At 28.4% G+C, this 60,948-nt stretch overlaps 3 protein-coding genes and 2 pseudogenes across 3 annotated transcripts; 3 read left to right on the forward strand and 2 right to left on the reverse strand.

Annotated features, from left to right (window-relative positions):
- Nucleotides 1-14,951: 14,951 nt before the first annotated feature.
- Nucleotides 14,952-15,805, forward strand: LOC149062143 (uncharacterized; annotated as a pseudogene).
- Nucleotides 15,806-33,169: 17,364 nt separating this feature from the next.
- Nucleotides 33,170-33,961, reverse strand: LOC149062144 (uncharacterized). The gene is made up of 2 exons (XM_089219416.1): nucleotides 33,594-33,961; nucleotides 33,170-33,521 (listed from the first exon to the last, which is right to left on the reverse strand). Exons 1-2 carry the CDS (start codon nucleotides 33,776-33,778, stop codon nucleotides 33,260-33,262), a joined length of 447 nt encoding a protein of 148 aa, XP_089075542.1. The 5' UTR covers nucleotides 33,779-33,961; the 3' UTR covers nucleotides 33,170-33,259.
- Nucleotides 33,962-41,005: 7,044 nt separating this feature from the next.
- LOC107167484 (zinc finger MYM-type protein 1-like) lies at nucleotides 41,006-42,078 on the forward strand. The gene is made up of 4 exons (XM_089215233.1): nucleotides 41,006-41,198; nucleotides 41,258-41,453; nucleotides 41,520-41,841; nucleotides 42,055-42,078. The coding sequence occupies exons 1-4, from the start codon at nucleotides 41,006-41,008 to the stop codon at nucleotides 42,076-42,078; spliced, it is 735 nt and encodes a 244-aa protein (XP_089071359.1).
- A 175-nt stretch (nucleotides 42,079-42,253) lies between these two features.
- Nucleotides 42,254-43,820, forward strand: LOC149062145 (zinc finger MYM-type protein 1-like; annotated as a pseudogene).
- Nucleotides 43,821-50,644: 6,824 nt separating this feature from the next.
- On the reverse strand, nucleotides 50,645-60,398 carry Arl1 (ADP ribosylation factor-like 1). The gene is made up of 4 exons (XM_015516539.2): nucleotides 59,955-60,398; nucleotides 51,468-51,684; nucleotides 50,989-51,100; nucleotides 50,645-50,929 (listed from the first exon to the last, which is right to left on the reverse strand). The coding sequence occupies exons 1-4, from the start codon at nucleotides 59,956-59,958 to the stop codon at nucleotides 50,720-50,722; spliced, it is 543 nt and encodes a 180-aa protein (XP_015372025.1). The 5' UTR covers nucleotides 59,959-60,398; the 3' UTR covers nucleotides 50,645-50,719.
- Nucleotides 60,399-60,948: the final 550 nt, after the last annotated feature.

Raw genomic sequence — 60,948 nt, forward strand, 5'->3', positions numbered from 1 at the left:
TCCATACATTATCATTGTATGGGCTATCTATGTATATTTAATCAATGGTATAGGTGTAATATAATATAGTATAAATGCTGAATATGCAACATCTTTTTCCTTAAAAAAAAAAAATATATATATATAAGTAGTATTTTGTGTATTGCTTAATCGCTATGTTAGTGTGTTAGTAAGTTTAATTACATTAATTATAATCACTTGGAGAATATCGCTGAGGTGGTTTTCTAGATCTAATTGGTCTGGGTGTTTTATTTATTATTATAGTATCAGGATTTTGTTTTGCACCTACGGTTTCGATATTTTCAGTATTTTCATTTATTTGTCTAGTGGGTGTAAGTGAAATTGAATTATTCGCTGGTGTCAGCGATTTATCAATGAGTAATTGATCATTGTGTCTCTTCCAAATAGTTCCGTCATCGAGCTCTACATCGTGTGTATTACAACTAATGGATTTGATAATTTTACCCTTTTGCCATTTATTGTTATTATTCCTATAATCTCTAGCTAAAACATTATCACCTGTATTGAATGATACTATCCTATTACCACCATTGTTTATTTGTGATATTTGTCGTTCAATAACCACTTCACTTGTATTCGGCATTAACGCGTCAAATTGTAAACGTGTTGATCGACCTAACATTAGTTTAGCTGGCGTTTCTCGTGTTGTTGAATGAGGTGTATTACGATACATCAAAAGAAATTTATTTAATTGGGATTGTGCAGTCGAGCATTTTTAAAAAAAAATTTTTATTGTTTTGACTGCTGATTCCGCACAGCCGTTTGATTCTGGGTGAAATGGAGCGCCTGTCATATGCCTTATACCTAGATTTTTGCAATATGCTTGAAATTCAAAACCAGTGAAACATTTTGCACCATCTGATGTAATTGTTTTTGGAATTCCAAATCGTGCTATCGTTTCTGAAAATTTTTGAATAACAATTTCTGCTGTCATAGAATTTATTTGAAATACTTTTAACCATTTTGTGGTTGCGTCAACAATGACAAAAAAATATTTATTTTGAAATGGACCAAGAAAATCGCAATGCACTCTAGTCCACGGTTTTTCTGGCCATTTCCAAGGTGATGTTACAGATTTTGGCGGATTTTGCCTGACATTAATACAATTGTCGCAACTTTGTGTGATATTTTCGATTTCTTTGTCCATTCCTGGCCACCAAAAGTATGATCTCGCTAAACTTTTCATACTGGAAGAACCCATATGACACGAATGAAGTTCCTTGAGTATATTATTTCGAAATTTAGCTGGTATAATAACACGGTAACCCCATAATAGACATCCCTGTTCCACTGCAATTTGAGTTTTTCGTAAATTATATGAATTAAGTTCTAAATTTTTAGAAAAATCACTATTCCATTCTCCTGTTTTGACTGCGTTTAATACTTTGGCGAGAATTGTGTCTCTACTTGTTTCAATTTTTATTTTAGACCAGTCTAATGTGAAAGGTTAGGACTAATACATTCTTCATTATGATTTTCAAATTTTAATTTTGAACTTTTTATTCGTGATAAAAAATCGGCTGTATTATCTTCGGATTTTACATATTTTATGTCGAAATCGAATGATGATAAAACATAGGCCCATCGTTGTAATCTATTAGCCGCGTAAATTGGGATACCTTTCTTATCACCGAAAATATATATTAACGGTTTATGGTCGGTTTCTAATAGAAAATGCCTACCATATAAATAGTCATAAAATTTCGTAACCCCGTAAATAATTGCTAAAGCTTCTTTTTCAATTTGTGGAAATTTACATTCTGACTCAGATAGAACTCTTGATGCATATGCTATAGGTTTTTCAGTACGATCTAGGTACACATGGGAAAGAACTGCGCCTAGTGCATAAGATGATGAGTCTACAACGAGTTTAATCGGAATATTATGATCATAATGTGCCAATACGGGTTTCGAAATTAAAATTTGTTTGACTTTATTGAATGCTTGGTCACATTTTGGTGTCCAATTCCATTCACTGCCGTTACGTAAAAGAGTGTACAATGGTTTTAAAATATTTGCAGCGTTTGGAATAAATTTTATATAATACGTAACTAAACCTAAAAATGATTTTAGCAATGTTTTATTTTCTGGGACAATGGTATCGTTTATAACATCTGTGTGTTTTGTTAGTGTGTGTAAACCATTTTCATCTAACCTGTGACCCAAATATTCAATTGACTTTTGCATAAATTTGCATTTATTCAACTTTACTCTTAAACCTGCATTTGACAATACATTTAGTAATTTGTCTAAACGAGCATTATGCTCTGTGATAGTGGAACCTGCAACAATAATGTCGTCTTGGAATATACCTATGCCCTCAAGACCTGCTGTTGAAGTTTCCATAGCTTTTTGAAACTCCCCTGCTGACGACTTTATTCCAAAAGGGTTGCGTGTATAGCTAAATAAACCTTTATGTGTGTTAATAGTGGTATATTTGCGATCAGATTCTTTAATAACCATTTGTTGGTATGCGTCTTTTAAATCTATTTTCGAAAAATATTTTGAACCACTAATATTTGCATATAAATGTTCTATTTTTAGAAGAGGGTATTCAGTCCCTTCTAATACCGGATTTATTGTTATTTTAAAATCACCGCAAATTCTAACCGTGCCGTCTGGTTTTAATATTGGTACTATTGGAGTTGCACATTCGCTGTGGTCGACGGAAACTAAAATGTTGCTTTTGATTAAACGCTCAATTTCGGTTTCAAATTTTCTCTTTAATGCTAATGGAATAGACCTATGTTTGTAAAATTTAGGTACTGCCCCCGCTTTGATATTTAATGAAATTTCGTATTTGTTAAAAGTGCCTATTTCATCTTTAAAAACATTGTTATATTTTTTTATAATACTATCGACACTTACGTCATTTTCAATACTAAACAAGGTAAAACATTTTATGTTTTTTATATCATTTCGACCTATTAATGGAGGACCACCATTGTCGATAACATAAAGGCACATTGTAAATTTTTTATTTTGGTACACCGAATCGACAAATATTTTTCCTATCGGTTTAATGTCGTTGCCGACGTAATCAGATAGCGAAATGTCATTTTTTTTTAATTTGATATGACTAAACAGTTGATGATATAATCTTTTTGAAATTACGCTATGTTGTGAACCGGTATCAATTTCGAAGCTTACATTATTGTTTTGTACAATTAAATTAACTGTAAACGGTTTTACCGCTTTATTTTGAAAATCTTGATCAATTATGGAAAAAAAAGTATTCGAAAGATCATAATTAACTGTTTCGTCATCATCATTATTATCATACAAAAATTTATTTTGTGTTTTTATATTTTTCTTTTCTTTCATACCCTTTTTACATACGGTGGACAAATGACCTTTTTCACCACAATTGTTGCACTCGAAGTCCTTGTATCTGCAGTCTTTTTGAAAATGATTGGAACGGCCACAAATCCCGCATTTGATTTTTGACTCCTTGTATGTGTTGAACCCCTTCTTGGCAGTATGTCCATTATTTTTTTGTTGGTACTTCAAGTCTGCGTATTCTTCTTTTTTCCAGCCACTCTTGTCATTTATTGCAGCTTCTTTGGCTGTCGCGATTTCCATTAGATTTGAATATGTAACTCCAATTTTTGAGGCATCCTCTTCTAACAGACGATCTAGGATTGGTCCTGAACCCATTCCGACAACAAATATGTCTCTAATGACTGTTGTTAGTTTCGACGAAAACCCACATTTTGAAGCAAGATTTTTGAGACGTGCACCCCATTGGCACACCGATTCATCTTGTCTTTGTTTAGCTTTATAAAATGTATACCTAGCCGCGAAGTACGATTTTATTGGTTTGAAATATTTGTTCAAACTTTTCATTAGAGTTTCATACTCAACATCGTTTGGCGTGCTAGGAACACATAAACTAAAAAGTACTTTGTGAATTTTCTCACTGACTGATGATAATAGAATGGCTCTTTTTTGAATATTATTTTCGATGGCATTTGCCAAAAAAAAATTTGTCAATTTTGACTCAAAAATTGTGATATCCATACCTGTTTCAAAGTTTCCAGGTGACCCAATAACTTGATTGAAGTTCGTTATGGATTCTGTCTTAGGAGTTACCATTTTGTATTAGTATGAATACAATACTTGAAACTTCTAATGCACTAGTGATTACGATTAAATTATTATTTTCTTCGTCGCCAATTTGTTATGTGTTATAAATATAAATAATAACATAAACGTATTATATAGACATTTATTGTTGACAGTATAAATCGTAATGACGTACAATATATTTCTACTCGCTAATAACCGATGGACAGTCCCCACCGATCGTAATATGATACTTATGATTATTGTTAGTATAAACAGTATAGGTGTAATATCATATAATATAAATGCTGAATATGCAACACTTATCAAAATATACAGTGTATGTATTTACAAAATAAATATGTTACAAATAAAAACTTATTGCTAGACATAACCATAAATTATATTTTTAATGATAAAATTATGGATGTTAAAAAAATTGGCCATATATATCCCCCATGACAAAATCATTTGACCGCCACTGCGTACAGGCGTTAAAGTTGTCAGTAAGTTGTCACGAGGTATCGTGTAATCATGAAATATTATATAACTGAAATCTGAATGATAGCTTGCTAGTTGCCGATCTTGGATATGTACATATTATACATAAATATAAACCTTATACTAGGTAATAAGTATAAGGTCTATTGTATTGGTATTGGTATTGGTTAGGGAGAGTGGTCCACGTTGAGACAAAAATTGTATTATTGTATCTCGTTAAAAATAGGAGAGTGGTAGATAACTTCTAACTGTACTAAACGAATCAGTAAGTACAAGGGCTTATTATAGCGTATTAAATAACTATTAAAAACTATTTAAACCACTCAAAAAAATTCATTTTTAAAAAAGTAGAAAGTGCCTCATTGTAGACCACCCATGGTTCACAGTGAGACAACCTATGGTTCACAATGAGACGTATGTTATTTTTGATATAAAATAAAAAAAATAAACATGAAAAAATGAATTTAACTTTCTTAAATTTGGTTTTTACCTCCCAAGCATTATAAGATGCAAATAAAGTACAAAGGTAAAGGTATATACTATACATTATATACATGCAGTTTATACCATATGAACAATTTATATAAATAATTAAAAAGCAAAAAAATAGCTATAGATTATATTCATCTTTTAATTTATATCAACATTCAGTCTTACTTTGACCTTAACTTAATTCAAATTATAAATAAATGCACTTGAAAAAGAACTAACAAAAAGAAACATAGGGTTATTATTAATTATTCTGTCTTACTTTGACTATGATCATAAATTTAAATTATAATATATGTAACTTAAAAAAATAACAATTGCTTGAACTTATATAATATAATTAATTTTATAGAAATATAAATATAAACATTGTAGGTACCTAAACAACTTTTGAAAAAAAAAAATTATTATTATTTTAAGAAACATATCAGTCTTACTTTGACTATGACTAAATTCAAATTATAAATATATGCACTTGGAAAAAAATTAACAATAAGGAACATAGGTAATATTAATCAGTCTTACTTTGACTATGCTCATAAATTTAAATTATAAATAGGCACCTATTATATGTAACTTAAAAAAAAAAGAACAATTGTTTGTAGTTTATTGAACATCATAACCTCGGAAGGAAATTTGGAAAGTCAAACGTCCCCTTCTATCTTCTTTAGGAGTTGGTAATATATGATGATGTCAGTACGTTTAATAACAGAAATATCATCAACTAATGGCCAAATAAAACAATCTTTCATAAAAATATTTTTTGATGACCATTTTCTCATAAATTTTACTTTTAGTTTCTCATTCAAAACTAAAGCTACATAATATTTACATGATTTCTTACTTACAAATTTTACCAATACATATTTTCCTTCTAAATTTTGATCTGAATCAATTGCCTCAATTTCTTGTCTGAATGTATTTTCCTCCATAATTTCATCATTTTGTTTTTCACAGTAAGTTTCATAACTATCATCACTTGAGTCATTTAATACTAGTATAGAATCATTTAAGTTTCCTTTAGACTTTTTAAGTTGTTTTAATTTTTCTGATTTCTTTGGTGAATTATCATTTTTGTTTATTAATGTTCCGTTAAGCTTTTTTGGAGAAACGCATAACTTTCTTTTGACTTTCAATGGAATTGTTTTGTTGTTTGACTTATTTAATATTCTATTTTTTTCTGGTGTGTCAGTAGCTATTATAGATGTTTGTTTTACTCTTCCTCTTTGTTTATTTGTTCGTTCTCCTGCTTTTGGTAACCCCCTTATATCTTCTGGACTAACAAATGTAGTAATTGATTGATTTTTTTGACATATTGGTGTTAGTATTTGAAAAAAGGTAGATGGTACTGGTTGGTTAAATGATAGGTCAGTTGCCATTTCTTCAACTGGTGATGCTATGTTTTCTTGAGACAGACTATAATCAGGTGTTTTTGAATTTAAATTTTCATTAGACACTTCTATTCTATCTGTGACTGCACTCATAAGAAAATCATCATCAGAAAATATTTCACGGTTGAAAGGGTAAATTCCAGTTTTTCTAAAACCTGAATGTATATTTATCGGTGTCAAAGCTTTGGTGTGAGCTTCCTTCACGCAATAAGCAATGTTATAAATTGTTATGGTTTTCCCTGGATTATTCATCATCCAATTTGCAATAGATTTATTGTAATAGCATTTAAATGGCCCATAAACAGCAACATCTAATGGTTGTAAACGACTACTGCAATGTGGAGGAATAGTTAAAATAATAACACCATTATCCTTAACAATATCCAGAACCTCTATACATAAGTGACTTTCGTGGTTATCATATATAAGTAATGTTGGATTTTCTTTGGATGATTTTGTACATTTAATAAAATGTTTTATTACCTATACAAAGAGTTCAGAATTCATCCAGCCAGTTGGATTAGCCAAACCAAGTGTTCCTGAAATACCATCTTGCAACATATGGGTTTTGAAATGTCTTCTGGGAAACACCATTGCAGGGGGTATTGTATTACCCGAAGCACTTATAAAGCAACATGTGGTAACTAAAACTCCACGGTCTGCACTTGTAGACTGATTTCCTGTTTTAAGCCTTTGGAAGCGATAACTTTTGGAGGTTTTTGAGTTGTAGTAGTACCAGTCTCATCTAAATTCCATATATTAGAGCCTGTTTCTAAAAATTCAGGAAATCGATTCAGCACATTTTGAAGATTATCAAAGAAAATATTAACATTATGTTTATTAAATGATGTTGCCCTCGATAAACTACATGCTTCTGGTGTACGAAGGCTTAAATCTTTATGTCGAGCAATAAACGATCTAAACCATTCAATGCCAGCCTTTTTTTGCTCAACCCAAGAATTTGGAATTACAAGATTATTGCGTGTAGCCATTTCATATGCCAAAGTACGGCATTCTTCTGATGATAACCCATAGCACATTTTAGAGAGCTTTAACAAATACTTTGCCAATATATTTTCCTCGTCATCTTTAAATACTCTACGAACAGCATAGTTGGGAATCATTCTCACTTGCTCACCGTCAGATGCCATTTTCTGCTTTTTAACATACCTAAAAAAAAAACAAAAATTAAAGATAATCTAAATGTAAACAACATAGATACACATAACAGTCATAATGGAGTTTACCTATGTAATGTCTGAAACTTTAACCCACATGCATCTGCAGCATCTCTCAATGATTCTTTTTCATTAATCACTAAACTTACTGCATCCTGCATGGCCTCCTTTGTAAAACTGCCTTTATTAGTTTTTCTTTTGGGATCGTCCCATTTTACTTTAATAAATAATTAAATTAATTCAAATATAATTTTTTAACGACGTAACTAAGATTTTAACGCAATGAGATATGTATCTCACAGTAGACCAAAAATATTGTCTCATTGAAGACCATTTCATTTTTTTACATTCTTATGATTATTACATACACTAACGTAAACATATTGAATCGTTTAATAGATATTTAAAAAATAGACAACTTACCGATTTAAAATATGTAATTTGTTTGTACATCTAAAATAAATAATAATATAAACAGCAAAAACAGAAATGCATGAAAAATTTACTTCACGTTATCAAAAATCGATTTTTATCGTTATTTCGAACTGTTATCATCGGAGGCCAACGTAAACAAGTTTATTCGGTGGAGGTAACAATTTAGAACCTAACCTCTAAATATCAACCGTCATCTATTAGTCATAACAAAATTATTTCACTTGTCTCATTGATGAACATGTCTCACTGTAGACCACTCTCCCCTATGTGATTATACAGGACGCAAGATTATTATTTTGCTTCATAAATTTAACGTTATAGGTTGGGCGATGTTACAGAATACATGGATATTCTTAACTTTTGTCTTTTCACAATCACTATTCGGTATTACAAGAATGACTTATTATGCATCAACGTCGGTGTCGGTAATCGAAAGCGATAAGCAAAATAATAGTATTTATAGTAATAATTTTAGTCCAATTAATTATAATTATATGACAATTGATAATAAGCTATAATAGGTAATAACAGGTACAAATTTAATATTATCACCACTCTCCGCTACACCATGGATTGATGATATCGAATTCATTACTATTATAGCTACTGGACTTAACAAATAAAAATCCCAGTTCTGACTAATTAGTACTGATGTATAACACCTCAAAACTTTCTAAAACCAACCAACTTTTAGCAGCTATAACTCGCCGACGAATCAATGAAAATTAAAAATTTTAACGTGAAAATTCATGAAAAAATGGCTTTATTAATTTATGAAATTATTAATATAGGTTGCCATTTGAAAATTAAAAATTGATACCTATTTTACTATTAATATACGAGTGAAAAAAAATAAAATGTTATACAGTTGTAGAAAAACATGTATCTAGAAATTTGAAAAAAAATCTATACTTTTTGAAATATTGAGTGTTGTTTGATAAAAAAATCACCCTCCGGGTGATTTTTTAAGCATGCTCACCCCACTTTTATGCTTAAATTATGCATATATTCAAATTCTGATTTCTGGAATTTTTTAATGGAATTAAAGACGATATTTTAGAGTACTTAGATTTTTCACAACATTTAAGGAGTATCCTGTGGCAATACTAACTTTGGTTTTTCAAATGACATCATACATGTTTTAAAGCAAAATGTGAATCAGCTATTTTTCTGAAAATTTTGACGTATTGTAATCGAAATTTGAACGAAAACTTCCGAGTTATTCTCCTTTAAATACTGAGAAATAAGGATAATAGTCCATTATACTAAATACTTCGTAAATGGATACGAACTCAATAATTATAATTCGGTATGCAATATAAAATATTAGTTAATAATTACTACTTATTACTAAATGCTTATGGATTAATATTGCACCTGACAATTTTCAAAAACAAAGGAAATATGTATAAAATAATTTCTTTTCTATTTTATCGTCTAGCTATGTTATCTTATAGCCTATAGGTATAAGCATAACTATTTACTTCGAATAAAATACTAAATAATCGTAAGTAGTAGGTAAAACGAGTGTAAAACGAGTGTAAAATAGTTAAAATATGTAATAATTAATTAGAAATACATATTGTAATATCGTAGGCATTACTTAGCTATTACACATGTACTTATCGATATTTATACACATCCAGGAAAATGATTCCAGATTACGCACATGCTCGAAGATCGGGTAAGGTAAGTAAATTTAGATATCGTCGTTTAGATAAAAGATAATTGCCAATAATAATTGCGATAAGCCACGAACCAGACTTCAGTTATTTAAAGTTGTCGGCTATGGCTATCTAGTTTGTTGTATACATATACATATTGTGTACATAATACATATATCTGTGATTGGTATCAAATGTTATGTCCTTTCTATCACTCATTCACTTCACCAATCAAATCAAAATTTAGAAAGGTCACAGATATATACAATAACTAGATAGCTAACTAAGATAGCAGTTGGAAGTCAACTGCCATATGCGTGGTAGTCAATGTTTACATTAATTATTGTTATCATTTATTATCACTACAATATAAAACAAATGAATGCAATTATATAAATGAAAATTATTGGTTATAAAACTGAATATAATAATAACTATTTCTACAAATGAACGCTATTATATAAATTAAAATTATTGGTTATAAAATAATATTGTTTTGGTTAGTTTTTGCCTCTTACTAACAGGATTTAATATGTCACTTGAATAAAGTTTTCCATACGAATGCAATCTTATACTTAAAAACTTCTTAACTAAAAGTGTTATTAACAACATTTTATGGGGCCTATCAGATAAACAGACATTTTCACAATTAAGTGTCTTAAAAATATTTCGATCAAGAACAAATTTATTATTAATATGTGCAATTATTTTATTTTCTAAATTTGGTTTATTTATATTTTTCAAATTATCAGTTAGAAACAAAAAGAAATGTTCTGCAGCAAGAATAATTTTGAATGAACAATGGGATGAAAAAATTAATCCACCTTGGTTTTTAATAGACACAAATTTTGAATAAATTGGCGGCTGATGATAATTGTGTTCTCTAGAATTTGGACTCATGAGTGATTCAATGCAACTGTTGCAATCAATATGAAGTGACACTTTTTTTACTACATAACCTGTTATATAATATAATATATTGGATTTGGCATCATCAACAATTGAGTTGGTAGAGTTTAATAATGTACTCCTATTAAGAACTTCTTCATCAATTTCATCAACATTGTCTATGTTACATACTATATTATCTTTCTTTTTACTCCATTTAAATTCGAGTAATGCTCCAAATACATCATCATCAAAATTATGACAATTACCATTTGATTTATACTTAATTGCATTTTTCATGAGAATTTGTTTTAAAGCTATCTTAAATTGTAAAACATTAGGGTTATTGTTTACACCGAATCGTTGTCTAAATCTAGAAAATAAAATTTCAATGTGGTCTTGTGATAACGAATAAGTTAATATATATTTATAATTTTGATTTTCTTCAAATAATAATTTTGCTATAGAGAATATTGATTTAATAGCTAATGCAAAACCAACTACAAATGTCTTTTTAGAAGTTGTATAAATATGACTAATGGTATCATTATTATTTTTCACCTGCAATGTGAACAAATAATCTACTAGTGGAATAATTACTGATTCTAAATATTCTAGGTTGGAAGAAAATATGGGAGATTTAAAACCTTTTGCAAATGGATTTCTTGAATTTAAGAAATCAAACAGACGATCAATGTTTCGGCAAAATGTTATAGTTTCATCAACATTGTGAAATCCATCCATATGAATATTTTTCATAAATAATAAAGCATCTGCTGTCGATGAACTCAACGTTTGAGCAGCTAATTTGACCTTCATCTTATTTTGGTGCCACATAACATGAGCTTGACTCAATTTGTTACCTAATTTTAACGATAAATCTGATTGAATTTTAAACAAATTTTCAATATAGTCCCATCTAACAACTCCATTATTTGTAATTATTACTTTAGTATTACCTAAAGTATTACGGGCTAATTTTAACATATGACAAGGGTCTGGTACAAAGAATACTTTTTCATTGGAAATAGGATGATTTATCCAACTTTTTAACTCGGTATATGATGATATATCTTGAAATGTACAGCCCAATATCTTCATAGAAGAAAAATTTGTGAAAGCACCGTCACAGGTTATGCCCCAAACTCTCAAACCAGCAGTATGTGTAATTGACAAAGCAGATTTTATCAATTCAGCTTGGGTGACAGCATTAATTTTGTTTTGAAAAAAATATCCAATGGGACATTTCCATTTTCCTTTTAAATTTACCAACATGAACACAAGTACTTCAGTAGCTGGTATATTATTACCTTCTAAATTCAATTGACTACCATAATCAGAAAAACCCACAAATTGATTAGCTTTTTTGTCCCAAATTATTTGTTTTTTGATAGCCATTGCATCAAACACTAAATTACAGTCTTTATCATCTTTTGGTAATTTTTCAAGACAGGTCAACACTTCTTGCAAAAATCCAGGTTCTCCGTTAACAGAGGATGTCCAGTTTCTAATGGCCGATACATGTGGTAAACTCAAGATTGACCTAAATGAATACAATATAAATATAGTCAAAAACAATAACAGTTTACATTTTTGTAAAGCATTATAAAATTCTAAAGCAAGCAAAAATCTAACCGACAAAATGCATAAGCCTTAGGAGAATAATAGTGAAGAGTAAGTGCAAACTCTTTAATGTCTGTGCTATAGCGGCGGCCTTTAGGTTTGCGTCCAATATTTTTTAATTCATGCTTAAAAATTTCAGCTGACATTCTACCAAATTTATCAAGCATAATATCTTCATATTCTGCTGATAACATACCTTGATTTCTTACATTTTTCAAAAAGTCTTTTAATGTTTTTATGGTTTTATTTTGCCGACGAACTTTTTGTTGTAATAATTTAATTTTTCTTTTGTACCTGGTTGGAGTTCTTTTAGGAGATGGTAAAGTTAATTGATTAAAACTACGTTTAGATGGTGTTATAATTAATGGCAATTTAGCTGGGGTTGATAAACAGGAATCATTTAAGATCTCAACGTCAGCTGGGACACATCTAGTACTAAGATTTATTGCTAAATCTTCACTTAATACATCTACAAAAAAATAAATAATTTAGCTATTAGTAATTGGTTAACTTATTAATTTATCAAAAATTGTAGATATTACATTTTATTTTTTTTCTTGTGGTTCACTGGAAAAAAGTTTAGTAGGTAATAATGTAGAATGAACTGAAAGTTGAAAAACTGATGGTATAGCATCAGTTTTTAAAGTTAATTTATAACTTCCTCCGGGATTTTCATAAAAGTCTGATCGTTTAAAATGATCACTACATAAACGACTTCCAGCATTTGGTACAAATCCTTTGCGACCAATAGCTTTCAACCAAAGTTGTAATTTTTCAGCATCGTTTAGAGGAAATCTAAAAACAATAAGATTAAAATAATATAGGTAGATACCTAAATGACTAATAAGTATGAAGTATAAAACAAACTCACCTAAAAAAATGAATATTTGACCCCGATTTTGCTCGATTTGTACATCGATGAGCTGAACAGGTAGTCGGCATTTTGAATTAAATACTTATTCAATTACTCAAGTCTTTTTTACATTAATTATTAATTAAATACATAAATGTATTTGGATTTAGTCACAATTCACAAGGATAATATTTATATTATCAAATATGAAAACAGTACACAATAACAATAATGATAATAAATTTGAAGTGATAAACTGATAACAAACCAAAACATTGACTACCACGCATATGGCTTTCGGCTTCTTGTTCATAGTGTGTCAGATATAATCAGTTAGCTATCTAGTTATTGTATATATCTGTGAGAAAGGTGGACTTTTGTTGGGTTATGTTCAAACAAAAAAAATTAAAATAATGATAATATCAATTTTATTTTGATAACACTACCACGGTATATCTTAAACCGTGACCACTACCACATGATATTATCTCCACAATCACCGTGGAGATAACACCACGGACCACGATTTAAGATATACGAACGGACTAAGATATATGTATACTATTAAACAGTAAAATATGTTACACCCACCCATAGAGATTACTCTATGCACCCACCACAAGCTATGGTGTTTTATTTTTATTTTGTTAATTTTGTATTATATTCAAGAACTGAATATTATTGTTCTGTGATTATATTAAATGTGTCGCCATGATAAGAGTTGTTATCACAAATAAAAAACAGTTAGAAAATTGTTCGAGATTTTGCCTCGTTGACTTCAATTTAAAAAAGTTAAAACATTAAATAATCTTCCACTAAACTTGAAGCATCATTCAACTCCAAGGTCTTAAGCTCGAGCTTATTTTTCACCGTATGAAGTTCCTGACAAGTTTATATGTTGTGCTATTTAATAACATTTATTTTTATTTTTATTTCACTTTTATTTTTAATAAAATAATTACCTGATACAATTCATCATTTATGATTGTTAGTTCCTTGTCTGTATTCTGTATTTAGATTCTTTATTTTACTTATTTTCATTATATTGAAAGGTTAGGTTGGGTAGATTATGTTCTATATGTATAACAAAGTATAGACCATTTTATTTCTATCTAAATATTTTTTTTTAAATATCTTTCAATGTTTATAATACACAATACAGCTTCTATGGAGTAATAATTTACAAATGAGAAAAAACCCAAACATACAATTTAGATGCAATATGTATTAGTATTGAATAATACTGTAAAATTTAAGATATGCTTAAAAAAATCAAGGTTAAGAAATGGAGCAGTTCCTAAATTACTTTTAAATGGCAATGCTGGAAATGTTGATACACCCATCACTCTCAATACCTCAAATAATTTTAATGTTGAACCTAGTATTCACTCTGATTCAGAAGTAGTTGTTGAAATCAATCAGATTCAAAAAATTATTTTTGTTTTTTATTACCAAATTTAAATTTTTTATAAATAGCCTAAATAGTAAATTCTAGTCACTGATATTAACTGAATACATGATTATTAATTAATATGGTAATAAGTCAGTCAATAAGAATAATGTGTACCCTAGATTTTGTGAATAAAAATAATAATTATTTAATATATATATATTATATATTTTAGAATACTAATGAAAATATGGAATGGAGTGTATCTCCTGATATTAATACTAGTTATACATCTCAAACCAGCAGTACAACTTTGTCAACTAACATTAATGAAAATTTGGAATTATATAATATTTTATTAAAGAAGAGTTATAACATAAAATTGCCATCTTTCTGGTTAAATGATCTTACTACTAATAAAAAACTTAAAAATAAATTTATATCATTTTTAAAATGGGTTGTTATGGCAACAGGTGTCAACGAATTGTTGAAAAGCAACTAGTAGTTACTGAAAGTATAAATTATATGAATACATAATAATTTGAACTAAGAGATTTAACACATATATTATAATATTTTTTTAGAGTCTGAACTTCTTATATATGTACTGGACGTACAGCTATCTGTTGAAGAAATGGAAATGTTTTATCCTACTTCATCTGTTACTTTAATAAAGCCCACCATTTTAGATATTGAGAAAATAATAAGTAACCTTGATAAGGCGTATGTGTGTTATGGTGCAGCCTTGGTGTCTGACTTTCCAAATATAAAACCATCTTTTGGATTTCAGTATACCATGAGCAATGGTTATTGGAAACATTCAAACTGTAAAAAAATATGTATTGAAAATAGGTAAAAATAAGTAAACTGCAAATTTTAATAATCTATTAGTTTAAATCTGAAATTGTTGAACTTTTGTATAGTAGTATGTGTTCATGGTGTCGACGCCTATGTTTTTCATTAAAAAGAAAAAACAAGAGGTTAATGGATGGAGACAAAATAAACATATTTTTCTCACCATCTAAGTTAAAACCCTACTGTGATAAACTAACCAAGAGGGTAGTGAGACAAAAGGCTTCAAGAGCCAATACTAGAATCACGAAGCTTCAAAATAGTTTAAGGGAGGTACAAAAGCAAATGAAAACGTTTTCTGAAGAATCATTAACAGATATAGTTGAAAAATCTGGTATTTCACAAATCCAATCAGATTTATTATAATATTTGCAGCTGCAAAACTGAAAAACAATAAAAGTCAACGTTACTCAGAAAATTGGATGCTCTTATGCCTATTATTTCAGATTCGGTAATTTTTAATTGTTTAACGTTACTTTTTTAATATAATCTTATTTTTAACACAAAAAAATTTGTACCCTTCAATTTTTTGTTTTAATTATTGATTGTTTTAAATTTAATAATAAACATGGAAAATTGTACGATAAAAAAAAAAGCCACCGTTAAATAGAAGAAGAAAAAATAAAGGAAATTCATTGACACTATTACAGAACCAACGAACACCTAAAATTGATATGGTTAGTAGCTTTATACAACATAACATTTTTTTATATAAATTATTTATTGATATTAGATTCTGTACGAAGTGATGAATGTATTGATTTTACAATGATGTGTGTTTTTTTTTTTGTTTTTTTTGTGTCTGTGTACAGCATAACTAGTCGAAATAATGCTTCGATTTCAAACTTTGGGGGTGGTTTCCGATGTAAAAGTGAAGATCTTTGGTGCATTATAGAGGTCAAAAGTAAACATTTTCCAACAGTTTTCAAAAAAATCGAGAAAAACAAAAATAAAATGACAGAAAAACGGGAATTTTTACGCAAAATCAGTTTTCGACCAAATCGATTTTTTTATATGGTTGTAATTCAAAAACTAGACACTGTAAATACTTGAAATTTTCACCAAATGTTTATGTTAGTGATATCTATATACAGTTTAATTTTCAAACATTTTTGAGTTATTTATAGACCACTGAAATTTTTAATTTTTTTTGAGCATTTTTTTTTTGAAGTGTCGGTAAAAAAATGTTGGATGACCAAAAAAACTTGAAAATTTAATAGAAGGTTCCTTATGAGTTGTTCTTATTGTAGATAAAAAAAAATTAAAAATAGTAAGTCACAATTTTTTTTAATAAGCGTTTATAGTTCAAAATTTTACGAAATCTGTCAAAAACGCGAAAATTTGCAAGTAATTTTGAAGTTGAAAAATCATAAAAAATTTTGCGTTTATAACTAAGGATTAAAAATACAAAACTAAGTTTTCCATAAGTTTTCCTTCAAGCAGCTATAGAGAAATCTCGAAGCGTCATTATAGGAAAAATTTGAGGTGCGTTTGAATTTTAAATTTTTACGAAATAGCGTTCCGATAACGATTTATCCTGAAACGATTTTAAATATTTGTTAGTATTCAAAAAGTCTAAGCCGTAGATACGTGAAAATTTTATCAGTTATTTAGATTGGTATTTTCTTTACATGATTTAATTTTTAAAATATTTTGACTTTTTTTGAGATATTTATAGACAACTGAAATTTTCAATTATTCTGAAAAATTTTTTTGAAGGGTTGATAAAATGTTTTTGACCCTATCAAAATACGTGAAAATTGAACACAAAGTTCCACATTAGTTATTCTTATAGTAATTAAAAATTTATAAAAATACAGGCACAATTTCATTTTATTAGCATTTGAAGTTCAAATATTGACTTACTACATAAAAATTACGGCAATGTTCAAATTATCTTAGATAGAAATTCATAAAAGTTTTTTTTTTAATTCTAAGATTTGAAAATTTAATACAAGGCTCCTATCATATTTTACAATAGAAGTTGAAAAATAAAAGAAATTTATATGAATAATTTTTTTTTAAAAGCATTCAAAGTCTGAATTTTGACAAAATACATAGAAATCACGATGATTCGCAAATAATTTTAAACTAGAAATTCATAAGGTAATTTCCTTTTATATCTAAGATTTGAAAATTTAATTCAAGGCTCCTAACATATTTTACAGTAGCAGTTGAAAAATAAAAGAAATATATAGTCTCAAATTCTTTTTATAAGAATTTACAGTTCAAATTTTGACTAAATACATAAAAATTACGGCAATGTTCAAATTATCTTAGATAGAAATTCATAAAAGTTTTTCTTTTTAATTCTAAGATTTGAGAATTTAATACAAGGCTCATAATATATTTTTACAATAGTAGTTGAAAAATAAAAGAAATATATAGGCACAATTTTTTTTGACATGCATTAAAATTTTAATTTTGACAACATACGTAAAAATCACGAAAATTCGTAAATTATTTTATGCTAGAAATTCATAAAAAATTTTCTTTTAAATCTAAGATTTGAAAATTTTTAAGAATCTATAATATATCCTAGACAGATAAAACGTCTTCGCTCAGAATCGTTTTTCGTATACATCATATCATTGGATTCAAATTGAATTCCATCCATTACAGTAACCCACTTGTAACCTACTGTACAGCAGAGCGACATCCACGACTTACCCGCCTTTTTTAAGTATTACTGCTGTATAATTTTGATTGATGTTTGACAATAACACTAGTTTATTTTATTTATCGTATACAAACTTAAAAATAATAAATAGTTGTAATCCTATTGCACTGTAATAATTGATATAAAATTAAATTTTAAGCAGCTGATGAATAAGAAATAGTTAGGTACTAATCAAAAATTTAATAAATACAAAATACGTAAAAACATTTAATATTCAAATTAATATTTTGTATCTATTCCCATGGTAATTTTCCTGCTGGAGAGTTAAAATAGTCCTTAAACTGATCACGATATTGAAACGCTTGTCTTTGCGCACTACCTCCTTGTCTTGGAAATGACGATAAATTACTCAATGGTGTTGTATCGGCTACTTCGCTGGTATGAATTTCACTGCTGTCTTGTTTGATATAATTATGTAAAATGCACGTGGTCATTACTATTTTATCTGCATTTCCTGGTAACGATTTTAACCGTCTGCAATATATACGAAATTTGACTGTCAATTGACCAGTAGCGTCTTCAACTAGTTTTCTAGCTCTTGATAGTCGTTCATTATATATTTTTTTTTTTTTTACATCACTGTGCATTTGAGGTCCTGGATATGGTCTTACAAAATAATTTTTTTAATGGAAAAGCTTCGTCACCTATAATAACATATGGTAACTTTTCATTTGTACCCGGTAATGCTCGTTTACTTGGAATGTTAAGTTTATTTTTTTCAAGAGCTTTTCCGAAATTTGAATGTGATAGAATACCGCCATCACTATTTTTTCCAAACGCACCAATATCGACAACGGTAAACTTATATTGAGCGTCAACTAATGCTAGAAGAACAATTGAAAAATTTTTTTTATAATTAAAGTATAATGAGCCAGTGTTTGGAGGGGCTTCAATCATAACGTGCTTTCCGTCCAAAGCACCAATGCAATTGGGAAAATTCCAAATTTCCCAAAACTTATTTGCTATTCGCTCCCAATCTTCTTTTTGAGGAGTTTTGATGCATTCTTCTTTTAGTTTTGAGATAATTGCATTACATACTTCAATGACAATTCCTTGTACAGTCGAATGACCTAATCGAAAACTGAAGGTTATCGTCTGGTACAAATCTCCAGTTACCAAGAACCTACAATTAATATAAGATGGAATATTATAATTTATATATTTTTTTAGTATTTATTTTTATAACATCCACAAACATTATTTTAATCATTTCTTTTTTTTGAATTAATTTATTATAAATTAATTCAAGTCCTAATCGATTTACATTTAAATTATATATTAATTTATAAATAATACTGTAAATAAAATAGCTTACAAAAATAAAGTTATTGAAAATGTCATCAAATTCTATTAAATAGGAATACATTTTTTGAATAGGTACCAATTACAAAACGAACTTTAAACTATACATCCAAATTCAAAAACGATACAATCTCACTAGCACAATTATAAAATATGTATAACTACCTGCCATAGACTCGCATAAAAATTAAATAACGATTTCTATTAAATATAATAAAATCATTTACCTCAAACATACACCTAGTTTTTCTTTAGCCGGTATTGACTCTCTAAATTGCGTGTTTTGTTTGGAAATTTCATTTCTAATTTTTATGTAAAGTGTAATTGTAATTGAATAATTGAAATCTGGACATTCGGAAATACTTAAAAAACTTATCTTCGTGATCCTCGAGTTGGCAACACAGGGTTGCAAATTCACCTTCAGTCTTTCTTATTTTTAGTATATCATGAACCCAAATTTTTCTTTTTCGTTCAGACTTTTGTCGAACATTCTTCGTACTTTCTTCTTCTTCGTCTAATAAAATTGCTACAGTAGCCAAATCGGTCATTGGAAAATTGCGGAACATTTTATACAATTTTTGACACTGCAGAACTGCATGGAACGACTACGACTACCTAACAGCCAATACTTAAACACCTACACGCCTACGCTAGTGATTTGTGATGAGTGACTACATATTTTGACGGTAGATGACGGAAGACGGACGATGCCTGTTAAGTGTGAATAGTTGGATGATTTGTCGTGCCGTTACGTGCTGTGACTGTACGTGCCGTGCCGTAACAGTGTGAATCGGGCTTTATTCAAAATAGTTTCGGTGTTTATCTGATTGAATAAATCTTTTTTAATATTCAACAAAGATAAATAACAAATTATATTATACGACCAAACAGTTATACATTTTTCAGGAAATTTCCTATCATTGAAAAACATAAAATTCATAATATTAGGTATCTATTAAAATAATAATGAACATTGGTCTTTCTATGTTTGTTATGTACCTATTTATTGAATAGTTTATGTTTGTAATTTCTGTAAATTAAATTGTAAATAAAAATCTATAGTGTTGTTAAAAAAATTAAATAGAAATTTATAAATTTGTTTCCTAAAAATAATTGTTTAAATTATCTTATTTCATAAATTGTAACAATAAAATTAAATAATAGTTTATTACTTAATTACAATAATACATTTTGATTACATCACAGTGTTTAGGAGGAAATAATATGAACAATTAAATAATTTAATAAGATTTATTTTTAATTATACATAGGTATAGCTCTAATTTATCAAATTGTGAGTTCACATCAAATTAATTTACGATTTTTATATACACATAACTTGCTACAAAATTGAACTACCGTAAAAACAACCCACATACAAACACAGATAATGTTCTTAACATCAAGTTTCATAAAGGTTCCGTTCTCTACCCATTTTAACTCTTTTTTTAGATGTACGTTGATTACTACTAATATCATCACTCAGTGGCGCCGAACTAATTTTTTTTAGGTGTGGCAATGGACATTAATTTATACCCACCCACCTACCTAAGCGCTTTGAAACCTAAGCCGTGGGGGGCTAAGCCCCCCACACCCCCCCAAAGACACTACAGATTTTTTAACTTAGAAAATATAATTTTAATAAATAAATATATAACCCATATATTATTTACTTTATTTTTGCATTATTTCAGTAAGCTACCCCTTTATAAATGTACACCCAAAAAGTGGGGGCTACCCCCCCCCCCTTTTACAGCAATCAATTTTTATTTTATAATCAACATTCATACATTTTATATTTGCAAAAAAAGATTATATTGGTACAAATAACAATTAATTATATAATTTAACAAAAGTGTAATAATAAAATATAATTAATATATACATTATAAAATTTAAAAAAAAAAAAACCGTTAAATAATTGTCTTTTATAATAGATTTTTAAGAACAGTACTATACGTTGTAAGGGTTTTTATTACCTCTTCATTATCAATGTTAATATCTTTTTCACATGATATAAGCATAAGTGATTCTAATCGATCTTCTCCCATAGTACTTCTCAATCTACTTTTGATTAGCTTCAATTTAGAAAAGGCTCTTTCAGGAGAAGAACTTGAAACCGGTAAAGTTAAACATATACATAATGCAATATAAATTGATGAATTGATTAACTCTTTGCTCTATCTTGATAACTATACAATGACTACTCTTCTACTGTTCCAAGACTGGTTTTCTATCACAGAACTAAAGTTTTAACTTTAAAGTTCCCAGTCCTCGGACCACCCACCCCCTTAAAAAGGTGTGGCGACTGCCACACCTAATACATGGGTTCGGCGCCACTGTCATCACTAGCATCACTAAATTCACTACCCATTGTGAAAAATAAACACGAACTAACTTTACTGTCTGCTGTAGTGCTGCGGCAACAACAGCAGAAATTACGACGAAAACGTAATAACAATGTTCTGATATTAATGTTATCGTCATACTATCGTTGAAACGCGCTACTGGGAAATACATACACACTGGGGGTACAATATTATAAATAACACAATAAACAAAATCCATAAAACGATAGTGAAATAAAAATAATATTAGATATTTTGGAGTTGGACTACAACCTATTTTTCTCACAACCGCATGGACTAAAATCTTTCTTCACCAGTAGGGGGAATATGAGGCAAACTGGGGACGCTAATGTCAGTAAGCCTGTAATTTGCTTAAAAATCAATTTTTCCCCTTCAAATGTTGTATACTTAATCTGGTTATTGACTAGGCATTTATTAAGTTTAAAAAGATGTTAAAAAATTTACAGTTTACCCCACTTTGCCCCACGTATGGGGACATAAACAAAAGTCATTTAAATTAAAATATTTTAATAAATTTTCCAAACAAAACAAATTATTTATAAAAATACAAATTGCAACTTTTTGAATACAATAAATTAAATTAAAAACGATTTTAGGCACAAAATTCACACTTAAATATTGTATCACAATCTTTTTCTTCGGTTCCAGCACAAACACAATGAGCCCATTTTTTACACTGTACACACTGAATCCACCCATCCACTGATGTCGAGTAAGGCTCATCGCAATACAAACACTTTTCATCTCCTTGGTTGGTTTTAGTTTTCTTACTAGGATTTTTGTGGGTTGTTTTAGTTTTTTTTTTTTGGACGAACGATAAAGAACGTTTTACTTGTCTGGGCGTTGCACTTAATATGTTAGCAGCTAAAAGCTCATTTTTGTAAGGCGATTCTGTGAGAATTGCTGTTTTTCCTCTTTTTCTAGATACTCGTGCGGTGGTTTTATTACTTTTAGGAATAGGTTTAATTTCTTCAGGAGATAGAGCAAAAATGATTTTGTAACTGATATTTTAGCACCTGCTGGTGTACATTCTGGTGAACTATGCTGTGTTAGAGAAAGAGTTGAGTCATTATTTTGTTGTCCAATAGGATTTGAAATTGCAGGATGAATGATGGGCAGACTATTTGTTTGTATGATTGAAGTAGACACTTCTGGTTGAACTGGGAGCACACTGTTTGAAATATTTTGCTGAACTGTTACTGAAACATTTAAATCTATGTCAGTAGCAGTACTAGCAAGGAAGTCATGTTCATTAAATATTTTCGGATCTACTGGCCAAATGCCTGTTGCTCTAAAGCCACTGATGACTGTTGTCATAGTTGATGCTTTTAAATATGCTTTACCAAAAAGTGAAGCGATCTGAAACTGTGTGACAACTCTGTGATCTTTAGCATGCTCCCTAAGCCATTTCTTAACTTCATCACTGTAATATAAGCTAAGTGGTTTCATAAAAGCTACGTCTAATGATTGCAGTCTATGCGTGCAGTGAGGTGGAAAGCAAAGCAATATAACAGCAGCATCTCTAGCTTTATCAATTAGTTCTAATGACTTAGTATGGGTAGCATGGCCATCTAATAAAAGTAAAACCTTGTGGGTCTTAGATGCTCTGGAAAAAATTACAAATTTATCAAACCATTTAAGAAACAAATCGGTTTGTATCCATCCAGATGGATGAACTTCGGCCCATACTCCAGGTGGTCCACCATCTATAAGTTTTGGTTTGTTTCTTACGCGAGGAGAAATAAGCATTGGAGGCATGTATGACTGCATATTATGCAGTATATATGCATATATGCATATTTCAGCAGTTATCGTGTGGCCTCCTTCAGCAGAAGTTATCGCTCCTACTTGTCTGCGGCCAGGTCATGCAATAACTTTACTATGAGATTTTGGAACACAAGTTATCCCAGTCTCATCAACATTGAATATTTGTGAAGCTATTCATTTATTTTTATCCACCACTTCAGTTAACAAAGCAAAAAACTTACCAACAGCAACCTGATTGAAGCCTGAAGCTCTAGCAGCTGACGTAGCTTCAGGTTGACGTAATGGCAAATCTGAATGTCGCTTCATAAAGCCATATAACCAGTCCACTCCTGCTAAATTATCTTTACAAAATATATGGCCTATATTATTTTTTACTGCTAATTGGTATGCTAAACTTCTCAACTCTAATGAAGTCAAACCAAATAAACGCGCTTCCATAGTCTTTATGTACTCTACTAATTCTACCTTCTGTTCTTGAGTAAACACTGTTTTGAATCATCCAACACCTATAAAATAATAAATTAAAATCATAATATCATACTTAGTATAATTATTCTATATTTAAATTTTGAATATAGATTTATTAGAAATATTGAATTTGGTTTCAAAAGAAAAATATTTCACATTTTGTAATTGAGAATTTAATTGATGTAAATTATTGATGTATATAAATTATTATATTATTACCTTAAACATTTGGAACCAGAATTTTAAATTTTGTTATTGTGTTTATTTTTTTATTATAAAAAAAATAGATTACCTTTTGTGCTAGCTTTAACTAAATTGTCAGTTGCTGCAAATTGTTTTTCTCTTCTTTCCAGAGCAGTTTGAGGAACACCAAATGCATCTTCTTCCCATCTCCTTATTATTATATGCTAATATTGCAGACTTCATAGAGTTGAATAAATAATTAATAATAATTAATAATAACATTCAACCCCATGAATGTTGGTTGGTTTTTCTATTATAAAGCCTAACCATTCTAAAACCACATCATTTAAATAAAATAAAATTTGAAATAGGTATGGGGCAAAGTCGGGCCACTTTGTCCCGATTGATTAACTTACCTAGATCCTTTGATTTGATTTTATTCAAATAGTTAAATTGAAATAAAGAACATTAAACATTAAATCAAGAACACACACTTTTTAATAAAAAAAAAAATTATTAAAAACGGATCACAAAATAATTTAATAGATCAATAACAAAATATTAACTTACGGGCGTAATTTTTTTGTGAGGGAACTTACATATGTACTCGCTTACCAGCTATGTTTCGTGTGGGAACTTACCAAACCCCAGACAGAGACCGTGTCGTAAAACGCGCCTTTGATAACAATATAATATATATGTATAGAAAATCATTAAACACCGTTCGATCAAATATCATTCATAATATATAACTTAACATATACCATAAAACTTAACTATCTAGACGACTACACGTATAACATGATTTTTGAATGTCTATGCAATCCTCCTTGCACTGACAACCGAGTACTCGTACACGATCCATATTACTGTTGATGTAATGGCTATTACATTTATATTAAAGTACCTATTCACTAAATATTAATTCCACTTACCGTCGTGTCTGCATACTTGAATTGATGTAGCACATTGTCCAATTTGAGTGGCTTACTTGAAAATTAATCGATGTTCATTTGTGTTAACTGACTTGCTTGACACTTCAAAATAAATTCCAAATTTACCTTTATTTTTACATACGAAAAAGCACCGGACATGAGACGTGGGGCCGTATTATTCAATTGCCGACTTCCGAGGGTAATATGAGATATCTAGACAGTAGACATTCAAACTCGAAATTCAAACGTTCCCGCCTTCGAAACGAGATCACCAACATCGAGCCTTATCAAAACTCCTTATCACTTCGAAGAATTTTGTTTTTTAACCAACAATTACTTTTATCAGGCCTACGACACTCTCCCAAATCCCAATGTTAATTGAAAAAAGTGGGGACATGGCCTTGAGCTCATGGGCACTGCCATTTTGTTAGTTATGAGAATCAGCTGACGGCTCATATCAGATATTTCAATAATTGATAGTTGATACTTGATACCATTATGATAACACAGAAATTTTATTAATTCCATAATTTATTATTTATTATTATGCTTTAATAAATTATATTATATCGTCAAACATGTTTTTTTTTCATTTTTGTGCCTGTGTGCAATGTTTTATAATAATATAATATTATAGTAATGGTGTTACATAATCACACATTAATAGAATTAGTTTAAATAACAATTGACAGAAGACATTCTTGTTAACGTGGCTTGAGAGAGTAAATAATAAATTGATCCAACATAGTTATGTCTTTAACTTATAAATATACATAATTTACAAAGGATAGTGAAATAAAAAGATTCATATGAGTAAGTATATGGTTGTATTTTTTATTATGAAGCACATAATAGCAATTTTATACATTCATGGATAATAATAAAAATGATCAATATTTAAACGTTAGAATTTTTAAAACATGTAGCACCATCATAACACCAAATAATTAGTTAAGGGGATTCGATAATACCGTAATGTTCTGCCTTTGTCTAACACACACATGAAATAGGATTTTGTATATGTTTTTCGCCAAACATACCAATTGATCTAATGAAGCGATAAGAATTATGAAAACAGATTTTAATTAGTCGTCAAGTCTACTTGAAATCGACTTTCTAACATATTTGAAATCTGATTTTAGAATTCTTATTACTTCATTAGATCGATTGGAATGTTTGACAAAGCACACGTCCAAAACCCTATGTCACACGTGTGTTAGTTAAAGGCAAAAAATAACAGTATTAATCCCTTAATAAAATTTACAGATTGGATAATATTTGTAATTTTCTACTTCGACTACCTGTACCTAATGCCTTAATACTTTTGTTTGTTCTATTTAGAGTACTGAAAATTTTATATCTGAGGTATAAATTAATAAGATATGTTCTAGGGAAATTTTCACAAGGATGAATCAAATAAACATTGTTCATAAGAGAACGAAGTTGTTTACCTACATTTGCTCTTGCAGCAAAGGAAGTAAAATTTTGATTAAAAATTGATTCCAGAGTAAAAACATATTGGTAAAAACTAGAGTCAGGCATCATGAATTTACCAAACACTGAAGAAGTATCTTGTTCATAATTTTTTAACAAACAATAAAACGTTTCACTTGTTAAATTTGTGGTGGCCTTTCCAAAATTGAGACAAGTGTCACAATTATGTACTGCCATACATTTACTTATTAAATATCCACAAACATAGGCTAAGGCATTTTGTTCAGGTAGATCGAGTATTTTATAACTTGTTCCCTCAACAGGTAAAGCTTTCAACACAATTGGATTTTTTTCTGGAAATAGTGCTTCTAAATCAACAGATGGTGTATCATTTATAGTAGTTAAAATTTCATCTAAATCAGCTATACAAATAGCTCCTTCAGAGTGTTCAAAAAAATTTTTTAAAAGTACGTTGGAATTGGATGGGAGTTGGATTAATACAATTTCCATTTTGTATACGTACAGTTCCAAAAAAGTTTTCGAGTGAATCTTGATTTAATCTATAAGTATATAGTACTAAATCCTCTGTAGGATATTCTTTCTGTACATTTTGAAAAAGTCTTAATAAACCTGCTATTGACACTAACCATCCATTAATGAATTTCAAATTAAAACTTTTATTAATAACTACCCATTCATTTTTAACTGTGTTATAACGTTTTATCATTAAACACTTAAAATATTTAAACATTGATTTTAAGAATTGTATTTGAAAATCAGAATGAATAAAAGGTAGACAAAAACATTTGGAATTGGATGGTTCCTCTTCAATATTTATTTCAGTTGAAATTGGTCGAGAATTGAATATATCAAAAAGATTATCCATGGAATTAATAAAATCAATTGTATGAATAGCTTCACCTGTTAAGTCACCAGTCAACATACAAGTTTCCATTCCAGCAGCTACAGTTTTACTAAATACTTGGGAAGCAAATTTAACTTTCATTTTTTGAAATGAATTTGGATTAAGATGAATGTCAGTTAATTTAGGTGCTAAACGAATATTACGGGTCTTATCTGCTGAGTAAAACTTTTCTAAATGAACTTTTTCAGCAATTTTATTATTACATTCAAATTTATAGTTGAAAAAGTTATTCCTTGTTGCTTTAAGTAAATGAGGAGGATCGAACATAAAAACAATTTCTTTTCCAGATACATTAAAATAAGGGGTTTCTGGTTTAATACCTTGTTGATCAGCAAATTTTTTAAAATTAGACCCCAAATCAGAAATCATTACTTTAACATTAAAAGATATACTGGATAATTTTGAAATACAGTTAAAAATTATACTTTGCAAATCATAACCAGAACAATTAGACGCAACAAAAAAGTAACATAGAGGCTGCTTCCAAGTATCATGCAAACCACGAATCATAATTACCATTACTGATTTAGCTAGCTCATGTGTTGTGATGGAGCCAGTGTTATGATATCCAATAATTTGATCTTTAACAGTGTTATAATAAAGAAAAGCTTTAATAGACATCTCGTCTACACATAATACACATTCTTTACTCTTTGCAGACATGGAACTACCTTTTAAAGTTAATACTTTGAACACCAAGTCACTAAAACCAGGATTTATTTCCCAACGTTCAGTGACTCTTTGTAAAGTTCTTATACTTGGCAAATTAAAAGATGTTTTAATCAAACGATATAGTTTAGGCCCAAGAAAATGAATTTTAAGTGCAAATTGTTTCACTGAATTAGAATATCGGAAACCTTTCGTTGATTTGATATTTAAGAAAGGTTGTGATTTAACAAACTTAGCGATGCCAGGCCTTAAAAATTTATCACATAACTCATGGAAATCTTGAATTGTGGGATGTTTTGCTTTATCTACAGATTTCTGTAATTTAGTGAATTGCCTAAGTAAGTCTTTATATTGATCATCTTTATATTTCATACTTTTCCTAAGTTTACGTTTACGGGGAGTATCTGATGATAACTGTAAAGATGTTTGTGTCGAAGTCATTGAATAAGAGCTACTTGTTGATGCTAAAGACAAATTTGAACTACTTAAATTACTTTGGTACTTAAGCAACTTAAAACACAAGTTTTAAAATTTGAAGTAAAACCTACGAAGACAGATAAATTTATTATTACTCATCTTCAGAGTATTGAAAGTAATACCAAATTATTTAAAAGTACGGAACTACGAAATAAATCACTACAATTAGAACTACTAGAGGTTGAAGAACTGTCAAAATCATCTAAATCAATCTATATACCAGATCCAACTCACACATCAAAACCAGAAGTTATGCACGTACCAGAAATTTCGTTTATATCAGACTTGAATTACACATCAGATTCTCCCCACAGTCCAATATCATTTCACTGCACATCATCGGGAAAAAAGACGATCCACTTATATTGGATGATTCTATGAATTATCAGGAAAATTGGAAAGGTAAACGAAGAATTAATAAAAAATAAGAAAATCAGATCGACCAAGTACATGAGTGATGCACCAGATATTGATCGTATACTGAATATCCGACAATTACGTTCAAACATGAATACTTGGCTTAAAAACGGAAATTTAACCACACCAATTAAAATCGGGAAAAAAAGGTAAATTACTTGCAGTATATTTTGTATTATTTTCCTTAAAATTATTGTCTATGGTTTATAATACTATAAAAATGTATTATTATGTTATGTTATTAGTTATTACTTATTTAAAAGCTATTTTATAATACTTATAAAATAAATATATATTAATATATATAAATTACGTTATTATCCGTTTTATCCATTTTCATAAAATTACATAATATGTATTCAGTCTTGTTAAAAGTATTCGACTTCTTGTATGTAAATACTTAAAAATAGTTTTTATTTGTATTTTTATTCTAAAATACTATATAAATTTTTTTCATTCTAGTGTTTTATTCCAAATTCTAATTATCAATATTTCGTTATGTATCTATTATTATAAATGTAGTTTCTAAAATATTATTTTATACGGGATACAGATCATAACTGGTCGGATTGTCTTTTATCTTGAATTTATAATTAGTCTTTCTTCTTCAATAGATACCTACAACATATTTAAACGGTTTTTAATTTTCTTTTATACCAGTTCAATTATTGTTTTTGTTCATTAACCGATTAAATTACTAAGAAAAAGTCATTGATCACATTTAACACATTTAAATAATAATTATTGAGTAGGTACTACATAACAAAACTATTTTTTCAGGTTTATTGCATATAATACTTGTCCATTCGACTCTATTGTAATGCTTATTTCTTTGGCATTCCTCGATAATAGAACCTACCGAGAATTTGTAAATAATAGTACAAATGAACTTTTAATGTTTTGTAAATCACTAGCCACCAAAGGAACAAGTCAAGCAACATATAAAGAGCGATTAAAATTATTGTCTACAATTTTTAAAGAGGATATAGGGGTCACAAGCATATATGTTATTGATGCAAAATGTAATGTGCTACACATTGTAACGAAACTATTAAGTGATATACCATCGCCAATCGAAAAGATAACGTGTGACAAAGGATGCACTAATACTGACTTAGTATCTCCAAGCATAATTATTAAGTTATCAAGCGGAGTCGAGTCAATACAGAAAGACCTAAATAATTATATAAGTCCATATTATTTTGATTGTACGAAATGTGATGGTAATGCAACATTAACAAGATATCTGGGAAAACATTTATTTATTGATATAGAGATGTATTTTGAAAAAAAATTTACGAGTTTGGACAAATTACCAGCAGAAATAATGGCCCATGGAAAAAAGTATGTAAATTACATTGACATAAATTTTAAATAACAAAAAAAATTGAAGAAAAATGTACACCAATACCACAATTTTTTTACTGAAATCATAGGGTTATATTTATATTATTATGATCAAATTTATCAAAATATAACTTTAATTAGAATACCTATCTAACTTTATATTACCTTGTATATTTTTCGAGTCAAATCATGATTAAAACAAAAAAAAATAATAGTAACATTTTCTTTAAATACTAACTTGTTTATTGAATATTTTGTTTTTCAAATATTTGTTAGTTGGTGCAGTGAATTATAATAATGAATTAATGACCATTATGTAGCGTATATAAAAAGACTGAATATTTGGGAAGTACATTATGACTTGACACGAAAAATAAAAAGTACTAAAAAATGTGAAATAAGGCCTCATGTTTTAATGTATGTTTTGGATGAATAATTTTTAATATTTTAATTTATAATAATTAACTAATCAAATTTGAATAACATTTATAAGTGGTTACAAGAAAACATTATAAAGTATTTTTTTTTAGATATAACACGGAAGTATTTTTAACAAAATATTGTAATTCATTCCTCAAAAATATCAAAAATAATTATTATTATTATGGGTTGTCTTACCTATCATAAATTATTTTTGTAAATTTTTACTACTAGCCCTTGCCACAAAAATATTCAGTTGTTAAAGTATGGAATTGCAAATTTTAAAAATTGTGTTCAAAATAGTTGCAAATAAGTTGTAAAATATTGGCACAGATTCGGAGCGGATCGGGCTAAGTAGGGGGGCTAGCCCCCCGACAAAAAAATGTTTGTAGCTGTTAAAGTATGGAGTTGCAAATTTCCGAGAGTGTGTTGCAAATAAGTTGCAAAACATTGGCACAGGTTCGGAGCGGATCGGGAAAAGTAGGGGGGCTAGCCCCCCGACACAAAAATGTTTGTAGCTGTTAAAGTATGGAGTTGCAAATTTCCGAAAGTGCGTTGCAAATAGTTGCAAATAAGTTGCAAAATATTGGCACAGGTTCGGAGCGGATCGGGCAAAGTAGGGGGGGCTAGGTGAAGTTGGCCCCCCCAAAACTAAATCATTGATTGCGGTGAAAGTATGGAGTTGCAAATTTCCAAATTTGTGTTGCAAATAGTTGCAAATAAGTTGCAAAATATTGGCACAGTTTTGGAACGGATTGGGCAAAGTAGGGAGGCCAACTTCACGGCCGTCATAAAACGTGGTGTTCCGAACGTGAAGTGGGTGACGCGTAACGACGTCGTTCGAGAGGACAATAGTAAACAAACTAAAAGGAGGGAGGAGCGCAGCTTGCGCGGCTGACGCTGATACCGCGGTTATGGTGGTTGCTGTGGGTCGCCACAGTATTCTTGAACTAAATCGATAAGATTTTATCACTTGTCGAATGCGATAAACTATTTCGAATGAACCATTGTGGTAACAACACAAAATCTAGATTTTAACCTCAAATAACAATGATAAATTTACTTTATAAATAGTATTTATACCTATTTAGTATTTAGCATATTTTATTTTTTTATTATATTTTTCTTTGGTGAATTTTGTTTTAAGTATCATTCATAATTTTAAAATGTTTAAAAACTCTAAAGCGAGACCAACTCAAACCCAAATGAGGCATTTGGTTGAAATTTTACCTTTATTCAGCCAAGCAACTATGACGCGGTCCCGCGTAATAGCCATTTGAATTCAAACGGCCTTTACGCGGAGAACCGCGCCATCACGTCTCTGTTTAACCGCCAATCGACGTCGTCCGACACCGACACGCGATAAGCGCGCCTGGAAATGTCGACCGTCCGTACCGCGAACCGGATCGTGGCAAGTTAGTTCCACGGTCGCGTTTTGAGTGACAACCACCGCACTACCACCGTCCTCGCGCGTACCGTCTCTCCGCCCAAGTGTGTTCACTTTGTTTTTTTTTTCTACATACATTATATTGTTTTTTTTGTTGTTTTGTGATTTGTTTTCCTTGCCCGACAATAAACAAATTAACCACCGCACTTCTGCGACTCAAAAAGTGTTTTTTTTTTGTTGTGTAACCTATCCACCACACGCATCTTTGTGGTATCCGTCCAGGACCGACACAACTATTAGCGGTCACTTTAATTCTGAAGAGTCAATTGTTGAGTTTGATTTTGATGATACAACCAAAGATGTGTTAACTGGTAAATTAATAAATGTTTCAATTATTCTAATAATATTCAATCTTACATAAATAATTACACACTATATTGTTTGAATACATGAATTATTGTATGTAATTTACATTTTGTTAAGTAATGATCAACTCTTTAGTAGTATTTTTTTTTATTGTGTTGTTTTTAGATGCTAATGAATTATTGAAGAGTTGGTAGAGACAATCACTTACAATGGTTCTGAAAATGAAAAAAATGAACCTTCTTTAACCACTTTAGCTGCGGATGAAAATTATTATGAGCCTTCAACTTTTGAACCATCAACAACTTCAAGTGCTCATAAACCAAGTAATAACTTCCAAATAAGTTGATCTTTTAGCAATTAAAATGTTTAGAATATATATAGGCAGCATTTTTTATATGCAGTTAAAGCAGCATATTATGACAAAAAATTAAAGCTATTGGAAGAAAACAATAAAATATTAAAAAATATAGGAACAATATTCTATACTTGTGTACATGAAAAGTATAAAACTGATAATGAAACAAAATATTGAAGAATTTATTTTGAATGATAAATTACCTTTTTTATTTTGTTTACTGAAAGGTTATATTTTTATTTTATACTTTTTATTTACAAGGATATGTAACACATTTTATTTTTATTTGTTTTTTAATAATAAAAATGATGACTTATTTATGACGTGTTGTCTTATGATTTAATACAGTTGAACAAATTTACAAAAAATTGTTTTAATAATAATATAATATATAATGTACCTAATTAGTTATAAAACATTTCTATGTGATAAATATCCGATTACTCTATTTCCTTGATGTCTTCCCAGTGTTAAATCTATGTTTCGGTTAAAATCATCCAAGATGTATTGATCTTCTACCACACCCAAATTATCAAGCTCTTCAATATTAGGATCATCAGACATAGGAACATTATTTGTGATACACATATTGCGCAGTACTACACGTGCATTTATAATGGAAGATGCTTTTTCGGGCTTGTGATGCAATATCCTATCTCTTAATAAGCACCTAAAATAAATAATTAATATACAAATGTTTATTGTTAAAATATCATTAAAAAACTGTTTAAAAAAATCCTACCTAAAGCGCATTTTTAGCACTCCGTTACAGCGTTCAATTAAACTCCTGGTGGACATTTGTCTTCTATTAAAATTTTCTTCAGCTTCAGTGGTAGGATCTACAGGTATCCAGAATCGTCTCAAAATATTTTTAAATAAATAATGATATACCAAACTCAATTTATTAATAAGGCACTTGGCAGACATAATATTATTTACCTAATAAATAAAAATTATTATAATTGCGTCTATGCAATTCTTGCAGAATTGGTAAAATGTTACTGTTGTTCCACATATGTGTATAATGAGTACTGCCAGGGAATAAATAAAGTGTTGACATTCAATATTTTTAAATTTGAATCACAAATCTAGTTCAAAGTTCAAAATATACATAAAAAATTATATTTTCCAATCAAAATTTTAATAAAATTGAAGGAATCATATAATGATTAACATTCAAATGCAATATATAATATTACCAATTAGACATTGATTGAATGATATCCCTTATTACGGTTAACATATATGTTTTCGGGTTTCATTTAAGTTTAAATTTGCTGAAGGGGGTGTGATTGCCACATGTGTACAATCAATACACCCCACAACACCAGGAAATCCAGTATTCCTGTAGAAACTAAATTATATAAAATTTAAAAATATGCCAAACAAATTTTTTTTTAAACATAAAACTTACTCATTACGGATATAAGTGAGTTCATTTATATTTTTTGGAAACTTAACCCAAGCATTAAATATTTCAGGCAAATTTAATGCAGCCACAATTTCACTGATACAGCGGGATACAGAAGGTTGTGATAGACCCATAAATCTACTGTTACCAATAGGCGATTGGTAAGAGCCCGTAACCAAAAAATTTAAAGTTACAAAAATCTATAAAAATAAGTAAATCATGATTTATTAATAATAGTATACAGACAGTAGGTATTATAAAAAATTACCTATATGAAAAAATAAAATAAAATTTCTAGTTTAATAATATAATGACTAAGGAAAGGATTAGAATACTTTAAAAAACAGGAAAATACCTACCCTAAAAACTACGATTAAATGCACTAATAAACGACTTTTTTTTAACGCGTTAAAAAAAATTCTCTTAAAATTATTTTTAACTAAAAATTTGTTTAATAATATTTATATAAATTCTTATTCTTGGGTATATATTATTTGTTTCATAAAAATCATCTTCTAGTTTTCCTATTTTCTTTTTACCGTGAAAATTATTTACAAAAAAATGGAAAATAGTTTCAATACATATAATGTTGAGACAAGAAATACCTTTAAGTGGGTTAATATAAAAAAAAGCCAGTAAGTGGGTACCATTCTGCTGTACATTGTGTGCCGTATGGATCACTATTATATATTATAGAAGTGTTAAATTTTAATGTAATGATAGATATCACTGCATACGAAAAATGATTTTGAACGGAGATGGTTTTGACGAATTTTTGTCAATATTTGAGCTTCAAATTTTTCCTATAATGATGCTTCGAGTTTTCTCTATAGCTACTTGAAGGATAACTATATTTTTTGATTCCTTGATTATGTATGAAATGAACTTTATGCTTCGGACATTTAGAAAAAAATGCAATTTGCATTCAAATCCGTTCCCTATCAATGAATATGATGTCTTACTTTAGTGTTCAAATCAATCGCAGATGAACGGAAAGGACTTGATAAATGATGACTTAATAGGATAATTAAATCCTTTACTAAGTCTTTAGTAAGTCTAAAGTTTTTTATTAATAACCAATCGGTTAATTTAAATGGATCCGTGATCATTTCCTTATTTCGTGTCTGTCTTTCATGATGCGCATTATTGAAATTATTTTGATGTACCTCGACGTTGTTAATAGCATATAGCATTGCCATTTCATCAAAATTGGCCATGTTTTATAATAATGTTTTATTATAATATTATGCCAGAAAATGGAGAAAAACAAGTAATAACAATTAACAAAACAATATTAATACAGTCGACAATACAATATTATATAAATTTAAGTTATCAAATTAAAATTATTAAAGATTATTATTGATACCTACATAGAACTATTAATAGGTCTATGGGTATCTATGACATATATTTATAAATTATCATGCGATATAGTCTTGTCACCGACTTTACCCAGTCGACAAATAGTCGAATGTTTTTCGTTCAACTACAGTCACACCTTTTTCAAGAATACCAATTATTTATTTTCATGCGATAAAAATTTTATCGCATGCGACAAAGTTTATCACAATTTCAAGAATTGACCCCCAGATAGGGCATAGAACCATAGATAATTAATAATTTTTAATGATGACAATAATATTGATATAATAAAATAATAATTGTTCGGTATAAATACAAATTAATATAAAATGGGTATCTGCTACAGGGCACTATGTCAAAAACTTATAATAATATCACAGAATAGAATCTATTCAATATATAAATAAATATGATATAACTAATATTAATAATGATAAATAATTATATTTTCATTTTTGTTATTGTCAATCATAGACTTAGGTTAAGTCTAGCATAAGGTCTATGTTGTAATTTTGTCAATAGATAATAATAAAGTACATGACAAATAAGAATTTATTTAATTTATTTGTCATGATAAAGTATAAACATAGGTTAAGTAATAGGTTAATGAATAAGTTTAGTTACATTAAAATTAAAATTAAAAATCACATAAAAACATATTAAAGTTATTGATTTTGAAATAAAACAAGTTTTGTGTATTTAGACCTAATTGTTATGGTATCATTTTTATTTTTTAATTCGTGATACATTCGTATATCTAAATATTTGAAGATAATTGAATTTGTCAATTGGTCCCTGTGAGTATCTAAAATGGATATGTTTTCGCTGCAATCGTTTTTATTAAAATATATGTTTAATTGATGTAAATAAGTACATCATTTTTTGTTGTAATTCACAATATTATAACTAAAGAGTTAAAACTTTAATTATTTGATTTCCCTATTCAAGACAAGATACGAATATGGTAATATAATGATTTATTATTATTAAATATTTATGGTGATAAACTGATAGAGCTTATGATACCAATATTCAGTAACCTGTGCTACATTTTGTAACCATATTGGTAACTTAAGTTATTTTCGCTGCGACAGAACTTACGATAGAAGGCCGTTTTCTGCCGCAACTTGCGCAGATGATAAACAAAATCTACAGAATGCTCAAAATTTAAGTATAACAATATCACTGCAACGCCTAGCGTACAGTATATATATATATATTACAAATAAATTATATATATGAAAAGATTCGTAATGAATAAAAATTAATAATATGCGGGCGTCCAGAACATTAAAATATAAAATAATATAGTATAATAAATTAATAACAATAATTGCACATATAATAATGTGCGCTTATACAATATTATAGGCGTTTAAGTACAATAAGGACCGTCAATGCCACAGGTATAAAAAATATATAATAATACTCAAATAATAATACTCATATAATAATCAAATACTAATAATAATAATTGGGCATTAAATCATAATATACACATAATAATTTTACTGGCCACTGAACACGAGTGGACAAATATGAGTTGAATGATAATATATATGACCTGATGGCGACAGCACTGGACAAAACTGGCTCCTTGTTGATGCAAACGACGACTGCTGCTGATGCTGACAAGCTCTCCGTTGACGAGTTCAAAACAACAATTCACTGGATATCGTTGAGCACACTCAATTAAAAACTTCGAAGTGGCAAAAATGACACCTCGTGATCACACGAGGTTTTGTTGGTGGCGACACGCAAAAATAACGGTTAACAAGCACGCTGTTCTCCGGTCAACCGTTGTAAAAGGACAGAGACACAGACGCCGAGCTGGCGAGCGGTTCGGCCGTCGGCTGACGAACTGTCACCAGACAGCGGAAGGGGGAGCTTGCCGGACACAGCTTTATCTTGTAGCCGGACACCTTATCTTTTGCCACACCTGTGGTGTCACGAAGATATATATATATAATTTGGCCAAAAGAAAAAAAATCGTTCCGCGGTCGAACATAAGTTCTCTTCCGTCACAGATGAGAACAATATCCATCCATTTCTTTATTATCTATAATTTTAAAGAATAAAACCGCTTAAAAAGAAAATCTTTGAAATTAAGGCCATCTAAATCCAACAATATTATAATGCTCTATTGTTTTTACTTCTGTCATTATTGTAGACTCTACAAACTTAAATTTTGTAGTAGATATATCTTTATTTTAAATAAAATGTAAATACCATGGCTAAATATATTTATAATATGAATAAAATTTAAATACCATAGCTAAATGTATTTATAATATAAATAAAATTTAAATACATAATATATTATGATTTATTATTTTTGTTTGTTAATTAATGAACATCAGATGAGAAAACCACAGGGCTGGAAGTTGTTTAATATATAATTATATTTTATTATAAAATATTATAATATGATAAAAATATAATGTTGGAAAAAATGTAGTTGTTTATCCAATTCCTCATTGAAACGCCACCAATATTGTTTAACCCTCTACAGGCAAGGCCCGGTCACGGGTGACCGGACTAAGATAAGACATTAATAACTAGATTATAACATTAAATACTATGCACCGGATTATCCCATACCCTTTTATAGATAAGCCCACCGTTTGCCTGATATATTTTTGCCTATCTGCTATACCTCAGTAAGCTTCCAGCTTACAGATCGTGAGTTTTTTTTGGGAAAAGACCAAGAAACTATTTGGTCATCTCAACCACTTATAGATTCAAGTTGTTTTTTTTTTTTTTATATAAATATATATTACCATTGATTATACTTTAGTATGCATATTATTAGTATTAATTATGATAAGTAAAAATAAAGAGAATTTATAAAAAGTTTGATTATTTCTAATATAAAATTACATTGGTCACCCGTGACCACCCTTGTCTGGTCTGTTGGAATTTATAGCCTTGCCTGTGGAGGGTTAAGTCTATCTGGTCTTTATTAATGTTTGTTATATTCTTTTAAATTTATTTTACTATTATTTATAGAACTATAATAATTGTTGAACCAACTAAATTTGATTGCATTTGTTTACAGCTATGCATTTATACTTCAGTAGTTTAAAATATAAAGTGTATTAATTGTATTTGTTTAATTAATATAATACGTTTAAATAATTATCTTCATCAAAAATATTTTTTTAGAACCAACTTATACTTAATGATGGGATTTTTTAAATTTGCAAATCAACATTTTTTTTTATAAATAAGTGATACAAAATTTAATTTTAATATAAACAATTATTTTTAAAAAAACAGGAATATAAATAAGCTTACCTTGTTTACTCTTTATTTTAGTTTATTAAATTAGTTTAATATGTATGATGAGTTAGCATCAATTGTATTCAGCTATATATAATATAATATTCAAGATCTTGAAACTCTTGAAATCAAAAAACTCTACTAAAGTGTTAATAATATAAATAGATTATATAACCATATATGTAGATCATATTGTAACGAGAACATTTAAAAAAAAATCACCCTATACGATGTTACAAACATATGTGTAAGTCTAAATGTAGGCATTAAACTTACTTTTCTTATTTATTTAACTCGCTAAAAGTTAGTAAGTATTACTTACATACTTTAATCAGTTTAATCAATTATAAAATCTAACCAGGAAAAATGAATTACTTCGTTAACGCCAAGATGTAAAGGATGTAACATATAAAATCAATTTATGTCAAGATAATATTATATAGTTATTTTTATTTAATTTATGGCATTTTACTTATCTACAAAATATCATGTTAGTTTTCTTTTATTTATTATACTTTACTGCGGGAAATTTACAGAACAGTTTTATAAAACACTTTCAGTCTTATTATACATAGGTATATCTAGTTTTTTTTTTCAATATTATTATTCAATATATGAATCATTTACATGACCATAATTATGTTTTACTTCTTCCCAATCTTCCAGAAGAAATTATTGTAGATGTGGATGTGGATGTAGATGAAGAAGTTAACAGTAAGTACTAAATTATTTGCATATATTTATAGTAATAGGCGATAAGCCCACATGATATTTGACATGTGTCTATTATTTTATACTGTATAGTAATTAATATTAGATTAAAAGTTTATTTTTATTATGATAAATTCAAAGAATGTGGTATTTCCGTTCGTCCTTTTAGACACTAGTGTTAGTGCGCTTATCTGAATTCTGTATACATTTGTATTTTGGTTACACGTGATCGCTGTTCGCTTGTCGTTTTCATTATAAAAGTCCGCGTTTATGTTACTATGTTAGTCTGTCCGCTGTCGTTTATCTTGCATGAATAGCGTATTCAAACTTATTATTTCAACGTTTTTAAAAATGGAAAATAAAAAGTTATTCAACATTTTTAATATCAAAAATAAATCCATAACTACTTCTTCAAGCTCTACAGTTTCTACAAAAATAAATGTTGATCAAAATATATCAGTCTCTACTGCTACTAACACCAATATTGTTAATGATGATGAATCTATTAACAATAATACCTCAAGTGGATGTTTAGATCTTGGCGATTTAAATTCAGGACCTATGAGACCAATTTTAAAAGTAAGCACTATTCCAAATTCCTTTTTCGTATTGGTTAAGGTTGCCATACGTCCCGGAAAACCGAGACTTTCACTGGTTTTCGACTTTGTGTCCCGGTTTTAGGATATAATTAAATTGTTGTTGTTATTTTATAATTATAATATACTAATTTAATATTATTAAATAATATAAAACAATAAATTAAAAAAAAAGTTTACTTTGTCAATTTGTTATAGTAATAAAGTGTATAAGTTATAAAATATAACCTATTGTGTCGTTTTTTAATACATACTCAGCGTCCCAGCATACCCTATGGCAAATATAGTTCAATAATAATTATTTCTAAATTTATTTACTATTTTTCTGTCTGTCCCGGTTTTACTTGATTAAATTATGGCAGCCCTAGTATTAGTCATAATTTATATGTAATGTATAAGTTGTAATTACTAATTTGTGTAGGTAGTTAATAATTTCAATCTTTCTAGGTGTTTCCAAAAACTAAATTTGGACAACAAAACAGAGCATTTTCGAGTAACTACTATAAAAAATTTCAATGGATTGAGTATAGCATTAAAAAGGATGCAATTTTTTGTTATGCTTGTCGGTTACCTATTTTCGAATGACTCTGGCCATATTGAGGAAACATTCATTAGTATTGGTTTCAACAATTGGAAAAAAGTAAGTCTTATTACTTAGTTTTATATATTTAATTAGGTATGTAAAATTGTAATAATTAAATGTTAAAATAGTTAAGTGGTTATAGAGATTCAAAGATGTATTGTACAAAAATTGAATTGCATAATAATTGTATTCATCATTTAACTGCAATGTCTAAATGGTCAGCTTACAAATTAATGCAAAAAAATGGATCTGTTCATAACCAAATTGTTTCTTCAAGTATGCAACAAATAAAAGAAAATAGAACCTACATGATGCAGTTAATTGATATTACATTGTTTTTAAGGGAACAAGGAATTGCTTTTAGAGGCCATAGAGAAAACGAGATTTCCATAAACAGAGGTTTGTATTTCTAAACATGTTAAAATATTCTTATTTTAAAATTATAAAATACATTTTAGGAAATTTTAAAGAAACTTGTATTATGGTTGCCAAATTTAATGAAATATTTGCAAATCATTTTTATTCCAAAACCAATTATACAAGTTGGTCTGTGCAGAACACTATTATTGATTTATGTGCTAAGAAAATGAATGACTTAATTTGCAATGAAATTATTGAATGTGGTGTATTTAGTGTAATGGTGGATGAAGCAAGGTAAATATAGTGATAGTTTATATACCTGATAAAAAACAATTATGTTTATATTTACATACTTTCTAGATCTTTCAATGAAGAGCAGCTATCTTTATGTATAAGATATACTAAAAAATTAGATGTTGTTGAACGATTTTTAACTTTCTTAAATGTGTCGGAGAAACAAGATGCTGATTCTTTGAGTACTGTTATGTTTAATTATTTGGATGCTAGTAACATTGTTCAAATACCAATAGTCGCACAATCATACGATGGAGCTAGTGTGATGTTGGGCCGATTTAATGGTGTGCAACAAAAAGTAAAGTTGAAACACCCCTATGCCATATATACTCATTGTATGGCACATAGAGTCAATTTAATTGTAATTGACATGTGCAAAATAGTTAAAGTAAAGCAAAACACTGTTCATTATTTTAAATGTATCATAACTTTTATATTATGTACATTTTTAGGAAACCCGATACGTGTTTAATTGTCTTGAATCCATATATATTCATTTTTCTATGCCAACAAACAACTTCAAATTTAAAGAAATTCAAAAACAACTAGGTTTGAAAAAAATATCTATTACAGCAATAAGTGATACACGTTTAAATTGCAGATTCAAGAATTGTACTTCAGTTAAACATAATTTTAAAGCAATAATTGAAGCATTAAAAGAAAAAATTGAGAATTCTAATGATCGAGATATTTCCCAGGCCTTAGGTAAATAATAATAATATTATAATTGTATTATATTATATTATATTATTATATAATATTTGTCAAATTTGTTTTACTCATAACTATAGTTAATTGTATTTCAATAATAATTAATTGATTAGTAATCATTTTGTAATAGGAATTTTATCTATAATGAATACAATTGCATTTATTTTTCACCTCATTGTTTTGGAAGATAGGTATATTACAAGTTATCAATATTCTTAGCACCCAATTACAACAAAAAACAGCTACACTGGGCAAAGCTAGTTTAGGTAGTTATTGAAGGTGTAATAAAAACGTTTGAAGAAAAACATTCAGATAAGTGTTTTTCTGAAGTATGGTCTACAGTTAAAATGTTTGCTGAAACTCATGGTATTGAAACCCCTGTAAAAGGTTAGTTTAAATACTTATGTAATTATTGATATGAATTATAATATTTAAAAATTTCTGATGATTTTAGATTCTACTTCTAAGAGACTAAAAAGAGAACCAAATCATTTGAAGGATTTCCATTTATCATCAACTACAAGCACTGAACAAACTAATGAGAATGAAAAACACTGGCGAATAATTTATTTCAAATTAATTGATAGTATTGTTACAAACATAAAAAAAAGATTTTCTACTGAAAGTCTGAAGATGGCAACAGCAGTTGATAATTTTATAAAGTTAAATTATGATGACAGCACTTTTTTCATTGAAAACTATAAAGTAAGGATAAATTATTAAAATGAGATGTATTCAATTTAATATTAAAATAAATTATTTTCTTATTGGAGTTGTTTAATATTGATTTAAATGCATTGAAAAGTGAAATAATGGTAGTAAAAAATTGTGTTCTTCGATCAAGCAAAGAATTAGAGATTGATTTTGATAAACTAAAAGCAGCGGTACAATCTGAAATTTATCCAAATTTATACACTTTGTTGAAAGTGGCTCTTACTATTCCTGTTAGTTCAGCCACATGCGAGCGTTCTTTCTCCACTATGAGAAGAATTAAAAATTGGCTGCGTACATCGATGGATCAAGAGCGATTTTCTAGTTTGGCAATAATAAACATTGAAAGGGAAGTATCAAATCAGCTTAAATCTGAGGATATATTAATTGAGTATGCTAAGACTAACAAAAGGTTACAGTTATAATTTGTTTTAATATTAAAAAAAATGTACAGCAGTGTGTTAAATTATGACTTACTGATATATACATATATATATTTAAAAAAAATAAATACATTTATTATTATGTTGAAATTATGTTATTAATTATAATAATCACACCCACGCTTGAAATTTGAAACCGGTGTAAGTGATTAAATAATAATGAGGTTATTATTATAAGTATTTTGTGACACAAGATAATTAAAAGGCCTAGGGGGGTGTGCGGGCAAAGCCCCCCACAAGCCAGTGTTGTACATTTTCACAAGCCCCCCCAAGAAAAAAATTGAAATTGCGCCTATGCTAGTAAAATCTTAATTTATAACTATTTAGATGCGTAGAGTGCGAAAATCAAAAAAATCAAACAGCATTTTGTCCTGCCACTGCGTATGTTAATACAAATATAAATGACAATACAATAACAGTATTAGAATTGCACAACCATGCACCTAGGTTAGTCGATGTTCCTATGGTTCATTTAAAAAGAGCTATTGGTACAAAGTACTAATTGGGACTAGCTGGAACAAAACCCGGAACTATGTCCACCTCAGTTAGAGAAATTTATAACAGAGAAATAGTTGAGTAAGTAAGAGAAGATCAATAACCTAACCTAAGACCAATACAAAAGTAATATAATAGTAATGATAAAAAATATGCATAACTATTGTAAATTTGTAACTACCCTAACCTTTATATAATTAATGACAAAGTGACAACTGAGTAACTGGCTAGTTTGATTTTGTTGTGTATTTAATACTCAATTAAAAAAAGACCAGGATGAGCTTAAATTAAAAGGAAAGCTGTAGCAAAGGCAAAGAAATGGGAAGAAGTAAAAAAATTCCAAAAATGGAAACATATTTCTCTATGGTAAGCAGAATGTTTATTATGTGATAGGTTTAAAACATAAATATACAATTAAATAATTTTGATATACTCACTATATTTTTTCAGAATACAAATTTTGAGTCATTGATAACCAATGCCAAAACAGCAGTAATACGAGTATGTCCTAATGAAGTAACATCTTTTGCAAACAATCTACCTAATGTTATTGCAAATAATAATAATGAAGTATGTTAAATATAATGTTTATACTTATTATTTATTAATTATCAACTATTAGGTACCTTATATTTTTAATTTAATGAATAATATTTTTTCAGAATACAAATTTTGAGTCTTTGATAACTAATGTCTAATGCCGAAACAGCAGTAATATGTACTAATGAAGTATCTTCTTCTGTGAAAAATCCACCAGATGCTATTGATCAAAATGATAACAATACAACTATTGCCAAAACCAATAATAAAGTTTGTTAATACATTTGTTTTTAATTGATAATTCTTTTAATCCATACTATTTATAGGATTTTACAAGCAATTCACATACCATTGAAACATGTACAGTGGACGTAGACCCTATTTGCTTACTAGCAAATAATGAACAAAATAACGTTTCTGAATCTGTAGAAACTGAAATTCCAAATATTGATCCGGCAGTATTGGAAATCAACTCTACAAGTATTAATTATTTATTATTAAATCCGCCTAAGCAGAATTTGAAATTAATACATTTAAAAAAAACTAAAAGAGTTTTTGGTAAATATGTGAGGTACCTTCCATTAAATATATTCTATAGACAAATGCAAAATGGAGAAACTCGTTTTAGGGAATGGATTTTATATTCACAATTAAAAAATTCTTTATTTTGTTTTCAATGTTTATTGTTTGGTAATAAAAAAAACATTGTTTGAAAATCAAGTAAAAGGTTTTACTGATTGGAAAAATGTTATGATAAAGTTGGTGAGCATGAGAAGAGTTTGTCACACGCATAGTCAGTAAAATCATGGCATTTATGGATGATAAATTTTGTTCAATGTAGAATAGATAAGGAAATGAAAAAGGAAACAATTAATAATTTGCATATTGGGAAAATGTTTTGCATAGAGTTGTGGAAACTTTGAAATTTTTAACTTCTAGAGAATTAGCTTTAAAAGGACAAAATGAACATTTCGGCTCTGAACAAAATGGAAATTACCTTGGATGTTTAGAACTTATCGCTAAATTTGATTCTTTTATTTCTGAACATATAAAAAAATATGAAAATAAAGAACATCATTATCTGTGTTTGTACGTGGGTTTTTGTAATAATAGTAAAAATGTTTAGAAAGTTTTGCATATTATATAAAATAGCATTAACTACAATGCTCATAACTCACTTTAAAACTAAACTATCGTAAAAAAAAACCCACTTACAAACACAGATAGTGTCTATACCATCAAGTTTCATAAAAGGTTGATTCACTTTAATTATTAAACTAACGAAGCTACACGCGATCTGCTAAGGGTAAATTTAGTACCTATTTTACGCACTTGTTAGACGGCGACAATATTTTATCATGCTCTAATATTTTACAAATAAGGTCTCCGATGTACAAAAACCAACTATTAAACAATCAAATCAAACAAATATCATATTACAGTAGAACCCCTTCGTACGCCCTCGGCTAGTCCGCCGCTCCGGTTGATTTGACCATAGTATTATTGATATGAATACTATGTATGTAATTTAAAAAGTACAATTTGGATTTTCCAATTTATAGAAGATATATACAATTAATTGCTAGTTTAATATTTCACTTATTAGTCTTACTGTCTTAGCTAAGTCTAGAATATCATTTGCTAAACAAAAATCTATAACTGTTTTTTTTTCTAGGTATTGTAAAATATAATACATTTCTAATTTAATCATGTATGTAATATGTAAATAAAAATGTTCTGTATATTCTGATAATCCGACCTATTTCGCGTTCCGACCACACCCCCAGTCCCGAAGGTGACGGATTAGAGAGGTTCTACTGCATAAATACATTTACTTTTAATGTGAAAAAAATACTTCATGAAAATATGTTAACAATTTAATGTATTATTAGTAAAAAATTAAAAAAGTTATGCATATATTATAGCAATTATAATTTGAAATAGCCATTTTTATTAAATAATAAATGTTATGTCGTTATGTGTATAATATACATTATATATGTTAGCAGCAATATTTATATTTCATTATGGTGAAGAATTAATTAATAAAGATAATCTATTTTGCAAAATGTATGTTGTTTACTTGTTATTTTAAATAATAACGATATGAATGATAATTAAATTTTCATACATTACCCTTAATCATTATCATGATTCATGAATGTCTACAAATGTAAATATTCTAGTAAGTAACAATAATAGCTATTGCAGTGTGCTATGAATATTATAATGCTATTTTTTCTTATTTTATTGAAATAGATATTTAAAAAAATACATAATATAATATTATAATACCCTATTACCTATTAATAATCGTTATACAAACAAATTATAAAATATAAATATGATGACAATAATAAACATAATCATTGAAAAATTGATAGTTTATATAATACACAGTAAAAATATAAATGTATATAATATTTTTTGGAACAAATAACAACATTTAACAATTAATTAATTAATTAATTTTTAAAGAAGTACTTTCTTTGGATATTCTATAATGTCCAGTCTTTAATTATATTGCCTCATAATTATTGACAATGACATAGTTTATATCATTGCAACTAACATATACAAATTTTATATGCCCACGAATAAGGTGGTTAAAAGTGATTCATTTTAAGGAATTAGTTATACATAATATTTTAAATAAAAAATGCTAATAAATGCTGGAATGTAAGAGGGCATAGTAATTATTATGTGACTATATGTATCTCAACAATTGGAACCTGGAACGTGCGATCTCTATATAGGACCGGAGCTTTGACGACAACTATATCGTGTCTTGAACGATATAAGTTAGATATTACTGCAATTCAAGAAGTGAGATGGGAAGACTCAGGGAGTATAACATCCCAGGGGATGACAATGTTTTATAGTGGGGGAACGAAACATGAGCGAGGAGTAGGCTTCATAGTGAAAGATAATAAAAATTATATCGAAAATAGTAAATTTTAAATCAATAAACGAATCAATATAAATATAAATAATAATTATAATATATATATATAATTATAATCAATATGCCTATACAATATACATATTAGAACTTAAATGTAAATGGTACAACGTAATAATGATTAATTGTTACGCACCAACGGAGGACTAACGATGACATAAAAACTGCTTTCTATGATGAGTTGGAAATACTATATGATAGTCTACCAAACTGGAAACCAAAAATACTACTACTAGGAGATTTCAACGCCAAAATTGGCAAAGAGATAACATATAGACCGACAATTGGGAAAGAAAGCCTACACAGAGAAACGAATGAAAATGGTAGTATGCTTGTTACATTTGCGTCAAACAGAAATATAGTCGTAAGTAGCACAAGGTTCCATCATAAAAATATGCATAAACAGACATGGATGTCACTATGTGTTAGGATAAGGAACCAAATAGACCATGTACTAGTAGACAATCGGATAAGGTCAAACGTCAGGGATGTAAGAAGCATGAGAGGAAGCAGTGCAATATCTGACCACTTCCTGGTAAGAGTTAAGATACATTTTAGAATATCAGTGGAAAAACAGAGAAGAAATTCCGGAAAAAACGAATTAACAGAGACATATTGGAAACTAATGTAGTAAAATTGTATCAGGATAGACTGAATGAAGAATTACAACGAATAAACCAGGAATCAGACATAAATAATACATGGGAGAAAGTAGTGCAAGTAATCAAAGATACATCGGAAAGAATATTGGGAAACACACAAAGTGAAAAAAAGAAAATGTGGTTTGATGAAAACTGCAAAAAAGCCTTAGAAATAAGAGACAAAGCGCGCCTGAAGGTGATACAGAATCCGAGTAATTAAAAGAAAAGAAATCTAGCAAGTAAACAAAGAGAAGCAAAAAAAACAATAAGAATGGCCAAGAGACTATGGGAAAAACAAAGAGTTACAGAAATAGAAAATAACAACAACAAAAATAATATAAAAACTCTGTTTGAAAAAGTAAAGAACAGGGTATAGACCGAAAACATTGATGGTAAGAAAAGATGATGGAACCATTATAACTGATAAAGGTAAAATAGCAAATGAATTTAAAAGGATATTTGAAGAGATGTTGAATCGACAAAAAAATAGGACCACAATAGAAGTTAATGTAACGGCGGAAGAACTATTGGACAAACCAACGATACAAAAAATAGAAATGGGATTAGAAATGCTGAAAAATGGAAAGGCCCCTGGAATTGATGAAGTAGTCCCTGAATGCCTAAAAAACGGAGAAAAGAAGCTGACTCAACAACTTCACAACCTAATTACTGATATATGGGAACAGGAGGAGATTCCAGAATCATGGAAAATGTCTGTCCTATGCCCGGTACATAAAAAGGGAGATAAAATGGATCCAAAGAACTATAGAGGAATTTCTCTGTTATACACTTCGTACAAAGTATTATCTAACCTCCTATTAAACAGATTGAAATCATTTATTAAAGAAGTTATTGGAGAATACCAGGCAGGATTCATGGTAGGTAAATAGACTATAGATCAGATTCATATAATTAAACATGTTGCAGAAAAAAGCAATGAATTCAATAAAGACGTACATGTGCTATTTGTGGATTTCAAAGCAGCATACGGCTCGATAGATAGAAATAAATTGTGGAATGTAATGGCCCGGATAGGAATACCAGAAAAGCTCAATCGTGCGTACAAGGCTCTAAATGCAAGGTGAATTTTGGAGGAGACTACTCAAATGAATTCCTAGTGTCGACAGGTATCAGACAAGAAGACGCTTTGTCACCGGCTTTGTTTAACATTGTCTTAGAGTCAGTGGTGAGACAAGTCCTTAGCAAGGCCAAAAGAATAAAAATCAGTGATAACCAACAGCTTGCAATTGTAGCGTATGCTGATGATTTAGTGATAACTACAGAAAATGAGGAAAGTCTAAAACAATCCGCAAAAGAACTAATAAGGAAAGGGGCAGAAATCGGTCTTAGCGTAAATGAAGAGAAAACAAAATACATAATATTATCCAGGAAACATCACACGGAGAGAAATTTAGAAATAGAAGGTTATTCATTTGAAAGAGTAGAACACTTCAAATACCTTGGAGCGTGGGTGAATGAAAACGCGAATAGTCACGAAGAAATAAAAGAAAGGCTGATAACAGCAAACAGATGCTACTTTGGACTATCAACACTATTCAAATCAAAATTACTCTCAAGAAGATCAAAGATAACATTGTACAAAGTTTTAATTAGACCCGTAGTACTATACGCATGGGCAACCATCTAACGGATGAAAACAAATTGGGTGTTTTTGAAAGGAAAATACTCCGAAAAATGTATGGACCAAAAAAGAATGATGTAGGTGAGTTTGAAGTCAGGACAAATGAAGAGTTGAGAAGGTTATTTGGAAAAGCCAATATTATAGGAATTATGAAGAGTAGTAGATTAAGATGGTCAGGTCATGTTTGGAGATCGGAAGGAGTACTGGGGAACACAACGAGATGGAGACCTAGCACAAAACGACCCAGAGTCAACGGTGGGCAGATAGAATTAAGGATTACCTCAGAATGATAGGGATAGAGAATGGAGAAAAAGTGTCAAGGGACAGGGAGAAGTGGAGGGATGTTGTTGCTGCGGCAATGGACCTTAATGGTCTTTAAAATGCCTAAAAGAAAGAAGAAAGAAAGATATGTATCTCTTCAGATATATATTAAATTCTCGTCAACGATATCATTGATGATGACAACTTGGATTCTTACAAATAACTGCTGATAAACATCATGTAATCTATGGGTTTTTACATCAATAAGACTATAAAAGGCATAACTAATAAAGAAATTCACTAAGTAGTGACCACTTAATTTTTATTCAAAAAACAAAATTTGATTTCTTATCCTTTATTTTTCAGATAATGAAGAAAATGTGTTTTCAATTTATATATATCATTATTATAGATAATGTATTATTATGATTAATGTTACCCTTTATTAGTCAAATAAACTTGTACTTAAATAGACAAAAAAAAACATACTTTCCGACAATACAAAAAAAAAAGTTAACAAATTCAAATCTAAATTGGACCATATTCTATATTATATATAGTTTTTATTTTATTATAGGTTTAAATATGTCAAATAATTGCATTCAGCCGCCTAACTGCATTATTTGTACTTTTATATTATTTATATATAAGTATGAAAACTAAATAATAATAAAATGTTTGAAACGTAAAAAACTAGCTGTGGAGAATAAAATATAATATCACAGCTAATAATTTAATAGCCATCTTTATGTAATTGAATTAACATTTTCATTTAATAGAGAGGATTTAATTAAACATTATAACATTTTATTTGTACAATTTTCTAATTACAATAGAAATATAATAAACATAGCATTTCATTATTTGTGATTTTGTAGAGTGTTACAAAGCCAATCCATAGCCTCATCAAGTCCTATACCTTTTTTGGCTGATGTTTTAAATATTTGGAATGTTCGGTTTTTTAAAGAATCTAATCCAAGAGCTTGATGTATCTCAGTTACATTCATACAACCCTCAACATCTTGTTTGTTGGCCAATATTGTTAATATAGCACCATTTAGTTCTTCTTCCTATAAATTCGTGAAAATTAAAATCAACTCCAGAAACATTAAACTAAGATGTAGCTTACTTTTAACATATACATCAATTCGTCTTTAGCTATACCCATTCTTTCTCGATCAACTGAATCGATTACATATACTACAGCATCTGTATTTGAATAATAACACCTCCAATATGGCCTATAAAATAAATGATTAAATTAAAAATTAAAACAATTAATTTTTAACTAGAACACTTTTCTTATACTTTAAGATGAGTAATAATTTTGGAATAATGATATAAAATATTAAACAAAATATGAATAATTATTTTTCTACAAAGCCATTTAAAATAAGAGAAATAAATTTATATTTTATTATAAAGTATAATGGATCTGATAGATGAGTACCAATTTATGATGTTGGATAAAGGTTTACCTACTATTTTTATGTATTATTATACATATTATGTATTTATGTTTTATATTTATATTTTATATTTTATATTAAATATTATGCAATTCAAAAAAACGTATGTAAGAAATTACATTAAAAAATAAAATATTACCTAATGGACGTTTGGCCTCCAAGATCCCAAACTTGAAATTTAATATTTTTATAAGTAACTTGCTCGACATTGAATCCTATTGTTGGAATAGTAGTAACAACTTCACCAACTTGTAACCTATACAATATGGTAGTCTTTCCTGCGCCATCTAAGCCCAAGATTAAAATTCTCAGTTCTTTTTCACCAAATAGATTCTTGAAATAACTGTAAAATCCCCCTGAAAAATTATAATTTACAATTTTTATACTAGATACATTATACATTTTTAAGCCAAAAAGGTAATATATTATTTATTTTATTTTAGTTATAATGTGATATTAACAAAACAAATTTTATATGGAAATAAAGAAATAATAATAACAATAATAATAATAATAGTATAAGAAATAGTATACTATTTATTGAAAAGTATTTAAAAAATTCTCAATTCTATAAGTAATTTACATTTTTATTTTATAATAACTTAGTATTCATTAATAATTAAATAATTAACTTATTTATTTTCACATAATTATAGGTATCAAATTAGATATGCATTACTTTATTTTTCACAAATTCATCTATTTTAAACGAATAAAGTTAAGTAATAAAAATAAAGATACACTAATTGCCAAGATTTGAATCAAAGTAACCATAACTAATACTCAATTACTAAAATAAATAATATTACTTATTATAATAATACTTTCATAATTCATAATATTATCTGATACCAATTGATTCAGACGTTATTTTATCTACCCATTATTTATTGGTTGAACATAATTTTATCGGCCTGCAACAGACAGTAGACATCTAATGTTTTTTTTTGTGTTCTTTAATTATTATTTTTTCTACCATAAATTTAAGCCACTTAGGCCTAATGTAGAACTATGGTATTTTCTAAAAACACCAGACACCTTACAAAAATAATTTCAATTTTGTATTATACCTTAAGTTTTGTTTTATTAGAAGTATCAAAAATTAATACATAGCACATTGAAAATTAAAATATTAGTAATTTTGAATTGATTATATTTTATGTGAAATAAAGCTTTATAGGTAAATCACTAAATTATTTCTTGTATTTATAACCTAACATACATTTATTACTTTTTTTTTTAAATATTGAAAAATTAACATAAAAAACCATAGGTATTTTATAACACCCAAGATTATTATTTTAATTTTAAAAAGTATAGAAAATGTGAATAATATTTATATTTTCTATAACTTACTGCTTGAAACACCTAACTAGACATCTCATGGCCATGCTAAATTTAACAAGATAGATACTTGCCCAGTGGGCTCCAACAATTTATTCCTATCTGATCTCACAGTTAAAAGAAAAAATATACTTGCCATTACAGATTTTATTAGAAACAATAAGAAACAAAACACTATGCAGATGAGATTATAACTTAAAATATATTTGGATAGCATATACTTTTTTTTACTACTTTTAGTTTAAAGAAGCTTAAATGTGATTGATGTAGCAGAATAAATGTCCCTATACATTAGATTATTTAATTTACCTTTGAAAGCTTTTTTGGGATAGTTATGAATTTTATGCTTTTTGCTGTTTAAAAAAAAAAATACCAACTAAAAGTTATTTTCAATTTGGAAAAAAAATTAACTCCAAATTTTTAACTGAAATCAAAATTAAACAGTTTTGTGAATATGAATCACTTTTATTACCAACAACCAAATGTTTTTATTGAAAATAAATAAATACTCAACTAATAAAATAAACTATAAAAACAAAACAATTCATTTAACCTACTTTTATAGCTTATTTTTAAGGAATTTAATTTAATTTTTTTTTTCTTTTTAGAATTTAATTTCTTAGGTAATATCAATATTCGGCCAATATAGATTATAGATATAACAAAATAATTTATTTTTAAGTTCCTATCTTTACAATCCAATGAAAACCGTGTGAAAAAGATAAGGAAAACTTTTTTTCAAGGCCAATCATGAATAAAATTAGGTACCTATATAAATAATAGCAATTATGAACAAGTTGACAAAAAATATTTAAACATAACATTATCTACATATAAATCAATCAAAACACCACTAACTATAATGTCACTACATTCCTGAAACGTACTTTTAAGAGTTACTTTGGAAATTGAAAAATTGTCACACACATAGGTGCAACCAATTTTATAATAAAAACATTAGGCATGTAATTTATTTGTTGAGTTTTTAATATTTAAAATTAATAAAACAAAATAAATATTTTTAGCTAACATGAGCTTCATTATCTGTTGTTAAAAATTATCAAATTTGTATTATATTCGTTTGTATTATATGTAGGTATATGACATTTTGTTCTCATTCATTTTTTTGACTTACAATGACCATAAGAATTATGAAATTATGTAAATGATTACTGACAATAAACCTGAATTTATACTATGCATTCATTCTAAATCTGAAATTTAGACTGGAACATATTGAATTAATTGATACTAATTCTAGTATAGGTTCACCAAAAATAAAATAAGTGTTTTAGTTTGGCACAGGTTTTAATAACAAAAATTAAAGGTATCCGTTTCAGAAATGTTGGTACTGTTTCTGTTATCAGTAAAATATGTTATTTTTTAGTCTCCATTTCTCATATAACATTTATCAAATGCATAATAATATCCATTTATGTAGAATATTTTTATAGAAAACAAAAATAAATTATTTTCATTGATATAAAAATAATATGAAATAAGTCAATAAGTGACTAAGGGGTAAAAATAAATAATAAATAATAATACTAGAAATTTCTTAGTTCTGAGCTTAATATTCAATGAGATTTAAGTAAAATTGGACTAAATCTCTACTGTTATTGATAATATATGAACTAAATTATAATATACCTAATTATTACTATATAATTAGTTATGAAAGAAATACTCATAATAAAGTTAGGTACCTATATTGTTACACATAGGTTAACTCGAATGCTGCAATTTATTAAATACTAGTTGAACCCATGCACTCAGTGTTGAATCCAGACAATTTTTCTGGGGGGGCTCACTTTTTTTTTCATTGGTGAATGGTGATACGTAATTTTAGTATTATGAATTATATATATTAATAGGTAATTATTCTTATTACAATTTATAATTTATACATTTCAAATTTATATAGAACTACAAAACAAATTATTTGTTTTTATTATTAAATCAATCTAAGGTTGTCACACATTATAAATCTATTAGGTACCTATTATTATTATTTATTGCAATTCAGAAATTATAAATATTTAAAAAGTTATAAAACAAATTATTAATTTTTAAATCTAAGGTCGTCACATATTATAAATTGTATTATTATAATTTATTACAATTCAGAAATTATAAATATTGAAAAAATTACAAAATAAATAAGAAACCTATTAATTATTTATGTTTAAATTAGTATTGTGCATTTAATAAATAAGTACCTACATTTTGTTGAAAGTCAGAAAGTTGAATTTGTCAGGGGGGGGGGGGGCGAATGCCTCCCCTGTAGTATACCTGGATTCAACACTGCATGCATTTCATAGCCCGTTAAAATCCTACCTAAAGTCTCAAACTGTATGTTAAATTTGTTTCCAATGATTATACTAGCAGTATATTTTTATATTGACAGATAAAGGTAGAAATATACTAAGTAATAATCATACGATGGTATTCAATTTAGTTTATCATTATGTAAATTTATTAGTTTTTTCAAGAAAAATCTGACAATCCAAATAATCTTAAATGATATTTGAGGCCTATCACTTTTTAACTTAGCCTATCTTCTACCCATATGTCTAATATATCTTTGTACCAAATTTTATTGCAATCGGTCCAGCCGTTTAGGAATACATAAAGGATAAACAGAATAGAAATACATTTTTAAATACATTTCTAAAGCTCGTATAGCCATTTTCTTTTGTGCTTAAGGCGTACAACTATCGATGGTGATCAACCTTTTTTTAGAAAGTATAACTGTTAAGAAATTATGTTATTATTATAAAAATACAAAAACACATTTAAGAGGTAGAATTTTTAACAAACTGCGAAGTGCACAGTTAACAATAATTCAAGGATATATGTTATATAACAGGGGTGGCCACTAACCTTAATTTTAGAAGCCGCAAATTTATGAAGTTATTTCGAAATAAGCCAAATTGTTAAGATAGGTAAGTATGTTTATAAAATAAAAACATATTTTTAATTTTATAGCAAATAGAGGAAAATTCGTTTTTTTACACAACACAGAGCGTTATTGTTTGGGCGGGTATACATTAAGAAATGGGATTTTACTTTTGAGAAGTGCTTATTATATTTTATGAATTAATTTTACTCCAAGTTTGGTGTCGAGAGTCACACGATACTCACTCGGGAGCCGCATGAGGCTCGCGAGCCTCGTTGTGGCCACCCCTGTTATATAATAATAATCAGCAACCATCACTAAAAACAACCATTTACAAATAAATAAAAAATTCTATCAGAAATCTCAAAATATCTGTTTGACCACTTCCGAGGTTGGCCTATCACTTTTTAACATAGCCAATCTTCTGCCCACAGGTCTAATATTACTTATACCAAATTTCGTTGCAATCGGTCCAGCCGTTTTAGGAATGCATAAATGACAAACAGACAGATATGAATCTGTTTTTATAGATTAAGATTAAAAATAATGTATGCCCAGGTATAAAGACATTTTTAAAACAAATAAAAATATTTGTATTATAATATGGTAATGGATTAAAAAAAAATTCTTATTTTATTGTAACTATTGTAAAATTAAAATCGAAACTCATAATTTTTTTGTAGAGGCAATTAAGTCTTAATATCCATAAAAATTCTGTAAAATGGATTGTTTCCCAAGTTTTGTCAACAAACAAATACAGTTAGATAGGAATCTAGATGAAGGCAAGCTTATCAATCCAGTTTTTGGTTATGCCACTTTGCCGATCCCCAAAGGCGTTCAATTGTTTGAGTGTGTGCTCCAGCAGTTGGGTCTACAAAGTTATTAATATGATTGACTGTATAGTAATTGAAGCCGGATGATTTTTATAATTCGGTGTTAAGCAATGCCAACAATCAGCATAAATGATATCTAAAAACTACCTAATACTATTACTATTGTCGAAATAAATACCGACATAAATTTGTTAATGGTCGGATGTCAAGATATGTTAATAGTAAATTGTACATTGAAAACAAAATTAAATTGTATATTATGATAATACATACTACAATGTGGGAATGTACTTTTATAGATTTATACTTTAGATTTCTATTTGGAGGTAGTCAATAATCTAGAATGAACCTAACCTTGTACCTTGGAAATATTTGGGTAGGCAAGATAACCCAGAAGATTATTGTAGGTTGTCTTAGAAGTACTTGGGTGGTCAAACCCAGAAAGGCCAGTTTATCGATTGTAACATTTTCCTTTTTTTAAATAAAAACTAGTCCATTAAAGAAAACTATCCTCTTATACCTACCACTCACAACAACTATTTGTCAAAAATATTCCGCATACTGTATTTGAAATTTTAAGTATACCTAAATGAATCATTCAAGACATAAATGTAAATATATTATACAATATAGATTAGTGAAACAATTTTAGAATATCACAATTTGTAAGGTATTTTATATAAGTAAAAAAAAGTGTATAACATATAAATATTTGTGTGTACATTCTGCATTTAAAATACAGTCTGCAGTCTGTATTAAATGTACCTACATAACTAATAGAATAATACAATTTAACAGGTTAAGCGCTTGTGGGTTTTTATAGTTTCTTCCAACGTTGCCATGAGACTCAAATTTGGTTCTCGGTGAATTTTTTTATATTGCCATGAGAACCATACTTGGGTCTTGCTAATACTGTGTGTTATTTATATAATTATAAATATTTATATTTAAGGTATAGTAAATATTAAAATAAACAAAATGATTCCAATTTCATATTATGTTTATATTCATGTGTCTGAAAAAATGAATTCTAATATTTGTTATAATGGCATTGAACAATTGATTTTTGACTCTGATTTGGAACCGTATAGTGATTATGATGACACAGACAATGATCCTAATTTTGAAGATGATCAATAAATACAGGTAAATAAAATACAATACATTATTTCTAAAGAATTCCTTTAGACTTTATACTAAGTTAATTGTATAAAATTACTATTTATTCTGTAACTTTCAAGTAGTGAGGATGAAATTGTTTAAGATTGTTCAAATTCTTTTCAACACCAAATACATTTTTGTATTTGTATATTAAACCTGATGGAAGTCTCTGAATTGACTGATAGTTAAAACTTTAGTCAGTGATGAAAATTATTAATTAATTATATTGTTATTATTTGTTACATTAAAAATATATCTAAAAATTAGTGCATTGCATAACACAATATTAATATGTAGATACTTAATTAGTATACAATATGATTTTAGGTACTTTGAGTTATAATTTATAACTAATAATGTTTTATTATTAACATAAAAATCTATCATCTATTCATGATAACTTTTTGATTTTTGTTCTATGGATGGGCCTTGTTCAGTTACCAAGTTATGACCATTATTGGAGTACATCTGCTGTATTTCATACAAACGTTGGACGAGTAATGAGTAGAAACTAACTAAAAATTATGATATCTGTTATATCCCAGATGAATCAGTAATACCTTTTATGGTTAGGTTACTTTTTAAACAATACATACAAAATAAATCTCATAAATATGGAGTAAAAATATTTAAATTATGTGTTCCATCGTGCTATACTTTAGCAATGAAAGTTTACGCTGGAAAAGAAGCTGATCAAAATATTAGTGTATCTACAAAGGTTGTTATTGATTTAGCTGCTGAATATTTAAATTTTGGACGCACTATGTATGTTGATAATATCGGTACACTAGTGTTCATTTGGCAGATTTATTAGGAGAACAGAAAATCCATTTCGTTGGGACCTTGAGATCTAATCGTAAACAAAATCCAAAAGAAGCTAAAAAAAGGAGAATCATGTTCAATGAGAATTAAGTTCTTCTAATATACTTGTTTTGGAATGGAAGGATAAGCGTGATTTGTTAATGCTTAGTACTAAACATGACAGTTCAAATATCACATCGCAATACAATAAAAACAAAACCTCAAGTGGTAGTAGACTATAATACTAGGAAGTCATAAATTGATTTAGCAGATCAAATGGCATGATATTCAAATCCATTAAGGAGTTTAAAATGGTATATGTAGAAAAGTTGCAATGGGTTTAATACTTAATATTAGTGTTGTAAATGCAAGCATCTTATTCAAAAATTTCAATAACTGATTTTCGTTCACTATTAGTTGAAAGATAAACTATAAAAGAAGCATTACATCCAGATTTGAAACATAAATTAAAGAAGGTTGGTCGAAGCAGATATTTCAAATGCTATAAACAAAATGCAAGAGAACAAGGAAGAAAAACTGCTCAATTAATTACAGTAATATAAGCAAAATTCAATAAAACTAGAATATAAATTATTTTATATGCTATAACAATTCAAATATCCTTTATCTTTGCCATGAGAACCAATTGTGGGTCTCATCTCTTAAAATTATAAAAACCAGCGATTTAGATCTCTAAGACATACTTAAATATATTTCTAAAATATGAAAAATACGATTTTAAAATTTTAAAATTTCAATTTTTTATATCATGGCAATAAAAATCAAAGATGGGTCTTGTGGCGCTCAACCTGTTAAAATATTGAAAACAAAACTTTTTGAAAAATAGTATGAGAAATATTAGGAAAAGCAGATTATATATTCCTTATCATTTATATAAAAATATGATACAACAATAAATTATGATGGTTAAAATAATTTTATTTTAGAACTTAAAAGAACCTAGTTAATTTAAATCTTTCAATTCAGTAAGTTCAGTTACAGTTTAAGAACTGGTTCTTTTCAATTTGGTTCCAGTACGTAATATAATTAAAATTAGGAACCCAAAAGACACTAATTAGCCAAACTAAGCAAGTAGTCGATAGAATATTTTTATGATCGATACACTTTTGGTTATACGAACATTAGACTTAACTTGTAATTTTAAACTCTTATTATGTGTAGGTATAATATAATAGTTAGAGTGAAAATGCAATTCTGTATGACTGGCATGGTGCCCACTTTATAGATACAATATGTATAATCATAGATATCAAAATATAAATAATCAACAGTAAACAAATGTAAAACTAACAGAGAAACAAAGTACCAAAAAATTAACACAATCAGATTTTGATTGTCAGTCATTCACCAAGAATAACGGTAAAAGGTAGAACAACGGATAGTCATTACAATACCTCCAAACATCACAAACTGGAGGACAAAGGCGGACAGACAGGTATCGTTAACTCTATTTGAAGGACATTAGGTCTACAAAAGCTGATGGGATCTGCAACCCGGGCTGGAAACCTCAAACATAACTATACATAGCCGAATCACAACAAACAATCATTTGCGCTCGAGGCCTTACCCATAGTCGAAGTGAAAGCGCAGCCGGTCGCTGGTGACAGACAACGTGGATAGTATTTTGTTTGTTTCTTTTACGTTAGCTGTTCGTTTGACTTCGACGACGATGACTACTTCGGAACGACTGCAGAACGCAGAACGCGCAGAGCAATTAGCCCGGTCGACGCGAATAAACAGCTATCAGATAGCGGTAATCTAGATCGTTATTCGGCAATGTTAGATGTCAAATTTATTATTATCGTCGTTGAAATATTATTGATTATTATGATGATATAGTTGTATTAAACCAGTGTGACTTCGATGTACGATGTTTTGATGTGGAAGCGACGATAAAAAGAAAGAACAGAGTAATAATCAAACGAGGGTCTACGGCTACTGCTGCTGCTGTAGTGCCGTTAACGTAAGGCGTGTTGTTGTGGACACTGTGTGATTAAAGGCGGGGGGTGAAGAGCAAAACGGTTTTTGTTTTTGCGTTGTCTTATCAGCCCGCAACCGTTGTCACTTGTCACCACGTCCGCTATCAATCACTATGCTGAGTGCATATTAGTATATTACCATTCTGCAATAAAACCATATGATTATACAGCTTTCTCATTGGTTCTACATTTGGCGGGATAAAATATTTAAAATATTCATTATTATTTATCATTATTTTTATAACGTTCATGCTCAACAAAATTTTTTTCATTCCTATTTAATTTAATCTAATTTATTACTATGTACTTACATATCTAATAAGTATGTATGCTATTTTATTTTTGTTGAATACATTATTATTGTTATCATTAGATAATTGAGAAAAATAAGAATATATATAATCTCATGAAGCTCTTAGGTTATTTTTATACTTGAATTTGAAACAAATTCTGAGATCATTGAAATTGTAATGCTTATAACTCGCATTTAAATAAAAAATTTAAAATATGACAACATCCATTAGATTATAATCTTACTTTTAAACTCAATAACATTAAGTATTACAGAGTTTAGTGAATTAT

Source organism: Diuraphis noxia, unplaced genomic scaffold, assembly GCF_037042655.1.
Source record: "Diuraphis noxia isolate RWA-SAM2 unplaced genomic scaffold, SU_Dnox_SAM2 contig0001, whole genome shotgun sequence".
Lineage (NCBI taxonomy): Eukaryota > Metazoa > Arthropoda > Insecta > Hemiptera > Aphididae > Diuraphis > Diuraphis noxia.

Excerpts from the sequence above, each read along its gene's own strand:
- LOC107167484 (XM_089215233.1), top strand. The coding sequence starts at position 41,006 with ATGTCTAAATGGTCAGCTTACAAATTAATGCAAAAAAATGGATCTGTT. Across the intron at positions 41,199-41,257 it reads CGAGATTTCCATAAACAGAG|GAAATTTTAAAGAAACTTGT; the intron begins GTTTGTATTTCT and ends AATACATTTTAG. Across the intron at positions 41,454-41,519 it reads GTAATGGTGGATGAAGCAAG|ATCTTTCAATGAAGAGCAGC; the intron begins GTAAATATAGTG and ends CATACTTTCTAG.
- LOC149062144 (XM_089219416.1), bottom strand. The coding sequence starts at position 33,778 with ATGTCTGCCAAGTGCCTTATTAATAAATTGAGTTTGGTATATCATTAT. Across the intron at positions 33,522-33,593 it reads GTGCTAAAAATGCGCTTTAG|GTGCTTATTAAGAGATAGGA; the intron begins GTAGGATTTTTT and ends TATTTATTTTAG.
- Arl1 (XM_015516539.2), bottom strand. Across the intron at positions 51,101-51,467 it reads GGAGGCCAAACGTCCATTAG|GCCATATTGGAGGTGTTATT; the intron begins GTAATATTTTAT and ends TTTATTTTATAG. Across the intron at positions 50,930-50,988 it reads AATTGATGTATATGTTAAAA|GAAGAAGAACTAAATGGTGC; the intron begins GTAAGCTACATC and ends ACGAATTTATAG.